At 42.5% G+C, this 72,089-nt stretch overlaps 2 protein-coding genes across 2 annotated transcripts in view; both read left to right on the plus strand.

The window, feature by feature from the left end:
- The window catches only part of LOC109876319 (zinc finger protein 239-like), a 9,885-nt gene extending 616 nt beyond the window's left edge, over nucleotides 1-9,269 (plus strand). Inside the window, exons 1-2 of the mRNA XM_031816634.1 lie at nucleotides 1-66; nucleotides 8,256-9,269. The exon at nucleotides 1-66 is cut by the window's left edge and continues 616 nt beyond it. Coding sequence (XP_031672494.1) covers nucleotides 1-66; nucleotides 8,256-8,977 — 788 coding nt within the window. The 3' untranslated portion in view covers nucleotides 8,978-9,269. The remainder of the gene's footprint in view (nucleotides 67-8,255) is intronic.
- Nucleotides 9,270-40,644: 31,375 nt separating this feature from the next.
- On the plus strand, nucleotides 40,645-53,082 carry LOC116362571 (zinc finger protein 239-like). Its single transcript, XM_031816635.1, has 2 exons — nucleotides 40,645-41,229; nucleotides 51,411-53,082. The coding sequence occupies exons 1-2, from the start codon at nucleotides 40,890-40,892 to the stop codon at nucleotides 52,211-52,213; spliced, it is 1,143 nt and encodes a 380-aa protein (XP_031672495.1). The 5' UTR covers nucleotides 40,645-40,889; the 3' UTR covers nucleotides 52,214-53,082.
- The last annotated feature ends 19,007 nt before the right edge of the window (nucleotides 53,083-72,089 follow it).

Consider the following 72,089-nt stretch of genomic DNA (forward strand, 5'->3'; position numbering starts at 1 on the left):
CCAATGGTTCAAATGATGAACTTAGCCGTAAGATGGTTTTGAGAAACCATTCCCTGATTAACACTAGTAAGTACTGTCTTAAAAACAGAGGCACAAACTCTGCAGTTGTTGAACTGATGTGTGGTGTTAAAGGGGAAATCGGCAGTTGCTTCATCCATATTTGGACCTATAAATTATTTAGGATGAGGTCATAATGATAGTTTTAACCAGATTTCTAGGCTATACAGTATATTCTAGAATTCATCCATGATGTCATAATGATAGTTTAACAAGATTCCGAGGCTATACAGTGTTAATTTACCAACAGTGGCGTTATAGGAGCTCATGTTTTGGTTTCTGATGGGGAAATAGAGTTGAAACATTTGAGGCGTTTATAAGTTACAGTGGGGCAAAAAAGTCACCAATTGTGCAAGTTCTCCCACTTAAAAAGATGAGAGGCCTGTAATTTTCATCATAGGTACACGTCAACTATGACAGACAAAATGAGAAAAAAAATCCAGAAAATTATGGACAAGAGAACCCACGCTACGGCGGAGCAGAACCCGGGGGAAACATGATAAAGCAATTCACAACACACACAACGTAACCGTGGTTATATACACACATAGAACAAGCCAGTCGTCAAGTTGTGTATAAGGTGAAATACAGTTTGTGGCAGCAAGAGCCACCATACTAATGGATACACACGGAGTCGTAGTGTAACGCTAACAAAACACCAGTACGACAAGCCACACGGAGTCGTAGTTTAACGCTAACAAAACACCAGTACGACAAGCCACACGGAGGCGTAGTGTAACGCTAACAAAACACCAGTACGACAAGCCACACGGAGTCGTAGTGTAACGCTAACAAAACACCAGTACGACAAACCACACGGAGTCGTAGTGTACCGCTAACAAAACACCAGTACGACAAGCCACACGGAGTCGTAGTGTAACGCTAACAAAACACCAGTACGACAAGCCACACAGAGTCGTAGTGTAACGCTAACAAAACACCAGTACGACAAGCCACACGGAGTCGTAGTGTAACGCTAACAAAAAACCAGTACGACAAACCACACGGAGTCGTAGTGTACCGCTAACAAAACACCAGTACGACAAACCACACGGAGTCGTAGTGTAACGCTAACAAAACACCAGTACGACAAGCCACACGGAGTCGTAGTGTAACGCTAACAAAACACCAGTACGACAAGCCACACGGAGTCGTAGTGTACCGCTAACAAAACACCAGTACGACAAGCCACACGGAGTCGTAGTGTAACGCTAACAAAACACCAATACGACAAACCACACGGGTCGGAAGATACAGATCAACCGCACGCAGTGAGTGGAGCACTCAAGAGTGCCATGTTGTGGCCAGCTTCTCCAGGCTGCAAACAGCCAGTGAGTGACTTCCACGTAAGATATTACGCTTACCAGTGACTTACCAAGCAAGCTTGAAAGAGAATGTGTGTCGCGGCCATGTGGTTTATATATAGGGTCGGACCCCAGCCGTGACACAGTTGTACACCGGAGTGAATCTGTAAATACTCACCTCGTAATTATCCCTCCACCTAGGAGTGATACCAATATTGCTCACATAACCGTGGTGACATACGTAGTAACCTTCAATCCAATATAGTGAAACGTAACCATGGTTACATACGTAGTAACCTTCAATCCAATATAGTGAAACGTAACCGTGGTTACATACATAGTAACCTTCGATTCAATATAGTGAAACGTAACCGTGGTTACATACGTAGTAACCTTCAATCCAATATAGTGAAACGTAACCGTGGTTACATATGTAGTAACCTTCGGTTCAATATAGTGAAACGTAACCGTGGTTACATATGTAGGAACCTTCGATTCAATATAGTGAAACGTAACCGTGGTGATATACTGTTAATGGTTTGCCTAATGGGGGAACTGGGTGAGATAAATACTGTTAATGGTTTGCCTAATGGGGGAACTTGGTGAGATAAATACTGTTAATGGTTTGCCTAATGGGGGAACTTGGTGAGATAAATACTGTTAATGGTTTGCCTAATGGGGGAACCTGGTGAGATAAATACTGTTAATGGTTTGCCTAATGGGGGAACTTGGTGATATAAATACTGTTAATGGTTTGGGGGAACCTAGTGAGATAAATACTGTTAATGGTTTGCCTAATGGGGAACCAGGTGAGATAAATACTGTTAATGGTTTGCCTAATGGGGGAACCTGGTGAGATAAATACTGTTAATGGTTTGCCTAATGGGGGAACCTGGTGAGATAAATACTGTTAATGGTTTGCCTAATGGGGGAACTTGGTGATATAAATACTGTTAATGGTTTGGGGGAACCTGGTGAGATAAATACTGTTAATGGTTTGCCTAATGGGGGAACCTGGTGAGATACATACTGTTAATGGTTTGGGGGAACCTGGTGAGATAAATACTGTTAATGGTTTGCCTAATGGGGGAACCTGGTGAGATAAATACTGTTAATGGTTTGGGGGAACTTGGTGAGATAAATACTGTTAATGGTTTGCCTAATGGGGGAACCTGGTGAGATAAATACTGTTAATGGTTTGCCTAATGGGGGAACCTGGTGAGATAAATACTGTTAATGGTTTGGGGGAACCTAGTGAGATAAATACTGTTAATGGTTTGCCTAATGGGGTGAACCTGGTGAGATAAATACTGTTAATGGTTTGCCTAATGGGGGAACCTGGTGAGATAAATAATGTTAATGGTTTGGGGGAACCTAGTGAGATAAATACTGTTAATGGTTTGCCTAATGGGGAACCAGGTGAGATAAATACTGTTAATGGTTTGCCTAATGGTGGGAACCTGGTGAGATATATACTGTTAATGGTTTGCCTAATGGGGGAACCTGGTGAGATAAATACTGTTAATGGTTTGCCTAATGGGGGAACCTGGTGAGATAAATAATGTTAATGGTTTGGGGGAACCTGGTGAGATAAATACTGTCAATTTGGTGAAAGTATACCTTTTCTAAATAATATGTTTCCCAATGATTTAATGTAGCACAAGTGTGAAAACCACAGCAAAATGTTTGAATGCCTTTTTGTCCTGAATGGGATTCTAAATGTAATTTAAAAAAAATCTACATTACTTCCTTCAGTTAAACAGGGATGTCTACATACACATTTATCAGTTAAACTGGGATGTCTACATACACATTTATCAGTTAAACAGGGATGTCTGCATACACATTTATCAGTTAAACTGGGATGTCTACATACACACTTATCAGTTAAACTGGGATGTCTACATACACATTTATCAGTTAAACTGGGATGTCTACATACACATTTATCAGTTAAACTGGGATGTCTACATACACATTTATCAGTTAAACTGGGATGTCTGCATACACATTTATCAGTTAAACTGGGATGTCTACATACACATTTATCAGTTAAACAGGGATGTCTGCATACACATTTATCAGTTAAACTGGGATGTCTACATACACACTTATCAGTTAAACTGGGATGTCTACATACACATTTATCAGTTAAACTGGGATGTCTACATACACATTTATCAGTTAAACTGGGATGTCTGCATACACATTTATCAGTTAAACTGGGATGTCTACATACACATTTATCAGTTAAACTGGGATGTCTACATACACATTTATCAGTTAAACTGGGATGTCTGCATACACATTTATCAGTTAAACTGGGATGTCTGCATACACATTTATCAGTTAAACAGGGATGTCTGCATACACATTTATCAGTTAAACTGGGATGTCTGCATACACATTTATCAGTTAAACTGGGATGTCTACATACACATTTATCAGTTAAACTGGGATGTCTACATACACATTTATCGGTTAAACTGGGATGTCTGCATACACATTTATCAGTTAAACAGGGATGTCTGCATACACATTTATCAGTTAAACAGGGATGTCTGCATACACATTTATCAGTTAAACTGGGATGTCTGCATACACATTTATCAGTTAAACTGGGATGTCTGCATACACATTTATCAGTTAAACTGGGTTGTTTTGTAGCTCATCTCAACTATGTTATGGTCTACATATCCCTGTCATAACGGTGACTTAACAAACATAATAAACAGTTCTAACCTCTCATACCATGGAAGAGAAGAAGGACAAGGGAGGTGCAGAGAAGAAGGCAAAGAGAGCAGAACAGAGGAAAGATGGAGAGCAGGAAGAGAAGAGGGAAGGAAGTAAAGCAGAGGAGAGAAGGAGGGGAAGTGAGGAGAGGAGGATAAGAGAGAAAGAGAAAAGGAGGAAGGAAGAGGGGATATAGTTACTTTTAGCTGTTCTGGCGGATAAGCTGCAATTACTGGCTTAGTCATGGAGAAAAAGAGGGTAAAAAAATGTAATTAAATAAAGCTGCATTACTTCCTCATGTTCTCCTCCAATCACAGTGTATGATACCATGTAGAAGCTCTGAGTCATTACTTCCTCATGTTCTCCTCCAATCACAGTGTATGATACCATGTAGAAGCTCTGAGTCATTACTTCCTCATGTTCTCCTCCAATCACAGTGTATGATACCATGTAGAAGCTCTGAGTCATTACTTCCTCGTGTTCTCCTCCAATCACAGTGTATGATACCATGTAGAAGCTCTGAGCCATTACTTCCTCATGTTTCCTCCAATCACAGTGTATGATACCATGTAGAAGCTCTGAGCCATTACTTCCTCATGTTTCCTCCAATCACAGTGTATGATACCATGTAGAAGCTCTGAGCCATTACTTCCTCATGTTTCCTCCAATCACAGTGTATGATACCATGTAGAAGCTCTGAGTCATTACTTCCTCATGTTCTCCTCCAATCACAGTGTATGATACCATGTAGAAGCTCTGAGTCATTACTTCCTCATGTTCTCCTCCAATCACAGTGTATGATACCATGTAGAAGCTCTGAGTCATTACTTCCTCATGTTCTCCTCCAATCACAGTGTATGATACCATGTAGAAGCTCTGAGTCATTACTTCCTCATGTTCTCCTCCAATCACAGTGTATGATACCATGTAGAAGCTCTGAGTCATTACTTCCTCATGTTCTCCTCCAATCACAGTGTATGACACCATGTAGAAGCTCTGAGTCATTACTTCCTCATGTTCTCCTCCAATCACAGTGTATGACACCATGTAGAAGCTCTGAGTCATTACTTCCTCATGTTCTCCTCCAATCACAGTGTATGACACCATGTAGAAGCTCTGAGTCATTACTTCCTCATGTTCTCCTCCAATCACAGTGTATGATACCATGTAGAAGCTCTGAGTCATTACTTCCTCATGTTCTCCTCCAATCACAGTGTATGATACCATGTAGAAGCTCTGTGTCATTACTTCCTCGTGTTCTCCTCCAATCACAGTGTATGATACCATGTAGAAGCTCTGAGTCATTACTTCCTCATGTTCTCCTCCAATCACAGTGTATGATACCATGTAGAAGCTCTGAGTCATTACTTCCTCATGTTCTCCTCCAATCACAGTGTATGATACCATGTAGAAGCTCTGAGTCATTACTTCCTCATGTTCTCCTCCAATCACAGTGTATGATACCATGTAGAAGCTCTGAGTCATTACTTCCTCATGTTCTCCTCCAATCACAGTGTATGATACCATGTAGAAGCTCTGAGTCATTACTTCCTCATGTTTCCTCCAATCACAGTGTATGATACCATGTAGAAGCTCTGAGTCATTACTTCCTCATGTTCTCCTCCAATCACAGTGTATGATACCATGTAGAAGCTCTGAGTCATTACTTCCTCATGTTCTCCTCCAATCACAGTGTATGACACCATGTAGAAGCTCTGAGTCATTACTTCCTCATGTTCTCCTCCAATCACAGTGTATGACACCATGTAGAAGCTCTGAGTCATTACTTCCTCGTGTTCTCCTCCAATCACAGTGTATGATACCATGTAGAAGCTCTGAGTCATTACTTCCTCATGTTCTCCTCCAATCACAGTGTATGATACCATGTAGAAGCTCTGTGTCATTACTTCCTCGTGTTCTCCTCCAATCACAGTGTATGATACCATGTAGAAGCTGAGTCATTACTTCCTCATGTTCTCCTCCAATCACAGTGTATGATACCATGTAGAAGCTGAGTCATTACTTCCTCATGTTCTCCTCCAATCACAGTGTATGATACCATGTAGAAGCTCTGAGTCATTACTTCCTCATGTTCTCCTCCAATCACAGTGTATGATACCATGTAGAAGCTCTGAGTCATTACCTCCTCATGTTCTCCTCCAATCACAGTGTATGATACCATGTAGAAGCTCTGAGCCATTACTTCCTCATGTTCTCCTCCAATCACAGTGTATGATACCATGTAGAAGCTCTGAGTCATTACTTCCTCATGTTCTCCTCCAATCACAGTGTATGATACCATGTAGAAGCTCTGAGTCATTACTTCCTCATGTTCTCCTCCAATCACAGTGTATGATACCATGTAGAAGCTCTGAGTCATTACTTCCTCATGTTCTCCTCCAATCACAGTGTATGATACCATGTAGAAGCTCTGAGTCATTACTTCCTCATGTTCTCCTCCAATCACAGTGTATGATACCATGTAGAAGCTCTGAGTCATTACTTCCTCATGTTCTCCTCCAATCACAGTGTATGATACCATGTAGAAGCTCTGTGTCATTACTTCCTCGTGTTCTCCTCCAATCACAGTGTATGATACCATGTAGAAGCTGAGTCATTACTTCCTCATGTTCTCCTCCAATCACAGTGTATGATACCATGTAGAAGCTGAGTCATTACTTCCTCATGTTCTCCTCCAATCACAGTGTATGATACCATGTAGAAGCTCTGAGTCATTACTTCCTCATGTTCTCCTCCAATCACAGTGTATGATACCATGTAGAAGCTCTGAGTCATTACCTCCTCATGTTCTCCTCCAATCACAGTGTATGATACCATGTAGAAGCTCTGAGCCATTACTTCCTCATGTTCTCCTCCAATCACAGTGTATGATACCATGTAGAAGCTCTGAGTCATTACTTCCTCATGTTCTCCTCCAATCACAGTGTATGATACCATGTAGAAGCTCTGAGTCATTACTTCCTCATGTTCTCCTCCAATCACAGTGTATGATACCATGTAGAAGCTCTGAGTCATTACTTCCTCATGTTCTCCTCCAATCACAGTGTATGACACCATGTAGAAGCTCTGAGTCATTACTTCCTCATGTTCTCCTCCAATCACAGTGTATGATACCATGTAGAAGCTCTGAGTCATTACTTCCTCATGTTCTCCTCCAATCACAGTGTATGATACCATGTAGAAGCTCTGAGTCATTACTTCCTCATGTTCTCCTCCAATCACAGTGTATGATACCATGTAGAAGCTCAGTCTGTACTTTTATCCAATGTAAAAAATAAACACCATTTAAAATGTTGCTTCATAAGACTGAATAGAGACGGCGGGTCACATATTTGGTTGTGAAAGTTGCAAAATACCTATTTTGGATGCAGAAGTTGTTAGCTTGAATGCTAACGCTCATTGACAGACTGGTAGCAAAGCTAGCCAATGAGCATTTTACTGGTTGTTGTTTTTTTTTTTAAAAGTATAAAGCAGTTGATTTGTGACAATAACACATTATATTACAATTATAATCCAAAAGTAATGTGAAATGCACTCATATTCAACCTGGAAATGGAGGCTATGCTGTCAGCCTATGAGAACTCCCCTGGGTTTTCCCCCACGGTGGTGAATTAGTGAGAGAGAGCACAGAGCTTAATGTGAGTTTCCTTCAGTAGCATCCTGATCTGCGATGATAATGTGTGGTAATATTCAAAATACATTATGAAAAAACAAAATCTTCGCTCACCATTTTGGTTTCCTCGTTACCAGATATACTACGTCCATCACTAGTGGTTTCCTCATTAGCAGGGAGGAGTTTCTGCAACCAAATTGTGTGTGCATCGCCCTCGTGGCGCAATTTTAGCAAACACAGGAAGGGGCCTATATTGGTGATCAAAAGTCGTCTGGCACACTGCTTAGGATTTCAGCAACTTTAAAAACGTATTTCTAGCCTACAATCATCCACTTTACTACTAAGGTGGAAAAAATAAGACTAAATATGGCTATTGTTGCTTGACTGGTCTTTTTAAGACAATTGTCAAACAAGTTTGTACACAACATCATGGGCATGAGGCCTGTCCTTTCAGCTAAAATAAACGGTGAATTTCTGTTGTGGGCCTTTTAACCTTCTGTCTGACTTTGTTTTTGTTGTTCACACAGGAGAGCGACATGACGATCGTGGATCCTCTGGGGAGCCTCAACAACATCATGAAGCGGAAGAGGCAGAGGAGAGTCTCTTCACATCAGAACACCTCAAGAAACAGAAGCGGAAACGCACAGGGAAGAAACCTCACCGCTGCTCTGACTGTGGGAAGAGATTCACCTCTTCAGCAGACCTCAAAAGACATCAGAGAATCCATACAGGAGAGAAACCTTATAGCTGCACTGACTGTGGGAAGAGATTTACTGATCTAAGCAGCCTGAAAAGACACCAGAGAATTCACACGGGAGAGAAACCTTATAGCTGCACTGACTGTGGGAAGAGTTTTAATGTTCCAAGCAGCCTGAAAACACACCAAAGAATTCACACGGGAGAGAAACCTTATAGCTGCACTGACTGTGGGAAGAGTTTTAATGTACCAAGCAGCCTGAAAACACACCAAAGAATTCACACTGGAGAGAAACCTTATAGCTGTGATCAATGTGGGAAGAGTTTTGTTTCATCTAGCCAGCTGACTGTACACCAGAGACCACACACAGGAGAGAAATGTTATAGCTGTGATCAATGTGGGAAGAGTTTTGTTTCATCTAGCAAGCTGACTGCACACCAGAAAACACACACAGGAGAGAAATTGTATAGCTGTGATCAATGTGGGAAGAGATACTCTGGTAAAAGATCTCTGATTAGACATCAGAAAATACATGAAGGAGTTGTTCCATGATATCAATAAAATGTCACAATGTAGAATGTTTTAATGATGTCACAATGTAGAACCCTAAACGTTTGCCCCCTGATCTATTGCTTTCATCATGATATGAATATTAGCCTCATCAGGCGAAAAATCCAGGTTCTGAAATGAAAGAGTACTATTTATGTGATTAACAAAAAGTGTTGCGTTACACTTATCTCGTCGGTGATCCACTTGAATCAAAATGCAACACTTCAAAATGTAGCGAGCTGTTTACCACAAGTTGTCCTCTAACCAGTGATGTACACATTAAACCCAGATTCCATGTGGTTTTAGAGCTGTTCGTTTAATCAGGATGTGCAACCTCATCTCCTCCCTCTCGCGCAATTGATTTCAAAGTGATTTCGATATGAGTGATGACAAATAAGTGTTGCATTTCTTTTCGTTCTGGGGACCTCTACATTTAAATGCATCACTCCGAAATGTAGCTGACTGTCTTCTGCAGATTATCTAACCAGTGAGATAAAGGATTTTAAAATTCCAAAAGATATCTCCCATTTCCATGTGGTATTTTAGTTGTTAGTTTCGACAGCAGTTTCAACCTGATTTCTCCCCCGATAGATTTATTGCCATAACAACGTTTTTGGTGCTTATAAGGAGCTCGTTTAAAAAATTTAAAAAAAGATTTGTTTCACACTTTGTTGGCTACTACTTTTTTGGGTTACTACATTCCATATGTGTTATTTCATAGTTGTGATGTCTTAATTATTATTCTACAATGTAGAAAATAGTTCAAATTAAGAGAAGCCCTTGAATGAGTAGTGAGTGTGTCCAACGTTTGACTGGTACTGTATGTCTGAACTATCAAATCACATTTTATTACGTTTATTTGTCACATGCGCCGAATACAACAGTGAAATGTTTATATTTCGATGCACTCACAACATTCAGACATTTGTGTTACTGTCGACAATAAAAAGTCCTCAGAAACAGGCGTCTTCTCCCTTCGGACAACGACAACACTCTGACCTGAGTGGGCGGGTGTAGTGTCCAGATGCGCATTTCGAAGCGCTCTGATTGGTTGGGAATTTGCAGGGCTAAGATGGGTGAGGGATAATTTAGGTAGGCTGAGCAGCCAATCTAACGGAATTTAGGGGAAACTGAAGGGACTGTGAGGGGACGTTAGGGGAAATTGAAGGGACTGTGAGGGGATGTTAGGTAGAGAGGAGAGGAGCAGGATGTACTTTTTACTCACTACCAAATATGGCGATGAGAGGAAGCCCAGTGAAAGATGAGTGGGAGATGATAGAGTGAAATGGATTTTGTCCGACATTCTGCACATTTTCTCATCGATGAAACGTTTGATCTCAATACAGTTTTCTGTTTCCATAACTAGAATCTGTAACAAACCGAGTGTACTACGTTTTGTGTTAAAATGGCGTTAAAAGTAGTGCAAGGGCGAATTGAGTTATTGCACGACCACACTTTACGCAGTGGGAGAATATATGAGATGGATTCTGGCCATATGAACTCGGTAGCACAGAGTATATCAATTTGACATTGCAGAATAGTGCATTGTGGGTAGTTTAGAAGATATCCGGAAATAAATGAATAAATATGTAATAACGCAAAAACATAACTGTTTGTCCTTATAGGTAACCATAAAGTGACGACAACTAGCTTACTAAGTCTTTAACCACACTGTGTTGTTTCATTTGTGTGTAAAAAAACATAATGCTTCCTACCCTTCAACTTGTCTGAAAATAAAATAGATACATTTTACTCAACTGCGTTTCCCCCTCCAGTCAGCAGATGGCGGTCTGAGACTTTAAGGTTATGCTGCTGTTGTGACGTATAATCTAGTGGACGGAACGCTTCTTTCAACAGCAGCAACAGTTCGTTTCCCACTGGTGAGTTTGTGAATAGCAACACAGATCTTGATGCTGCAATTTGTGTGCAATCACAGAAAGGGGCCTATATTGGTGACCAAAAGTAATCTGACACACTGCTTAGGGTTTCAGCTGTGGAAACAATAATACAAAACATGTCTATTGTTGCTCACTTGACTGTCTTTTTAAGATAATTGTCCAATAAGTTTGTAAAAGCATTTAAACATTCAACATACAACAGACGTCAATTGTTGTATAACATCCTGGGCATCACCTTTCAGCTAAAATATTCGGTGTATTTCTATTGTGGGCCTTTAACCATCTGTCTGACTTTGTTGTTCACACAGGAGAGAGACGTGACTATCGTGGATCCTCTGGGCAGCCTCAACAACATCATGAAGCTGAAGAGGCAGAGGAGAGTTTTTCCAAATCAGAACACCTTAATAAACACCAGCAGAGACCCACAGGGAAAGAGAACTCACCACTGCTCTGACTGTGGGAAGAGTTACTCAAGATCAGATTCACTAAAAGTACACCAGAGAATTCACACCGGAGAGAAACCTTTTAGCTGTTCTCAATGTGGGAAAGAGTTTTGTTTCATCAGGACATTTAAAATTACACCAGAGAACACACACAGGTGAGAAATCTCATAGCTGTGATCAACGTGACAAGAGATACTCTGATAAAAGATCTCTTGATTAAACATCAGAAAGTACATGAAGGAGTTGTTCCATGATATCAATGAAATGATGTCACAATGTAGAATATTTTAACATTGTAGTAGAAGTATTTTAATGATGTCATAATGTAGAATGTTTTAACATTGTAGTAGAAGTATTTTAATGATGTCACAATGTAGAATGTTTTAGCATTGTAGTAGAAGTATTTTAATGATGTCACAATGTAGAACCCTAAACGTTTGTCCCCTTGTTCTATTGATTTCAACATTATATGAATATTAGCCTCAGGGGGAAAATCCAGGTTTTGAAATGGAAGAGTACTATTTATTTGATAAACAAAAAAGTGATTAACAAAGTGTTATGTTAGACTTACCTTGTCGGTGACCCACTTGAATCAAAATGGAACACTTCTAAATACAGCTAGCTGTTTTCTACAAATCGTCTTCTAACCAGTGATATACCCAGATTCTGTGTGTTTTTTTTAGCTGTTAGTTTTGACAGGACGTGCAACCTTATCTCGAGCAAATGAATTTCATCGAGTGATGACAAAAAAGTGTTGCGTTTCTCTTAGTTTTGGGGTCCCAATGTAGCCTACAGTCTTCTGCAAATACCAAAAAATAATATGATTACTGTTGTGGCCTGTTTTGTCGTTTTGTCATTTCAGTTTGTCATTTTATGTTGAAGTTTTCTGCATATTGGTTATTGATTTGGACACGCGAAAACTGTGTTTTGACATTGGGCTCCTCCCACCAAGCAAAATGACTTTGAAAACAAGACTATGCCGACGTCCAATCTACCTTCGGTTTTGGGATAGTATAATAAATTGGTCTATAATACATTTTATAAACAAATCTACATCTAATTTACATCTAATCTACATCACTCCAGTATTTCTTTACTACATCCAAGTGCTAATTGTCTTTATTCCGCTACTGAAGAAGCATGTCTCAAATCACCTCCTATTTCAAACATTCAGCATGACAACAGACATAGCCCTGTCTTCATAGTTGTTTATAGTTTATTATCATAGTTTTGTCATAGCTTCTAATTATCGTTTCTAATCACAGATTGAATATTTTAGTACATTTTATGTTGAAGTTTTCTGCATATTGGTTATTGATTTGGACACGTTAAAACTGTGTTTTGACATTGTGCTCCTCCCACCAAGCAAAATGTTGTTGAAAAGATGTTAAAATCAGACTATGCCCGACGTACAATCTGCGTTTGTTTTGGTTGAAATTCAAAGTTGAAAATATGTGTTTTTCTTGCAGCCTTGTCATTCAGGCCAAAAGAGTTCAATCTTGGTTTCATCAGACCAGAGAGAGTTTTGTTTCATGTGATGGAAATTATGTTTGTGTTTTTCTATTAACCTGTGTGCTATTTAAATTATGTTTATATGCTTTTCTGTAAAGTTTGAGTTGATTTATTCTTGCTCACAGATGAATCTGAAGAAATGCAGAATATGCTAATAATTGAAAAAACATATAACACAGCAAGAGAATTTTAATGATGTCACAGTGTAGAATGTTTTAACATTGTAGTAGAAGTATTTTAATGATGTCACAGTGTAGAATGTTTTAACATTGTAGTAGAAGTAAGAGAGAATAAAGTAGATGTCACGGGTCAAAATTTTGATTGATGACCCTATGTGAACCTATGTGAACTCTATGTGAACCCTATGTAGTGATGACGTGTGCATGTCTTCTGGTCAGGCAAGCCTGGTTAGGTGGGGGCTATGGGGTGAGTAAGGGTCCATTTGACAGGCCGTTAATGATTGATGACCCAAGCCTGATTTATGACCCTATGTAATGATTTATGACCCTATGTCATGTAGAAGGGTGCATGCCCTGGGTTGAGTAAGTGACCATGTGTCAGGTCAACCTGTTACTGTTTCTCACGGTTTGGGTTGGTTAAGGCCCCTTATAAAGCCGCTGAACAATACCTGTTTAAGAGTGCACAAGATCTTAAGAATAACCATGGAATTTGGGATCGGTACCAAAGCAGTGATGACTGTAACAACTGAAACAGGCCTTCGGGTTGCCCATAGAGCAAGGGCAAAGTATCAACCAGCAATATATGATGCGCCAAAAAAACGTTTTTTAAATGTGTATAGAACCCAAATACCGCCAGCAAATGCTCTGACAGATCAAGTGTTGATGTCTAATGGCCAGCAGTGGGGGTATCGGTTTGATTACCTGGCCTGTAGAGTGACCCTCTATACGGTAGATGAAGGAGAAGAATATACAGACCAGACTGTAGGCTTGGAATATGGTGTTGAAGACTGGTCGGTTTTTCGCAAGGTTGTGTGTCCTGAACTGAGCCTTATCACCAAGGGGTATAGTGTGTTCACGGGCCACGAGACCCGTTGGGAAGGTACCCCGGACTCCTCAGGACAAATATTTCACAGGGTGAAAATACAAAGAAAGAATGGCCGACCGTGCGGCAGCGTGGAGTTCTATATCGGCACCGAGGCAATCCGAAACCACAAACTTAGGGGTGGTGGCCTGACTGGGGATACCCGACTGCGTCTGCTTATTCCTTTTAACAGTTGGGATGTACTGGAATTGAAAATGTTGCAACCGTTGGATGCTCTCTTTGTACAGAGCCAACAGCGTCAGAGCCTTGTTCATTTAAAGAAGTGCATAATATATACGAATCGTAAAGATTACGATGCAAAAGAGCCTCAAGAAGATACAGCGTCAGAAGAAAACTAAGTAAGCGGATGCTTTAACCCCGCCCCCCCAGATACCCAAGGGTCTTGTTCTACAATAAAAAGAAAAAAGCAGCCAGTTCTTCATTTCAGCATACACCATGGATCTCCAGACCATCTACGAGGAAGCCACTACGTCATGGGGGCCCGACACTAAAGACTCTATGCCACGAAGCCCTACACTCTACGCACCCCTGGCAAGACCCGTGACACCCCCGACATTTACCCAGCCTGAGGATGTGTTTGATGGGGTGGCCAGTACTATTTTTGTGGATACAATCAAGGCCTCTGTAGCTACACTTTTAAACGTGGTGATTGGCGAATATATACGAGAAAAATGCATCGGCTGTGAGATCAATCATCCCAGCCAGCGTCGTCATCCTTGCCTCTACGACCCTCCTAGATACTACTTTTTCAATCATTTTGAGGAGCTGGTGAAAAGACTGTGGTCCTGCCGTTTTATACCAGCGCTGGTCATCGCCCTGGAGTCTATGGGTATTGCGCCGTCTATCCCTAGAGTTTACGGGGTAACCGAAGCCTTCCTACATGAACTGAAGGAGGCCCTCTTCATCCATGAGAAACTCAAAGAAATCCGACACACCCTGGTGGACGACAACAAATACAGGGAAGCTGTGATGGCTGATGTGATGCTTTTCTGGCTCAATAAATCCCAAGAGACCGAGTGACATTTTGTTTATTTAGAGCTATGGGTAACTATGTGTCTACGATGTTTGAGCGAATAAATACATTTTTTCTTTTGAGAGACCTTACAAATGTTATGCATCAGATTATTGAAAATAAAGTGAACAATGTAAAGTTCTACACAACCCACAATACAGGGGTTATTGTAGAGCGTGTGTTAAAAATGGAGCAAATCATGAAACATGTCCGACATACGGGCGAGAGTTTACAATGGTCACATATGGTATCAAGGCTTGTTGAGGATTCTGAAGAACTAGAAATAACTTTGGCTAAGATTTTACATTATTTGTTTGAACCACCCTTTAATGTGAATGTGTATCATATTTGTTGTTTATATACTTATATATCAGACGTGTGTGTTTTAAAAATTCAGCGAAACAAACCTGTAAATCTAAACAATATATACAGGGTGTTGCATGCTGTGATTGTTGAGAAAACGGGGACTTGTATCTTGCAACAAATCCTGAATTGTCTGTATACGTAATAATTGTTGCATTCTTAAAATAAAAATTCACAAACTGAAATGTTGTCGTTATATGAAAGTGGCTCATTACAGTTATTGTACCTCAGAGAGGCAAGAAGGATGGCTGAGCAGCTGTTGAAAAACATATATTATAATCCCTCTAACCCCGGGTCTTATGGGGGTAAAGAGCGTTTACAGAGAGCTATAGTCGAAGAAACAGGTAGTCTGTTAAGCGATGCTAAAGTGAATGAATGGTTATCAGAGCAAGATGCCTACACTCTACATAAACCTGTAAGAAAACATTTTCCAAGAAATAGAGTTTTTTCTACGCATCCATTATCCCAATTTCAGGCGGATCTATGTGACATGCAGTCCCTTGCCGATAAAAATGATGGAAATCGCTACATGCTAACGGTTATAGATATTTTCTCTAAATTAGCCTATGTAAGGGTGTTAAAAAATAAGAGCGGGGCAGAGGTGACCAGGGCCTTTGAATCGATCTTGAAGGCAGGAGGCGCCCCCAAGAAAGTGCAGACGGATGGCGGAAAAGAATTTTTTAATCAAACATTTCAGAAGCTAATGAATAAGTATAATATAGTACATTTTGCTACAGGCTCTGATTTGAAAGCTTCGGTTGTGGAACGCTTTAATAGGACTTTGAAAGAGCGGATGTGGCGCTATTTTACAGCTCACAACACCAACCGATATACAGACATAGTTCAGGATTTAGTAAACGGTTACAACCACAGCTACCATAAGACTATACGTATGAAGCCCTCGGAGGTCTCTTCGGAAAACTCTTTTCAAGTCTTTAAAAATATGTATGGTTTGTTCCCACTTCGCCGTAAGAAAAAAATGACTTTTAAATTCCTAGTGGGTGACTTGGTGCGTATATCAAAGTTGAGGGGTGTTTTCGACAAAAAATACGAACAAGGCTTTAGCTCGGAGTTGTTTACCGTTACCGAATGTCTGCCACGCATTCCGCCGGTCTACAAATTAAAAGATTATGACGGGGATCTTATAGAGGGATCTTTTTATGAGAAGGAATTACAGAAGGTCCAGTTGGGTAAAGACAAAGTCTTTCACGTGGAGGAGATTCTAGATCAGAAGAGAGAAAAGGGTAAAAAATGGTTGCTGGTCCGCTGGAAAAACTGGCCTCAAAAGTTCAACAGTTGGGTATTGGAGCAGGATGTGGTGGAGGCAACGGGGGTTAATTTAAACCCCTAGTCATGATAACTAGCGCATCATTCGCGTGTACACAGTTGGGCATCATGGAACACAGCGGCTTCTACCTGACTCTCCCCAGTAATGCGTCGGCACAGATATATCGTAATAATCAGAGTTCGAAGTATACAACCAATTTTCCAAAGCCTATAGAGTTATCAGAGGCTTGGGAAGTAGGTCTCAGCGAGATTACATACCCCCATAGTTGGTATAATATCAAAGCTAAGGACCGTGATTTTTATTGCAAAAGGTTCTCGGAACCTGCGAAACTTATTAAGCTTAAAAAAGGTTTCTATAGAACCGTCGACAGGATCGTCTCAGAGTTGAATGAACACCTAACCCTGAACAAGATGGAAATATTCCTATTCTACAATCCAATCCATAAAAGGATACAAATCTCAGGGCCTGCTAACGGAGGTATAAAGACCAGCGGTAATTTATCCTACATGTTGGGGATGGGTCCCAATAAATGGACGTATGTGAACGATAAATTATTCCCATTCCCTGCGGATATACATGCAGGCTTTTACAACATATTTGTCTATACCGACATCATAACCTATCAAAGGGTCGGAGACAGCTGTGTGCCCCTCCTGCGAACAGTTCATATAGACGGCAAGGATGGGGACATCGTCACTGTCAATTATGACAAGCCGCACTACGTACATGTCAGCAAGAACTATATTGAAAACATTCTGGTTGAGCTTAAAACGGATCAGAACGAAAACATTGAATTTACTTATGGTAAAACGATTGTAAAACTCCACTTTAGACCCACCAAAACCTCTCTACATATATAATAGCTGTATTATATTTATAAACATAATACAAATAAAAGGGTTATGGAGCACCATCAGCTCGACCCTAACCGTTATGTTTCATACTATGTGGATCAAGTGGGTAATGGACTACCAGGATATCATGGAGCGCCGACAATGTATGGTTCGGGGATAGGAGGTATATTCCGTAACCTCTTCAGGATGGTTTTACCGTTTATGAAGAGAGGCTTCAGCATAGCCAAACCACATTTAAAATCAGCGGCTAAAAATATAGTAAGTGAGGTTGTAGCCAATGCTATGACCCGAAGGGCGTCACCAGAGGTGGAGCATCAAGAAGGCTCGGGGCTTATGATATTGTCTCGAAGGCCAAAAAAGAGACCCCCTGGTTTAAGGCGTAGACCTGCACCTAAAAAGCGGCGGTTAACTGTTAAAAGAACCTCAGTAAGTCAAAGACGGGGTAAAGTGAGGAGGTCTGTACCAAAACAGGCTAAAAGAATACTAGGAAGTATTTTCTAAAAGAATAAGTGACATGGCTCTTTTACATCGAATGTCCTCTGAAGCTATAAAGACAGAACTCGATCTTTTCACGGCACCGTTAACGCAGCATTCAATAGATAGATCCAGTTATGTGGAGATAGCCCCTCTCTCTGCTATTACCGATAACGGGCCTATCGAATTTTTCATACCAGGCCATGGTGACAACTATCTGGACCTCAACAACACCTTGGTGCATTTACGTCTAAAAGTGACCAAAAGAGATGGGTCTAATATTGCAGACGATGCCAAAGTGAGTCTCATTAATTACCCCTTGGCCACCATTTTCTCCCAAGTTGATGTGACTTTGGGTGAACGCCTAATCAGTCAAAGCAGCGCTACATACCCTTATAGAGCCATCATGGAGTGTTTACTAAACTACTCCGAAGACACTCTCAAAACCCAATTTAGCGCCGGGCTGTTTAGCAAGGATACTGCAGGAGCCTCTATGGAATCGACAGACCCTTCCACCGGTGCAAACAAAGGACTAGCGGCACGAGCTCGCTACTGCGCCGAATCTCGAGAGTTTCATTTGCTAGGCCCTATACACTCTGACATTTTCTTTCAAGAACGGTTACTCTTAAATTCGGTTGATTTAAGATAAAAATTAACCAGGGCCAAGGATGATTTTTGCCTGATGTCCCCCCAAGACGGGGATTTTAGTTTGAAAGTGTTGGGGGCAACCCTTTTTATTAAAAAAGTATCTGTATCTCCGGCCGTGCGCCTGGGTCACTCACATGCTTTGATGAAAGGAAATGCCCTTTACCCTCTCCAAAGAATTACCATGAAAACCTTTAGCATACCTGTGGGCAGTAGAATCTGCAGTCAAGAAAACCTATTTCTAGGCCCTTTACCTAGATATGTGGTTATAGGTCTGGTTGATCACGCCTCTAATACGGGCAGTTTAGATAAAAAACCCTTTAATTTTCAGCACTTCAATGCAGAGTATGTAGCGCTCTGTCAGGACGGACGTCAGGTTCCGGCGAAGGCTTTCCAACCACAATTTAATAACAACATATCTGTGCGAGAATTTTACAATCTATTCCTGGCTACAGGGCGACATCTAAAAGATCTCTCTTTACCTATTGACAGAAATGATTTTGCAGAGGGTTACACATTGTATGCTTTCAATTTATCACCTGATGATGACACCTCAGGAAATCTGTCTGTGGTGTCCCAAGGTAACCTCAGGCTGGAAATGCGTTTCCGTACACCTTTAACCTGTACAGTTAGCATGATTGTTTACGCATGCTCTGATTCAATCTTGGAAGTGAATGCCCGAAGACAGGTCTTAGTGGATTATTATTAAGGACCTTTGAACAAAGACATGAATACCCAAGAGTTGGACGGGCTCATGAGCCGCTTGATTGGAAAACAATTTTGTGGAGTGTTGGCTTGTGATGAATTACCTATGGAGATATGGTCTGAGAGGCCTGCAATGTTTATTGTCAATACCCATCCTAAACACATGCCTGGTGAACATTGGCTAGCTATGACATTAGAACAGGAAGGTGGACGAAAAATCTCAACTTTTTTTGATTCCTATGGCTTTCCCCCCGGTTTTTCACATTTCCCTAAATCTATTAAAGATTTTTTGACCCTAAACGGTACAAAGATCTACTACAACATCAAACAAGTGCAAGATAACCTTTCCACTACATGCGGTCACCACTGTGTATTTTACCTGTGCCAAAGAGCCCGGGGAGTTTCTTTTGAAGATGTTATGTCTCTTTATAAGGATGATTTAAGAAGTAATGATAACCTTGTATCTTGTTTTGTTAGAAAATATCAAAAGTGTTCAAATGTGTGTCCTTTAAGAACGCGTAATCAAGGCGTATGCTCACGTCATATGTTTCAAGAATGCCACAAATGTTAACTTGCTTATTTTTCAAATAAAAAATTTATTGAATTTAATCATAGTCATTCAAAAGTCATTTTCAAAAGTCTAACCACGCCGAGAGATCGGGTTTAGGAAAAGGTCCTGAGACGTTCATGGGAGTAAATGAGTTAGCATCATCGCTTTCATATGGGGCCGGTGTCGTTGGGGCATCTTTAGGGGTGCTGTATCTCGTTGAAGGCTTTTGTTTTAAAGCTTGAATCTGTTGACGAAGCTTATGGTTGGGTACACCGGAGAGGGGGATGTTGAGGATTGCCAGGGCCTTGAGAAACTGACGCCAGCCGGGAGGCCTTCGGTCATCAGCAACCTTGTGGGCAGCCGTGGTACTTTTAAGCAAGTCCTGCATATGGGACCCCCTAACCACAGAGCCCTGAAGGATAAACTCTCCAGAGTCGTTCCAAGCAGCTATCCCCTTTGAGTCTTTTATCTTGTTCATAATGTATTTAACATTCTTCCTGTTACGTAAAGGCACATGTGTCAGTAGGTCATGCATAACTTTATCTTCAAATGGCATTTGAGCTTCACCCGACATATTATCTCCACTAGGTAAGATCGACGGTACAGGCCTTACAGGGGCATGGCTATCGTTAGGTTCGACATCTGTTAAAGGGTCCGGTAGGGAAAGGGTTAAATGGTTAGTCTCTCTCTCCCCTTGCTTTACCCGAGTCAAATACCTTTGCATTAGGTTTGTGTATTTTTTAATCTTATCATAGGGGTTCAATCCTTTTCGGTTCAAAACATCCTTCATGGCCGTATCCAAATCATTTTCCGCTGTTTGTCTGATATCTTCAGGACCCTGCATTTGTTTTTTAAGTCTATCCAACTCTTGTTGAGGCACCAAGTACATTTTAGTGGCCATCACACCCACGTGTTCAACCACCACGTCTGGCCGCAATAAGGCTGGTGATGAAGGGCACGGCTATACTGAGTAAAGGTAGAAGAAAACCCCCAGACTGTTGTATACTATGTCTTTTTATTTATTTATTTTATTTATTTTACCTTTATTTAACCAGGTAGGCAAGTTGAGAACAAGTTCTCATTTACAATTGCGACCTGGCCAAGATAAAGCAAAGCAGTTCGACAGATAAAACGACACAGAGTTACACATGGAGTAAAAACAAACATACAGTCAATAATGCAGTATAAACAAGTCTATATACAATGTGAGCAAATGAGGTGAGAAGGGAGGTAAAGGCAAAAAAGGCCATGATGGCAAAGTAAATACAATATAGCAAGTAAAATACTGGAATGGTAGTTTTGCAATGGAAGAATGTGCAAAGTAGAAATAAAAAAATAATGGGGTGCAAAGGAGCAAAATAAATAAATAAATAAAAATTAAATACAGTTGGGAAAGAGGTAGTTGTTTGGGCTAAATTTTAGGTGGGCTATGTACAGGTGCAGTAATCTGTGAGCTGCTCTGACAGTTGGTGCTTAAAGCTAGTGAGGGAGATAAGTGTTTCCAGTTTCAGAGATTTTTGTAGTTCGTTCCAGTCATTGGCAGCAGAGAACTGGAAGGAGAGGCGGCCAAAGAAAGAATTGGTCTTGGGGGTGACTAGAGAGATATACCTGCTGGAGCGTGTGCTACAGGTGGGAGATGCTATGGTGACCAGCGAGCTGAGATAAGGGGGGACTTTACCTAGCAGGGTCTTGTAGATGACATGGAGCCAGTGGGTTTGGCGACGAGTATGAAGCGAGGGCCAGCCAACGAGAGCGTACAGGTCGCAATGGTGGGTAGTATATGGGGCTTTGGTGATAAAACGGATTGCACTGTGATAGACTGCATCCAATTTGTTGAGTAGGGTATTGGAGGCTATTTTGTAAATGACATCGCCAAAGTCGAGGATTGGTAGGATGGTCAGTTTTACAAGGGTATGTTTGGCAGCATGAGTGAAGGATGCTTTGTTGCGAAATAGGAAGCCAATTCTAGATTTAACTTTGGATTGGAGATGTTTGATATGGGTCTGGAAGGAGAGTTTACAGTCTAACCAGACACCTAAGTATTTGTAGTTGTCCACGTATTCTAAGTCAGAGCCGTCCAGAGTAGTGATGTTGGACAGGCGGGTAGGTGCAGGTAGCGATCGGTTGAAGAGCATGCATTTAGTTTTACTTGTATTTAAGAGCAATTGGAGGCCACGGAAGGAGAGTTGTATGGCATTGAAGCTTGCCTGGAGGGTTGTTAACACAGTGTCCAAAGAAGGGCCGGAAGTATACAGAATGGTGTCGTCTGCGTAGAGGTGGATCAGGGACTCACCAGCAGCAAGAGCGACCTCATTGATGTATACAGAGAAGAGAGTCGGTCCAAGAATTGAACCCTGTGGCACCCCCATAGAGACTGCCAGAGGTCCGGACAGCAGACCCTCCGACTTGACACACTGAACTCTATCAGAGAAGTAGTTGGTGAACCAGGCGAGGCAATCATTTGAGAAACCAAGGCTGTCGAGTCTGCCGATGAGGATATGGTGATTGACAGAGTCGAAAGCCTTGGCCAGATCAATGAATACGGCTGCACAGTAATGTTTCTTATCGATGGCGGTTAAGATATCGTTTAGGACCTTGAGCGTGGCTGAGGTGCACCCATGACCAGCTCTGAAACCAGATTGCATAGCAGAGAAGGTATGGTGAGATTCGAAATGGTCGGTAATCTGTTTGTTGACTTGGCTTTCGAAGACCTTAGAAAGGCACGGTAGGATAGATATAGGTCTGTAGCAGTTTGGGTCAAGAGTGTCCCCCCCTTTGAAGAGGGGGATGACCGCAGCTGCTTTCCAATCTTTGGGAATCTCAGACGACACGAAAGAGAGGTTGAACAGGCTAGTAATAGGGGTGGCAACAATTTCGGCAGATAATTTTAGAAAGAAAGGGTCCAGATTGTCTAGCCCGGCTGATTTGTAGGGGTCCAGATTTTGCAGCTCTTTCAGAACATCAGCTGAATGGATTTGGGAGAAGGAGAAATGGGGAAGGCTTGGGCGAGTTGCTGTTGGGGGTGCAGTGCTGTTGTCCGGGGTAGGAGTAGCCAGGTGGAAAGCATGGCCAGCCGTAGAAAAATGCTTATTGAAATTCTCAATTATGGTGGATTTATCAGTGGTGACAGTGTTTCCTATCTTCAGTGCAGTGGGCAGCTGGGAGGAGGTGTTCTTATTCTCCATGGACTTTACAGTGTCCCAGAACTTTTTTGAGTTAGTGTTGCAGGAAGCAAATTTCTGCTTGAAAAAGCTAGCCTTGGCTTTTCTAACTGCCTGTGTATAATGATTTCTAGCTTCCCTGAACAGCTGCATATCACGGGGGCTGTTCGATGCTAATGCAGAACGCCATAGGATGTTTTTGTGTTGGTTAAGGGCAGTCAGGTCTGGGGAGAACCAAGGGCTATATCTGTTCCTGGTTCTAAATTTCTTGAATGGGGCATGTTTATTTAAGATGGTTAGGAAGGCATTTTTAAAAAATATCCAGGCATCCTCTACTGACGGGATGAGATCAATATCCTTCCAGGATACCCCGGCCAGGTCGATTAGAAAGGCCTGCTCGCAGAAGTGTTTCAGGGAGCGTTTTACAGTGATGAGTGGAGGTCGTTTGACCGCTGACCCATTACGGATGCAGGCAATGAGGCAGTGATCGCTGAGATCTTGGTTGAAGACAGCAGAGGTGTATTTAGAGGGGAAGTTGGTTAGGATGATATCTATGAGGGTGCCCGTGTTTAAGGTTTTGGGGAGGTACCTGGTAGGTTCATTGATTATTTGTGTGAGATTGAGGGCATCAAGTTTAGATTGTAGGATGGCTGGGGTGTTAAGCATGTTCCAGTTTAGGTCGCCTAGCAGCACGAACTCTGAAGATAGATGGGGGGCAATCAGTTCACATATGGTGTCCAGAGCACAGCTGGGGGCAGAGGGTGGTCTATAGCAGGCGGCAACGGTGAGAGACTTGTTTTTAGAGAGGTGGATTTTTAAAAGTAGAAGTTCAAATTGTTTGGGTACAGACCTGGATAGTAGGACAGAACTCTGCAGGCTATCTTTGCAGTAGATTGCAACACCGCCCCCTTTGGCAGTTCTATCTTGTCTGAAAATGTTGTAGTTTGGAATTAAAACTTCAGAATTTTTGGTGGTCTTCCTAAGCCAGGATTCAGACACAGCTAGAACATCCGGGTTGGCAGAGTGTGCTAAAGCAGTGAATAGAACAAACTTAGGGAGGAGGCTTCTAATGTTAACATGCATGAAACCAAGGCTATTACGGTTACAGAAGTCGTCAAAAGAGAGCGCCTGGGGAATAGGAGTGGAGCTAGGCACTGCAGGGCCTGGATTCACCTCTACATCGCCAGAGGAACATAGGAGGAGTAGAATAAGGGTACGGCTAAAAGCTATGAGAATTGGTCGTCTAGAACGTCTGGAACATAGAGTAAAAGGAGGTTTCTGGGGGCGATAAAATAGCATCAAGGTATAATGTACAGACAAATGTATGGCAGGATGTGAATACAGTGGAGGTAAACCTAGGTATTGAGTGATGAAGAGAGAGATATTGTCTCTAGAAACATCGTTGAAACCAGGAGATGTCATTGCATGTGTGGGTGGTGGGACTAATAGGTTGGATAAGGTATAGTGAGCAGGACTAGAGGCTCTACAGTGAAATAAGCCAATAAACACTAACCAGAACAGAAATGGACAAGACATATTGACATTAAGGATAGGCATGCTTAGTCGAGTGATCAAAAGGGTCCGGTGAGTGGAGAGGTTGGTTGGTGATTTAGACAGCTAGCCAGGGCATCGGTAGCAAGCTAGCATAGGATGGAGGTCTGTTAGCCACCCCTTACGTTCCGTCAGTAGATTAGTGGGGTTCCGTGTGGTAGAGGGGATTAATCCAAATCACACAACAACAACAAAAATAAAAACAATAGATATAGTTATAGAGGCCCAAGAAGAAAATATAATAATAATAATTAAAAAAATAATTAAAAAAAAATAATAATAAAAAAATTGTCCGATTGTCTATTCAGATAGCAGCCGGTAAGACAGCTAACGGTTAGCAGGCCGCAGATGGGCGTTCAGGTAACGTCGCGACGGAGGAGCCGGCCGAATAACTCCTTCGGGTAGATAACGTCGGCAGTCCAGTTGTGAAGGCCCGGTGGGGCTCCGCGAAGGCAGTAAAACGGGTCCGGATAGGTGACTGCAGCCCAGGTGTGATTGATGGAACTCAGGAGTGATTGACGGAGCTTGCTAGCTCCGATGGTCACACGGATAGCAGCTAGCTAGCTGTGAGATCCGGGTATGAATGTCCAGGGACATGGAGAGAAAAATTGGTCCGGTATGTTCCGTTCCGAGCCGCGCTGCGCCGTACAGAACTGGCGATAGATTTTCGAGCTAAAGGATAGCTGATGACCACAAACGGTGGTTAGCTGAATATTAACGATTTGCCAGTAAAGGAGCTAACTAGCTTCTGAACTAGCTTCTGGATTAGCTTCTGGCTAGTTTCAGGCTAGCTTCTTGGAGTTTCTGGCTAGCTTCTTGGAGGATTACAGATCTGAGGTAAATAATACTTTTTTATAAATATACATTGGTGAGGCGGGTTGCAGGAGAGTGTTTTGAAGATGAGTTGATGGAAAATAAAAATAAAATGTATGTGAAAAAGTTGTAAATATATATATATACAGGACACGACAAGACGAGGACAAAAGACGTCTGAACTGCTATGCCACCTTGGAGATCAATTTTCTTTTGAAGACTGGCCCTTTTATTGGCAAAGAGTTTGATCGCTGTCTTTTGTCTCCTTAATTTTTTCAATTGGTTCAGGGTGAGTGGAATGCGTCCTTTGAGAAGATTCAAAGCAATCTCACATAGGGCTAATATGAGATCTGAAGAACAGCGACCCAAGATGGCCTTCCGTTCTTTAGCTGTAGAACCTACTAGCCTTCTCAAGAGGGGGAGGTTTCTTTTTAAACGCAGAGACATAGCGTTTACTTTTTAGGAAGGTATGCAGCAGGCCTCTCCCCCGGAAACAGCCCTGTACGTAGCCTAAGGTGTTCTGGAGTATTTGCTTTTAAATCCACGATTAAATAAGAAAATGGCTCTTTGGTAGCGTCCTCATAGCTCTCCATAAAGTATGATTTCCGTCCAGGGTACATCTGCTGAGCTAGAGTGCTAATTTGCAGTTTGTCTCTAGGATTTTTAAACAATACCATGTAGTTGGCATTCAAGCTAATGGTCCGACTATTTTTACCTTGGTGAAACACATTCTGGACCAAGTAAAGCACGGACAGGTTTCTATGATGAGTATATTGGGTAAAAGCTCGTGCAATTTCAGGGTGTTCGCTACCAGCAAATAGCATATCGTCCAAAACCAGCAGATTATTTACATGTGGGGGGAGAAGTTCATCATCAGACAGAGAATCGGGTATTCCTTCAACAAACTTGATTTTTATTGTCTTCAATAATTCATCATACAGAGGTTGGTAACATGAATAACACCATACAATATTGTCAGGCTTTTGAGATAACACATGTTCAGAATTCTCTAAAATACTTTTTACAAAAAAAGTTTTGCCACTGTTTGAAGGGCCTGCAATTAATGCTGAAAAAGGCAATTGTAGCCGGGGGTCAAAACCCTCGACAGCAGTCATAATATCTTAAGCTTTAAGACACACTGGGGCTTGTAGCATAAGTCAGTAGCCAAAGGGCAATGTGGTACCATCAGGCAATAGCTGTCTCTTGTCATAGACTACCCTGAATCTTTTAGTGAGTGGTGCGTTTCTTAGATGGAACCCCTTTTTATCCCTCACTATTTTGTTGTAGGAGCTCAAAATCTCCAAGTCACTATTCTTGTCCTTTACGAACCCCTCGACCAAGCGCGTGATTGATTCCAAGTTTACACGCGGTGCATTTTCATAGTTTTGAGTCACGCCTTTGGCTTTCAACACCACGTGATTGGCTTTAGTCCTAAAAGCATAGCTTTTTGGACCACATGAGGACCATTCTGTAATATGGTCACCCTCTTCGAGTTCACTCGTTAAACCCCCAAGATAGTTGCTAAGTGGGGGGGTCCAATCCCCCGGTTTGCTTACATAGACCACAGAGTCTGTGTCGTGGTAAAGAACCCGCCTCTGAAGCTGTTCCATGAGGGTGTACAGTTCAAGGCGGCCATAGGCTGTGGTAAATGCTGCAAGAAACACATTTACATTACCCGGGGGTAGAACCCACTTTTGGTGGCGCCTCCATTGCACCAAGGCAATGTCTTGACTCAAGAAGGAAAAATGTGAAATTTCGTATTGGTCCGAAAAAACAAATTCCAAAAATTCTTCGGGGTCTTTAATGATCGAAGTTGTTAGCATATTGCATCTCTGCGCTAATTTCCCCCAAAGGGAGTTCAAGTACAATTTCGACACATTTCTTTTGGTTTTGTTGACCTCTATTCTGTCAGGGTCAAGAAGTATGCCTTCTCTGTCATGGTAGTCTTGAATGTACTGGTCTTTACTTTCTTGATCTGTGACCGATGCAGGATAGCCTGAAGCCATCTGCTTGCACCTCAAGAAGGTTTTGATGTACTCTTTAAAAAGTGTGTCTGATTTCCTGGAAAAGTTCCACACTTCAAAGATTTTGGCCACACGATACCCCTTCTCTAAAGCCTTAGAGAATTCTACAGTGACCCATACACCGGTCAGGGCTCTTTCTTGATCTGTGTGATCACAGGGGTTTTCCTGGTTGTGGTTTTCACAGCATGTGCGACAAAGGGGAAAGAAAAGTTTTCCTTTAGGACCCTTGTAAGGCAACACAGGTATAAACAGCCCCCTAGGAGGGTAGACAGTCGCTTTGATTAAACCAAAATAATTTTGGGGTTCGTCAAAGTCGCTGTGAATAATTTCAGGATGCCCTATAGGATAGAATGAGGAACTCATTACATGAGGATATAGGGATGTAAAATCTACATAGCCTATTGTCTCGTCGGGTTGAGCTACATAACGCAATGTCAAAGCATTGGTCCGGCCTCCAAACAAGGCCTGTCGCGGTTCCAGGGGCTCTGGAGGGTCATAATGGGTAAGGAAGGCCTTAACACTAGGATCTACCTTTTTGAGGGCTGTCCATTCGTGCTCCCACAAAACCACAACTTTTAACCCGTAAGTAGCCTTTAAAGAATTCAGTTTGTCTTGAAACTCTTGGTACATTTCCCCAAAAGTCTTTTGGGTTAGGACACACAAGGTGTGGGGGACAAAGCATAATTTACAACCGTGGAAGAAACAACCGTTGTACTCATACACTGTCTCAACCCCGTCAATCTGTGTGTATCCATCTACATGGTAAGGCCCAAAAGCCTTCTCCCCCCGATTCAAAGCATGTTGGATAAAAATATCTTTATCCTGGGCCAAGTACTCCAACCATTGAATGGAACCACTAGAGTAGGCCTTGAATTGGCGTCGGTAGTTGTCTGGCGATGGGATAGCTATAGATTCAGGAGTTAGATAGTGTGTACGATAGGTTTTCATGCACGCTGATGCAATAGTTGTACAGCTCCAGGGGTCAATGCCCGCATCTTTGATTACCTCTTCTCTGAATCTGAGGCATCCTTCACGAAGTATAACAACGTCATTGTCACAGTATGATTCCATCTCTTTATGGAAATCAAAAGTGCCATGTCTTACGGTCTCGTACCATGTCATGAATCTCTCACGCTCTTTGGGAGACATTTGATCACACCCGTACATTTCGGGGGCTGGATAAGATCCTATATAATGTAGATTCTCCTCAGATGTGAAGAAATGAGGGAAATAGCCTTTGACAGAGTTTTCAAAACCCAAGGCCTCTGGCATTTGAGCCAATCTCATGGGTAAGAAGCTTAAGCTGTCAATGTATCTCTGTTTGAAGGCGGGGTCAACAAAGCATAATATTTTACTCCCTTGAGCTATGACACTGGGTGCCACGCCTTGCTGTATCAAAGGGTTCAGAAGCAGATAGGAGTCATAGGCCCTAGCATTGTGAGCTATAAACGTGAAGTTTCTGTACTGGGCTTTTCTAAAATGTTTTAGAAAGAGTCGGGCACAATTGGGTCCCTCGGCCGACCATTTTTCACCCTTGAAAGTCATGGTTGACACAAAAATAGGCAAATGAACCCCTGATTGCTGAGTTGTCTCAAAATCATAAAACACATATTTCTCTGTATGTTCATCTTCAGCCAAGGGCTGAATGTAACACTCATGTGTTACTTCTTGAACCGCTTCCGCGTCTCTGCTTTTCAAAGGACCTTTACAGATTGGGCAGTGTATAATTCCACAAACATGAGGTTTAGGGCTATCTATTTTAAGGTTGTAATTGCAATGACATTTTGGACATTTCTTGTTAATGTCACAACTGCTTACAGATTTACATGCCTTGGGATGCCATGTTTCAGTTTTGTGTTTTTCGTAACAGTAGGCCGAACGACATGTGCGGTGACAATCCGCACAGGGGGTCAAGTTTAGCGGCTGCATAGGGCAATGTTTATCCAGACATACTGAACAGTTGTAACGGCACGAGTGCCCCCCCATGCGTGTGTAGCCGGTATGACAGGCTGGACAGACATATGGCGCGCCTAAAAAGGCTGTGATGTTAGTTACGGCATAGTAATGCTCATTTTGCACATAAAAGTACATAGTCTTAGGATGTGGTTCGGGTATATTTTGGAACTTGAGGAGAGCGTCATTAGCCCTACTGTGGTACAAAACCACAATCTTGATGTTCAGAAAGTTTTCAAATTTGACTATGTCTGAGAAAGCCACAGCATCCTGTATACCGAGACCCACCGCAGTTTGTAGCTCTCGAGCTTTATGTAACGCGGCTTGATCAGTACATCCTGGGCTGAGTAAGTGGGCCAAACCTATGGCAAAACATAGCTTATTACCTGGATTGTGAACGTTTATGAGATAGGCCCTTTTATTGCTTATGATTTCGGACTGCATTAAACTCTCGAGCTTTCGTCTCTGACCCCCGCCCCCTTGTGGTTGGCGTACTAATTGTACTACAAGTTCGAGGGTCCTATCTGCTAGCACGTTTAAATTTGACTGAACAAGGCGTTCTAGCAGTTTAACAAATTGTTCAAGCTCTGCTTCACCATTCTGTAAAATAAGCGATACCTTGCTCTGTAGACTGTCTCCACAAATTTCCAACTGTAAGAGATCCCTAGGTTCGCTATAATCTCTAATCCTCGCTAACAGTTCATTCAAAGTGTCCATAAGCATTACGTAAAACACAGCATATTCCCGAATCTGACCCCCCCATGCGAAATTGAAAAACTGGCGAACCTCAATATTGTTGAATTTATTTCGACGCAAAACATGTACACTTCGATCAAGACCTCCCCCCTCCAGATTTGCTAGGCAATTGTCCAACTGTTCAAAAACATCGTATTGGGTTTCAGACTCTTCGGACATTGGTGTTAAAGGCTGATTTATAGGTGTCTGGGGTGCCGAATTAAACCTAGCGCTCTCGTTCTGTACACTGATCTCAAGACCGCCCCCCTCCAGATTTGCTAGACATTTGTCCAACTGTTCAAAAACATCATATTGACTTTCAGACTCTTCGGACAATGTTGTTAAAGGCTGTCTTAGAGGTGTCTGTGGGGCCGAATTAAACCTAGGGCTCGCGTTAAGCTGGGTAATTAGAGATATGATGGTTTCGGGAATCTGTGTTAACATGTTTTCCTCGGAAGGCCCTGACTCATTCATACGTGTAATAATGTCTATGAGTTCGGAGGGAATCTGGGATAATAGATTTTCATCTATTGTCATTATGTCAATTACCCCCGAATCATTCATATGGTTAACTATATCTTGGAGCTCTGTAGGGATCCTGGCTAAGAGGGTTTCAATTGTCTCACTTTGGTCTATAGGGGGCGCCATCTGTCTAATTAAGGATGTGTGTGTGTGTGTGTGTTTACATGTGTGTTTTTTAACGGCGGTATTTGCTTGTTTTAGCCCTAATGTTTTTTAACATACGGGGTAGCTCGCTACGCCAGAATGACACATCCTGATTGTATTGATGCTCGAGTAGAATACACATGCGCCTCTGGAGTAGAGCCTTTCGTGATTTTAAACCCAGGGTAAACGCTTTGAAAAAACGTTCTTGGTCTATTTCAGAATCTGCTGTTTCCCCCACAGAATTGGCCGATTCAAGAAGGTTGGCAGCTTCACAGAACATCAAATCGTCTACCTCAGAAATGTCATTTAAATCTTTGACATCATCAGGTTTCGCTGGTGTCTTTGGAGCCTCCTCGGGGATGCTTGTCTGGGCATCCTCCGATGTTTGTGCGTTGTGTTCATAAGCCGGTGAGGAGTCTGAAATAAAAATAATACATACACAAATAGGTTATTAACCCTCAAATATGTTAAAAATGCCAAATACATTTCAGATATAAGCCTATATATTAACAATACATTAATTAAATACCTCGGCTTTTTTGACGAGGGCTGTTCTGAAGAAGCTCTGAAACCAGGGGCTGATGTCTTTGTTCAACCTGTATTACAGCATCTGCAGGTTCGGTAGATGGTGAGCCTGAAAAAAACAAACAAACAAACAAAAAACAGCATTAGGCCTTGTTTTAACATATTCCGGCATAAAAAAAATATATAAATATTAAAATAATAATATATATAAATAATAATATATAATTGATTCATACCTAGTCCTTGGAACGACGTCTCGTGAATATCGGCCAAGTAGAATTGTTCGGGTGAAGCGGAACTGTGGATCTGAGCACTAATTATCCTTTGGTGTTTAGAAATATGGGGGACAACGTTGTCCTGGCCAAGGGGAGTTGACCTGCCGTTTAAAGTCTCTGTTCGCTGCTTTTGTGTAAATACATCCTGGGAGTAGGGCAGAATTGTCTCGTAGTCATATGCTTCGCAGAAACCGTTCAGGCTCCATAGGGCATCGTTTAACCTTCTAGGCTTTAGGTCCTCTGTAAACATATAAAATAACTTTTAATATAAGATGCCCACACTTTTTGTTTTTAAGGTATAAATATTTTTATGTATGGAATTCTTGGAGCTTACTTACGTTGACAATTCAGGGCAGGCGTTTGTTTGTCGGCACTTTGTTTCGGAGCCCCATTGGATGGTTCGAGCTCAGTTATACCTCGGAGTATCTGCGTGAATGCTTCAGAATCTATAAAACATTCGACAATATTAAAGCTATAATCACTTTAGCTAATATTGCCTTGTTATACGGTAAGCATACTGATCCTAATGATTGTTTAATATTTCTATAACATCCCACGCTTTCAAACAATTCCCCACAACAATCAAATCTAATAAAGATTTATTTCAAGAACTCACCTTGCGATAGATCCATTAGACTGTTTTCCCCGATTATCTTTTTTAACGCTTCAGTCCGATAACGATTCTTGGAGTTTCTGGAGGTGCTGTTTGCATCGGAACTAAAACGCTGCTAACATTGCCCATGGTTTCTAGCGCTTTTGTACCCTACGACCTAGAGAAAAACCCCTGAATGATTTTTTTACATAGCATTTGGGGTTTGTCGTTTTTTTCGGGCTATACCCCCGCCCATGGTATATTTGACACATTTCAAACACCTGGTATTGGGTGTGTCTAAACATTAGGATCCTTTTGGAGCTTCTAAAATCTCCGGGGTGCTAGCACCTAGATGCATGGGGTGTGTTGTTCTCGACATCGCTGGGATGAATGACTTTTTAGCCCACCTAAAAAAATAGTTTTATGAAAGGCCTTTAAGATTAGGAGTCGTAAGACACAATATTATTGTTGGGGGGTAGGCATCTGTTTTGCAGGCTAGTGTAAACCTTGGTTTCAAACGACCCACCAGGCATGCAAGGGTATTTTTTTAACAAACAACCCGCCCCCCTTTTTCTGTTTTTGAAACACACACACACACACACACACACACACACACACACACACACACACACACACACACAGCCACTACAGAAAACTCCCTCACGCACATACGCGCGCACATGGCTTTTTCCGCAAGATTTTTCTCAGGGACAGACTGCGCTAAGAGTGAACAAACGCGAGAGTTCATAACGTGGTGAGATTCTGATTTTAAAACCATTTATTTCATTCAAAATATTTAGTACATACATTTTATATCGTTACATTCTTAAGGTATTTTACGATGCCTTTCTTACAGATCCTGGGAGCTTATGCAACCAACCGCCATTGTCCGTGTCGAGTTCACCCTCAAAAGGCAAGGCTCTCTTGCTAGGTCCATCAACACATGGTAAGTTTTCACTCCAGGGGTAGATCCTCCGTCGGGCCTTTTGGTCTTGACTCTGTCTCAAGGAAAGCCTCGCCCAGCGCTTTAACTGTTCCCCATTTTGGAAGAGAATGTCCAGCTTATTCATAAGTGTTATGAAAATTGGATAATCCACCCATTTAAAACTAAACACAGGAATAAAAAAGTTTACATGTTTGCGTGCTCTGGAAGCTACCGGAGAATTGACAGACTTTGTAGCATTAGCCTTATCATAAAGGTCACAGGCTAAAATTGTCACTTTGTTGTCAGGGCTATAGTCCATTGAAGCAATTCTTAGAGCCTTGAGATCACTGCGGCCGCAGACCTGTTCTTCCAACGCATATCCTGGCACATTTGTAACACTTAGGACCTGTTCAATTTTACAAAGAGCCAGCCTGATGTTTAACCATTCTCTCATCCCCAGAGCCGGGGGAAAACTCCCAGGTTTTGCAGGATAAAGGGGTTTGGGTCCACGGTCTGTGAATATCTTTACCGTAGAATCCTCCGGGTGGAATATGTAAGACATGTGGCCCTCACTCGTACCCAAAAATCCTTTAAAACATTCTGGAGCTTCACACAGAACTTCTTCAAGGCTTTGGTCACTGGGTTCATGACAAGCCGAGCATAACATCCCTAAAATTGGCATAGGTGTCATTTTTGTTTAATATTCAGGGGGGTTATCATGTACAGTCTTAAACAGGTATTGTTCAGCGGCTTTATAAGGGGCCTTAACCAACCCAAACCGTGAGAAACAGTAACAGGTTGACCTGACACATGGTCACTTACTCAACCCTGGGCATGCACCCTTCTACATGACATAGGGTCATAAATCATTACATAGGGTCATAAATCAGGCTTGGGTCATCAATCATTAACGGCCTGTCAAAGGGACCCTTACTCACCCCATAGCCCCCACCTAACCAGGCTTGCCTATCAGGCTTGGGTCATCAATCATTAACGGCCTGTCAAATGGACCCTTACTCACCCCATAGCCCCCACCTAACCAGGCTTGCCTGACCAGAAGACATGCACACGTCATCACTACATAGGGTTCACATAGAGTTCACATAGGTTCACATAGGGTCATCAATCAAAATTTTGACCCGTGACATCTACTTTATTCTCTCTGAAGTATTTTAATGATGTCACAGTTTAGAATGTTTTAACATTGTAGTAGAAGTATTTTAATGATGTCACAATGTAGAATGTTTTAACATTGTAGTAGGAGTATTTTAATGATGTCACAATGTAGAAAACACTCATTTAAAATACATAACACATAATACATGACATAAATATAGTATTGAACAATTGTAAACATTACAGGACATTTTTCATGCTGGAAATTTAAATATTAAAATGGGATTTAAAAATAATATAATTTTGGGGAGAACCATTTAAGAGCTCGTTACTATACAGTCTGATAGCAGTGGGTAGAGTGGAGTTTTACAGGTGGTTAGTATGGGCAGTTATACAGGACAGCTGGTGGCTGTTTCTCAGGAGCCTGGTGGTGCAGTTACCTCTTTTTTGAGGGAGCAGGTCATTCAATGGATGGTCAAGAGTGTCCTTCACCAGGTGCACTGCAGCCGGCTCAAACCTGCTCTGCAGTGTCGGGAGCTGTGGTTGGACTGCTCCACCCCTGGAGATGAGATCCTCAAGGCCGTCCTCTGCAGCCTGTCTAGTTGGGCCTACTGCTTTTCACTGCATCCAACTAACAGAATTCCACCGTATTCCAGACAAGGCCTGACCAGTGTAGTATAGACTGGGACCAGATCTTCAGGTCATTTTCTGGCAAGAATAGTGAAAAAGTGCCTGTGTTTTGAGGCCTTTCTGACTGACTGGTCCACATGTGTGTCACCACTGAGGTTAGAGTCTAGATGAAAACCAAGATACTTAGTTGTTGTTACCACTGGAACTTCCTGTCCTCCTAGGATTAGTGGTGCAGGTAGTTGTTACCACTGATACTTCCTGTCCTCCTAGGATAAGTGGTGCAGGTTGTTGTTACCACTGGTACTTCCTGTCCTCCTAGGATTAGTGGTGCAGGTTGATGTGTGAATGATGAGGTTAGAGTCTAGATGAAAACCAAGATACTTCGTTGTTGTTACCCCTGGTACTTCCTGTCCTCCTAGGATTAGTGGTGAAGGTTGTTGTTACCCCTGGTACTTCCTGTCCTCCTAGGATTAGTGGTGCAGGTTGTTGTTACCACTGGTACTTCCTGTCCTCCTAGAATTAGTGGTGCAGGTTTTGGATGGTCTCTAAAAAAAAAACACATCTGAATTTCCACAGACTTTTTCCCATTCAGGAGCATGTCGTTGGATGTGGCCCACTCTTCCAGCTGCTTTACCTCCCAGCCCATGGAAATGTCCTCTTTGATGCTGGTTAATGGTACGGCTCGGAACAGCCCGACGTCGTCTGCATACCCAGTGTCCAGAGTGTCACTGAAAACAACTTTTCGGGTGGACATGTGAAGGAGAAACAGATATTGTGGCACACCAGAGGTGACCAATTAACCAATTTCTGGTGACCAATTAAACAAATTTCTGTGTTCATGCAAGTGACTGATTGAACAAATCCTCACTGTCAGGATATGCAATTTGGCAGTACGTCCAGACCCTTGTTTTGAGAACGAAAGATATCTCAGTTTCAAGGTCTCAGATTAGAGAGAAGAAGCCTTGTGAGATATTAGTCTGTCACATGTTATGAACCACTATTGGTCTGTCACATGTTATGAACCACTATTGGTCTGTCACATGTTATGAACCACTATTGGTCTGTCACATGTTATGAACCACTATTGGTCGGTCACATGAATTATGCAAATGTTAATTAATTATGAATAATTAATAAGCTAAATCATACAGATATAACTTGTCTGCAGTACATAAGAGAACTAACGGGACTGCCCCTGTACAGCTCCTGACAGATATAACTTGTCTGCAGTACATAAGAGAACTAACGGGACTGCCCCTGTACAGCTCCTGACAGATATAACTTGTCTGCAGTACATAAGAGAACTAACGGGACTGCCCCTGTACAGCTCCTGACAGATATAACTTGTCTGCAGTACATAAGAGAACTAACGGGACTGCCCCTGTACAGCTCCTGACAGATATAACTTGTCTGCAGTACATAAGAGAACTAACGGGACTGCCCCGGTACAGCTCCTGACAGATGTGTACTATGGTGCATTGAGTTGGTCTGCAGTACATAAGAGAACTAACGGGACTGCCCCGGTACAGCTCCTGACAGATATAACTTGTCTGCAGTACATAAGAGAACTAACGGGACTGCCCCTGTACAGCTCCTGACAGATATAACTTGTCTGCAGTACATAAGAGAACTAACGGGACTGCCCCTGTACAGCTCCTGACAGATATAACTTGTCTGCAGTACATAAGAGAACTAACGGGACTGCCCCTGTACAGCTCCTGACAGATATAACTTGTCTGCAGTACATAAGAGAACTAACGGGACTGCCCCGGTACAGCTCCTGACAGATATAACTTGTCTGCAGTACATAAGAGAACTAACGGGACTGCCCCGGTACAGCTCCTGACAGATATAACTTGTCTGCAGTACATAAGAGAACTAACGGGACTGCCCCGGTACAGCTCCTGACAGATATAACTTGTCTGCAGTACATAAGAGAACTAACGGGACTGCCCCGGTACAGCTCCTGACAGATATAACTTGTCTGCAGTACATAAGAGAACTAACGGGACTGCCCCGGTACAGCTCCTGACAGATATAACTTGTCTGCAGTACATAAGAGAACTAACGGGACTGCCCCTGTACAGCTCCTGACAGATATAACTTGTCTGCAGTACATAAGAGAACTAACGGGACTGCCCCGGTACAGCTCCTGACAGATATAACTTGTCTGCAGTACATAAGAGAACTAACGGGACTGCCCCGGTACAGCTCCTGACAGATATAACTTGTCTGCAGTACATAAGAGAACTAACGGGACTGCCCCTGTACAGCTCCTGACAGATATAACTTGTCTGCAGTACATAAGAGAACTAACGGGACTGCCCCTGTACAGCTCCTGACAGATGTGTACTATGGTGCATTGAGTTGGTTGGAACCTCTCCAGCAAGCTGACAATAAAGATGAATTAACTATTGACTTTGAGTGTCCCTATGTTGAATTTCCATGACAGTCCTTTAGATGCCTTTTGGGAAACTCCAAGAGAGCTTGTCTGCAGTACATAAGAGAACTAACGGGACTGCCCCTGTACAGCTCCTGACAGATGTGTACTATGGTGCATTGAGTTGGTTGGAACCTCTCCAGCAAGCTGACAATAAAGATGAATTAACTCTTGACTTTGAGTGCAAATATAACTTGTCTGCAGTACATAAGAGAACTAACGGGACTGCCCCTGTACAGCTCCTGACAGATGTGTACTATGGTGCATTGAGTTGGTTGGAACATCTCCAGCAAGCTGACAATAAAGATGAATTAACTATTGACTTTGAGTGCAAATATAACTTGTCTGCAGTACATAAGAGAACTAACGGGACTGCCCCTGTACAGCTCCTGACAGATGTGTACTATGGTGCATTGAGTTGGTTGGAACCTCTCCAGCAAGCTGACAATAAAGATGAATTAACTATTGACTTTGAGTGCAAATATAACTTGTCTGCAGTACATAAGAGAACTAACGGGACTGCCCCGGTACAGCTCCTGACAGATGTGTACTATGGTGCATTGAGTTGGTTGGAACATCTCCAGCAAGCTGACAATAAAGATGAATTAACTATTGACTTTGAGTGCAAATATAACTTGTCTGCAGTACATAAGAGAACTAACGGGACTGCCCCGGTACAGCTCCTGACAGATGTGTACTATGGTGCATTGAGTTGGTTGGAACCTCTCCAGCAAGCTGACAATAAAGATGAATTAACTATTGACTTTGAGTGCAAATATAACTTGTCTGCAGTACATAAGAGAACTAACGGGACTGCCCCGGTACAGCTCCTGACAGATGTGTACTATGGTGCATTGAGTTGGTTGGAACCTCTCCAGCAAGCTGACAATAAAGATGAATTAACTATTGACTTTGAGTGTCCCTATGTTGAATTTCCATGACAGTCCTTTAGATTCCTTTTGGGAAACTCCAAGAGAGCTTGTCTGCAGTACATAAGAGAACTAACGGGACTGCCCCTGTACAGCTCCTGACAGATGTGTACTATGGTGCATTGAGTTGGTTGGAACATCTCCAGCAAGCTGACAATAAAGATGAATTAACTATTGACTTTAAGTGCAAATATAACTTGTCTGCAGTACATAAGAGAACTAACGGGACTGCCCCGGTACAGCTCCTGACAGATGTGTACTATGGTGCATTGAGTTGGTTGAAACCTCTCCAGCAAGCTGACAATAAAGATGAATTAACTATTGACTTTGAGTGCAAATATAACTTGTCTGCAGTACATAAGAGAACTAACGGGACTGCCCCTGTACAGCTCCTGACAGATGTGTACTATGGTGCATTGAGTTGGTTGGAACCTCTCCAGCAAGCTGACAATAAAGATGAATTAACTATTGACTTTGAGTGCAAATATAACTTGTCTGCAGTACATAAGAGAACTAACGGGACTGCCCCTGTACAGCTCCTGACAGATGTGTACTATGGTGCATTGAGTTGGTTGGAACCTCTCCAGCAAGCTGACAATAAAGATGAATTAACTATTGACTTTGAGTGCAAATATAACTTGTCTGCAGTACATAAGAGAACTAACGGGACTGCCCCGGTACAGCTCCTGACAGATGTGTACTATGGTGCATTGAGTTGGTTGGAACATCTCCAGCAAGCTGACAATAAAGATGAATTAACTATTGACTTTGAGTGCAAATATAACTTGTCTGCAGTACATAAGAGAACTAACGGGACTGCCCCTGTACAGCTCCTGACAGATGTGTACTATGGTGCATTGAGTTGGTTGGAACATCTCCAGCAAGCTGACAATAAAGATGAATTAACTATTGACTTTGAGTGCAAATATAACTTGTCTGCAGTACATAAGAGAACTAACGGGACTGCCCCGGTACAGCTCCTGACAGATGTGTACTATGGTGCATTGAGTTGGTTGGAACCTCTCCAGCAAGCTGACAATAAAGATGAATTAACTATTGACTTTGAGTGCAAATATAACTTGTCTGCAGTACATAAGAGAACTAACGGGACTGCCCCTGTACAGCTCCTGACAGATGTGTACTATGGTGCATTGAGTTGGTTGGAACCTCTCCAGCAAGCTGACAATAAAGATGAATTAACTATTGACTTTGAGTGCAAATATAACTTGTCTGCAGTACATAAGAGAACTAACGGGACTGCCCCTGTACAGCTCCTGACAGATGTGTACTATGGTGCATTGAGTTGGTTGGAACCTCTCCAGCAAGCTGACAATAAAGATGAATTAACTATTGACTTTGAGTGCAAATATAACTTGTCTGCAGTACATAAGAGAACTAACGGGACTGCCCCTGTACAGCTCCTGACAGATGTGTACTATGGTGCATTGAGTTGGTTGGAACATCTCCAGCAAGCTGACAATAAAGATGAATTAACTATTGACTTTGAGTGTCCCTATGTTGAATTTCCATGACAGTCCTTTAGATGCCTTTTGGGAAACTCCAAGAGAGCTGTCATGTGCCATTTACTGAGGAGTGGCTTCTGTCTGGCCACTCTACCATACAGGCCTGATTGGTGGAGTGCTGCAGAGATGGTTGTCCTTCTGGAAGTTTATCCTATCTCCACACAGGAACTCTGGAGCTCTGTCAGAGTGACCCTCGGGTTCTTGGTCACCTCCCTGACCAAGGCCCTTCTCCCCCGATTGCGTCACGTCTGGAGGAAATCTGGCACCATCCCTACGGTGAAGCATGGTGGTGGCAGCATCATGCTGTAGGGGTATTTTTCAGTCAAGTTTGGCTACTTCGAAGAATCTGAAATATAAAACATATTTTGTATTGTTTCACTACTATTCTACAATGTAGAAAATAGTACAAAATAAAGAAAAACCCTTGTGTGTCCAAACGTTTGACTGGTCTGTGTATGATTGGAATGTTTTGTTTTGCCAGCAGCTAGTTACTTGAAATGAGACATATAATCATGACATGATTCAAAAATACTATTAACTGACATGGATAGGTAGCTAATGAAACACCAATGGACATTTACAGTAGCTGGCTAGGCTATTCAAACTGTAACATTGGCTAGCTTTACAATACATTGGATAAATGGTCCATGGAGTTACCTCTTCATACTATCAAGATAATTCTTATTGCAGCTGAATATTTTTAAGTGCACTCTAAAACACATTATTATATAATTTCAGCCTTTGGGAGCTAGATACGTCTGTTTCTCTTCATCAGACAGCAGCTCACGTTTTCACAAGAGGCTGTAGTTACATCGTAGATAAAAGCAGGCATTTGTTTTTAAAAAAGCATAAAAGCATTCAGTTGTAAATAAAAGTAAATAAAAGCATTCAGTTGTACTTGCAACTTTTAATTAAATATAAACTCTACGTTTTACTCATCTGCGTCACCCACTCCAGTCAGCAGATGGCGGTCTGGGAATTTAAGGCGATGCTGCTGGTGTGACGTATAATCTAGTGGACGGAACGCTTCTTTCAACAGCAGCAACAGTTAGTGAGACACCTTGGTAGCTTGCTAGACAAAATAGCCGAACCAATAAAGCTTTTTAGTGTATATTAGCCAATGTGGTTTATCCCACTCCTGTCGTCTAGTTAGTTATCCGACTTAATTTCTTATTTACGTTGTTGTAGTTATTAGTCAGCTAGCGGTTTTGGTTAAGTTAGCATTAGCCTAGCTAGCTAACATCCCCGACCATGAGTTTACTAAGCTACTCTCCTCCTGCTAAAGAAGAGGAAGTCTGCTGGACGGAGAAAGAAGTTATCGTCAAAGAGGAGGTGGAAGAGGAGGCTGTTACAATACAAAAACAAGTAGAGGATGAGGCTGTTACCGTGAAAGAAGAGAAAGACGTTTCAGTGAAAGAAGAGGAAGACGCGTTCAGAGAGGAAGAGGATGCAGTTTTTGGAGTGAAAAGGGAGGAGGAAGAAGAGGAAGAAACTGGATATCTGGGCCCGGTTTCTCCAAAGCACCTTAAGGCATCTAATGATGAACTTCGCTGTAAGATGGTTTTGAGAAACCGTTCCCTGATTAACACTAGTAAGTACTGTTTTAAATACAGAGGCACAAACTCTGCAGTTGTTGAACTGATGTTTGGTGTTAAAGGGGAAATCGGCAATTGCTACATCCATTTTTAGGACTTTTAAATTATTCATTTATAGCCATTGATTCTTGAAGAATATAACACATGCCTCATGAGCTGAGTTCAACTGTTGTACCCCATCAGAACCCCAAATAAGCTTTTTTACTCCAATGTTTAGAAACAATGTAAATCAACTCTGAATAGCCTCAACATGGTTAAAACTATAATGTTGATATCATGGATGGTCAGTCCTTGCATCCATAGATCTGTCTATGAATTTGAGAGTAGTTACATTTTTCCAGCCCCATCCATCATCTTATTACCCAAACAGTGGTGGAATGACAGATTTGTTATTGTTTAAACTGCATATTGGTTGATTGATGTGTTTTTTGAAGGGGCAACCTAGGATTTAAACAGTAACAAAATGGCTGCCCTGAGACTTGGTTTGGTAAACAGCTGAGGGATGGGGGCTGGAGAAATGTAACCACTCTCACATTCATAGAGAAAGTTATTGTAAATAAAATTTTATTTGTCACATACACATGGTTAGCAGATGTTAATGCGAGTGTAGCGAAATGCTTGTAGCAACCTTAACCCAAAACCTAGCGACCTCGTGAAGAAGTTCAGACATCTTGGCATAACGATTATAAGGCTTGACATTCACTGAATTCACTACGTATACAAGGACTGGACATCCAGAAGGTCAAAATTATAATTTTAACCAGATTTTGAGGCTATACAGTGTTTGTTTATGAACAATGGCATTTAACAAGCTTATGTTTTGGTTTCTCATGGGGGAATACTGTTGAATCATTTGAGGCATTTATAAGTTCTATTCTTCAAGAATCAATGGCAATTATGATGTCATAATGATATAATGTCTGACCCCATTTAGTCGACTGGTCCATTGTTTGATCGATAGGCTGTTGGTCGACCAATATGTTTTTGTTGAGCAGTCGCAAATATAGATCTTTTTTATGGCACAAGAGACACTTGTCTGATTCGCTCCTGTCTCCGTGGACTAATCCATTTGTCTGATTTGCTCCTGTCTCCGTGGACTAATCCATTTGTCTGATTTGCTCCTGTCTCCGTGGACTAATCCACTTGTCTGATTTGCTCCTGTCTCCGTGGACTAATCCATTTGTCTGATTCGCTCCTGTCTCAGTGGACTAATCCATTTGTCTGATTCGCTCTTGTCTCAGTGGACTAATCCATTGTGGAGGCTGTGGGGGGTGGCACAATACAAGAAGTGGTGTGTATACTACATGTCAGGTACAGACGACACGATTTCTGTCCCTGATTTAGCTGCGTTAGACAAGTTTTTGTGATCGGGACAAAGTCCCCATGTCGTTGCCTGCTCGGGGTGTGCGGCCGTCACCAACACTCATTTAATGCCAGCTGGTCAGAGAGACAATCATGTCTTTGAACAGACCCAGATGTCCCAATCATTGCAAAACATGTTTGATTTTTCCGGCCCTAATCTACAATGCTTTTGTAGTGGTGAGATGTGGAACGACACGTTTTGAGAATGGTGATCAGAAAGAGCCAATGAGAGCTCGCAAGAGAAGAAGCCATGGAGATGATAACATTGTATAGACTACTACTAGTACTATTACTAATACTACTACTACTGATACTACTACAACTAATACTACTACTACTAATACTACTACTAATACTTATACTACTAAAACTACTACTCCAGTAGGAGAGATGACTACTACTAGTACTACTACTACTACTAATACTACTAGTTCTACTAATACTACTAGTTCTACGAATACTACTACTACAAGTACTACTAGTACTACTACTACTACTAATACTACTACTAATACTTATACTACTAATACTACTACTCCAGTAGGAGAGATGAGTACTAATACTACTACTACAAGTACTACTACTAATACTAATACTACTAATACTACTAGTAGTTGTACTCCAGCAGGAGAGATGTACCATTAATTACCATCATTTGTCAACTACAGTGTGTGTTTGGTGACGGTAACTTCTGTTAATGCACCTCATGTAATATTATTACAGTCTTACCATGGTGAGAGTGGACACGTTGTTTACAGAGCTTATAACCAGTATGTTTACAGAGCTTATAACCAGTATGTTTACAGAGCTTATAACCAGTATGTTTACAGAGCTTATAACCAGTATGTTTACAGAGCTTATAACCAGTATGTTTACAGAGCTTATAACCAGTATGTTTACAGAGCTTATAACCAGTATGTTTACAGAGCTTATAACCAGTATGTTTACAGAGCTTATAACCAGTATGTTTACAGAGCTTATAACCAGTATGTTTACAGAGCTTATAACCAGTATGTTTACAGAGCTTATAACCAGTATGTTTACAGAGCTTATAACCAGTATGTTTACAGAGCTTATAACCTGTATGTTTACAGAGCTTATAACCAGTATGTTTACAGAGCTTATAACCAGTATGTTTACAGAGCTTATAACCTGTATGTTTACAGAGCTTATAACCAGTATGTTTACAGAGCTTATAACCAGTATGTTTACAGAGCTTATAACCTATGTTTACAGAGCTTATAACCTATGTTTACAGAGCTTATAACCTATGTTTACAGAGCTTATAACCTATGCTATACTGGTGAGAAACATGTTGGTTTATTTCATTCCATTTATTAGTTTTGACAATTTATTTTAATTGTCTTTTGTTTGTAGTGCTCCTGTCAATCAAAAAGTATATATTTTCTTCACCTCAAACAGCAAGTAAACAAAGTCTGTTTTTACATTGAGAATGACAATCGTTCCTCAACGTGGCAGATTTAGGTGGTTCCCTTTTAGATAACCACTCTGCAAAAATATATAAGTCGTCCTCTGATTCATTTGGAAATAGAAAATAGAAAATAGACCAGATTACTGTCTATGTGGATCTCACTGGCGCGTGAAACCAAGAGCATATTGGATGACTTGTCATATTTCATTCACCCAGTAGATGATAAATCAAATCAAATTTTATTTGTCACATACACATGGTTAGCAGATGTTAATGCGAGTGTAGCGAAATGCTTGTGCTTCTAGTTCCGACAATGCAGTAATAACGAACAAGTAATCTAACTAACAATTCCAAAAAAACTACTGTCTTATACACAGTGTAAGGGGATAAGGAATATGTACATACGGATATATGAATGAGTGATGGTACAAAGCAGCATAGGCAAGATACAGTAGATGATATCGAGTACAGTATAACATATGAGATGAGTATGTAAACAAAGTGGCATAGTTAAAGTGGCTAGTGATACATGTATTACATAAGGATGCAGTCGATGATATAGAGTACAGTATATACATATGCATATGAGATGAATAATGTAGGGTAAGTAACATTATATAAGGTAGCATTGTTTAAAGTGGCTAGTGATATATTTACATAATTTCCCATCAATTCCCATTATTAAAGTGGCTGGAGTTGAGTCAGTGTCATTGACAGTGTGTTGGCAGCAGCCACTCAATGTTAGTGGTGGCTGTTTAACAGTCTGATGGCCTTGAGATAGAAGCTGTTTTTCAGTCTCTCGGTCCCAGCTTTGATGCACCTGTACTGACCTCGCCTTCTGGATGACAGCGGGGTGAACAGGCAGTGGCTCGGGTGGTTGATGTCCTTGATGATCTTTATGGCCTTCCTGTAGCATCGGGTGGTGTAGGTGTCCTGGAGGGCAGGTAGTTTGCCCCCGGTGATGCGTTGTGCAGACCTCACTACCCTCTGGATAGCCTTACGGTTGAGGGCGGTGCAGTTGCCATACCAGGCGGTGATACACCCCGCCAGGATGCTCTCGATTGTGCATTTGTAGAAGTTTGTGAGTGCTTTTGGTGACAAGCCAAATTTCTTCAGCCTCCTGAGGTTGAAGAGGCGCTGCTGCGCCTTCTTCACGATGCTGTCTGTGTGAGTGGACCAATTCAGTTTGTCTGTGATGTGTATGCCAAGGAACTTAAAACTTGCTACCCTCTCCACTACTGTTCCATCGATGTGGATAGGGGGGTGTTCCCTCTGCTGTTTCCTGAAGTCCACAATCATCTCCTTAGTTTTGTTGACGTTGAGTGTGAGGTTATTTTCCTGACACCACACTCCGAGGGCCCTCACCTCCTCCCTGTAGGCCGTCTCGTCGTTGTTGGTAATCAAGCCTACCACTGTTGTGTCGTCCGCAAACTTGATGATTGAGTTGGAGGCGTGCGTGGCCACGCAGTCGTGGGTAAACAGGGAGTACAGGAGATGGCTCAGAACGCACCCTTGTGGGGCCCCAGTGTTGAGGATCAGAGGGTGGAGATGTTGTTGCCTACCCTCACCACCTGGGGGCGGCCCGTCAGGAAGTCCAGTACCCAGTTGCACAGGGCGGGGTCGAGACCCAGGGTGTCGAGCTTGATGACGAGCTTGGAGGGTACTATGGTGTTGAATGCCGAGCTGTAGTCGATGAACAGCATTCTCACATAGGTATTCCTCTTGTCCAGATGGGTTAGGGCAGTGTGCAGTGTGGTTGAGATTGCATCGTCTGTGGACCTATTTGGGCGGTAAGCAAATTGGAGTGGGTCTAGGGTGTCAGGTAGGGTGGAGGTGATATGGTCCTTGACTAGTCTCTCAAAGCACTTCATGATGACGGATGTGAGTGCTACGGGGCGGTAGTCGTTTAGCTCAGTTACCTTAGCTTTCTTGGGAACAGGAACAATGGTGGCCCTCTTGAAGCATGTGGGAACAGCAGACTGGTATAGGGATTGATTGAATATGTCCGTAAACACACCGGCCAGCTGGTCTGCGCATGCTCTGAGGGCGCGGCTGGGGATGCCGTCTGGGCCTGCAGCCTTGCGAGGGTTAACACGTTTAAATGTCTTACTCACCTCGGCTGCAGTGAAGGAGAGACCGCATGTTTTCGTTGCAGGCCGTGTCAGTGGCACAGTATTGTCCTCAAAGCGGGCAAAAAAGTTATTTAGTCTGCCTGGGAGCAAGACATCCTGGTCCGTGACTGGGCTGGATTTCTTCCTGTAGTCCGTGATTGACTGTAGACCCTGCCACATGCCTCTTGTGTCTGAGCCGTTGAATTGAGATTCTACTTTGTCTCTGTACTGGCGCTTAGCTTGTTTGATAGCCTTGCGGAGGGAATAGCTGCACTGTTTGTATTCGGTCATATTACCAGACACCTTGCCCTGATTAAAAGCAGTGGTTCGCGCTTTCAGTTTCACACGAATGCTGCCATCAATCCACGGTTTCTGGTTAGGGAATGTTTTAATCGTTGCTATGGGAACGACATCTTCAACGCACGTTCTAATGAACTCGCACACCGAATCAGCGTATTCGTCAATGTTGTTATCTGACGCAATACGAAACATCTCCCAGTCCACGTGATGGAAGCAGTCTTGGAGTGTGGAGTCAGCTTGGTCGGACCAGCGTTGGACAGACCTCAGCGTGGGAGCCTCTTGTTTTAGTTTCTGTCTGTAGGCAGGGATCAACAAAATGGAGTCGTGGTCAGCTTTTCCGAAAGGGGGGCGGGGCAGGGCCTTATATGCGTCGCGGAAGTTAGAGTAACAATGATCCAAGGTCTTTCCACCCCTGGTTGTGCAATCGATATGCTGATAAAATTTAGGGAGTCTTGTTTTCAGATTAGCCTTGTTAAAATCCCCAGCTACAATGAATGCAGCCTCCGGATAAATTGTTTCCAGTTTGCAGAGAGTTAAATAAAGTTCGTTCAGAGCCATCGATGTGTCTGCTTGGGGGGGGATATATACGGCTGTGATTATAATCGAAGAGAATTCTCTTGGCAGATAATGCGGTCTACATTTGATTGTGAGGAATTCTAAATCAGGTGAACAGAAGGATTTGAGTTCCTGTATGTTTCTTTCATCACACCATGTCACGTTGGCCATAAGGCATACGCCCCCACCCCTCTTCTTACCAGAAAGATGTTTGTTTCTGTCGGCGCGATGCGTGGAGAAACCCGTTGGCTGCACCACTTCGGATAGCGTCTCTCCGGTGAGCCACGTTTCCGTGAAGCAAAGAACATTACAGTCTCTGATGTCCCTCTGGAATGCTACCCTTGCTCGGATTTCATCAACCTTGTTGTCAAGAGACTGGACATTGGCAAGAAGAATGCTAGGGAGTGGTGCACGGTGTGCCCGTCTCCGGAGTCTGACCAGAAGACCGCCTCGTTTCCCTCTCTTTCGGAGTCGTTTTTTTGGGTCGCTGCATAGGATCCGCTCCGTTGTACTGTTTGTAAGGCAGAACACAGGATCCGCGTCGCGAAAAACATATTCTTGGTCGTACTGATGGTGAGTTGACGCTGATCTTATATTCAGTAGTTCTTCTCGACTGTATGTAATGAAACCTAAGATGACCTGGGGTACTAATGTAAGAAATAACACGTAAAAAAACAAAAAACTGCATAGTTTCCTAGGAACGCGAAGCGAGGCGGCCATCTCTGTCGGCCGCCACATTTGCACTGTACCCATCTAAAGGTTGCTACCCATCACAAATTAATGTTTACAACAACGTAGGGTGCACAGGTTGAGAGAAACATTTGAGTTCTTCCTTCTCGCATCTACGCGCTCTCCTCTCACATTTTCGTTTGTGGACTTCAATGCATAACACATCATCTGTATGTGACCAGGATATAAAACCTTTCCAAGCCAAACCATATCGAAACTGCTACACACAGCCTACATTGTTGTCACCATATTAGCTAAAGTAACGTCATAGTCAACACAGCTAATAGGACTAACGCATTAGTAAACCTGCTACAATCGTGCAGTAACTTTACAGTGTACAGTCAGTAAGCAGTTTAGCAGTTACACCGGCATGCCACGTTGGTTTTCCTTTGCAAAATTAAAAGCTTACCATTGATTTGGAAGAGTTCAATGTTGTGTTGGATAGTCATAGACAACTAGCTAACATAGCATCCCTCTGTTATAGCCAGGTAGCTAACATAGCATCCCTCTGTTATAGCCAGCTAGCTAACATAGCATCCCTCTGTTATAGCCAGCTAGCTAACATAGCATCCCTCTGTTATAGCCAGCTAGCTAACATAACATCCCTCTGTTATAGCCAGCTAGCTAACATAACATCCCTCTGTCATAGCCAGCTAGCTAATATAGCATCCCTCTGTTATAGCCAGTTAGTTAACATAGCATCCCTCTGTTATAGCCAGCTAGCTAACATAGCATCCCTCTGTTATAGCCAGCTAGCTAACATAGCATCCCTCTGTCATAGTCAGCTTGCTAACATAGCATCCCTCTGTCATACTCAGCTAGCTAACATAGCATCCCTCTGTTTGAGCAGGGTGTTTCAGTAGGCTAAACTAGCTAGCTGCATTAGCTCGCTAAGTAAGTCAAACAAAACAAAAATGACACTATTGCTTTTCCTTAATTTAAGAAATACATTTGTTTTAAACTGTTGAACTATTGTCTACCTCACCACATGTTATACACTGCAGTGCTAGCTAGCTGTAGGTTATGCGTGATTGCGTGGACAACATGTCAGTTCATGCTGTAAGAGCTCTGATAGGTTGGAGGACAATCTCCGGAAGTTGTCATAATTACTGTGTAAGTCTATGGAAGGGGGTGAGAACCATGAGCCTCCAGGTTTTGTATTGAAGCCAGTGTACCAAGAGGAGGACGGAAGCTAGCAGTTCTCTGGCTACACCATGGTGCTACCCAGTGGTGTAAAGTATTTAAGTATAAATACTTTAAAGTACTACTTAAGTCATTTTTGGGGTATCTGTACTTTACTATTTATATTTTTGACTACTTTTACTTCACTACATTCCCCTCAGAAAATGTTGTACTTTTTACTCCATACATTTTCCTTTACACCCAAATTTTGAATGCTTAGCAGGACAGGAAAATAGTCAAATTCACGCACTTAACAACCGAACATCCCCGGTCATCTCTACTGCCTCTGATCTGGCGGACTCACTAAACACTTATGCTTTGTTTGTAAATTAGGTTGGAGTGTGCCCCTGGCTTTCCGTAAATAAATTTTAAAAAACAAGAAAATGTTGCCATCTGGTTTGCTTAATATAACAATGCGAAAATATTTATATTCTTCCTTTTGATACTTAAGTATATTTTAAACCAAATACTTTTAGACTTTTACTCAAGTAGAATTTTACTGGGTGACCCTCACTTTACATTTTCTATTAAGGTATCTTTACTTTTACTCAAGTATGACAATTTGGGTACTTTTTTCCAACACTGGTGCAACCCAACAGAGTGCTGTTGTGGCTACTGGTGCAACGCAACAGAGTGCTGTTGTGGCTACTGGTGCAACGCAACAGAGTGCTGTTGTGGCTACTGGTGCAACCCAACAGAGTGCTGTTGTGGCTACTGGTGCAACCCAACAGAGTGCTGTTGTGGCTACTGGTGCAACCCAACAGAGTGCTGTTGTGGCTACTGGTGCAACGCAACAGAGTGCTGTTGTGGCTACTGGTGCAACGCAACAGAGTGCTGTTGTGGCCACTGGTGCAACGCAACAGAGTGCTGTTGTGGCTACTGGTGCAACGCAACAGAGTGCTGTTGTGGCTACTGGTGCAACGCAACAGAGTGCTGTTGTGGCTACTGGTGCAACGCAACAGAGTGCTGTTGTGGCCACTGGTGCAACGCAACAGAGTGCTGTTGTGGCTACTGGTGCAACCCAACAGAGTGCTGTTGTGGCTACTGGTGCAACGCAACAGAGTGCTGTTGTGGCTACTGGTGCAACCCAACAGAGTGCTGTTGTGGCTACTGGTGCAACCCAACAGAGTGCTGTTGTGGCCACTGGTGCAACCCAACAGAGTGCTGTTGTGGCTACTGTAGACCTTCATTGAAACATAGTCTTTTAATACATTTTTTGGTGACGTGAACATATTTATCTACAAAGTTATGATCAGGGAAGAAGAAGAAAACAAGCCAAAGGGAACAGTTGGTTAGGATCCCATAAGATGGCCGCTTTCCAATGCATTTCCTAATAACATCCTCAAACAACTTCTTATCGTTTTAACCTGATTTTGAGGCTATACAGTGTTTGTTTATGAACAATGGCGTTTAACAAGCTCATGTTTTGGTTTCTGATGGGGGAAATACTGTTGAATCATTTGAGGCATTTATAAGTTCTATTCTTCAAGAATCAATGGCTATTATGATGTCATAATGATAAGGCTAGGCGTCCCGCTAGTGGGACACCAGTCGACAACATCCAGTGAAATTGGAGGGCGCACAATTCAAATAAATAATTGTAATATTAAACATTCATGAACATACAAGTATCTTATATCATTTAAAAGCCTAAATTCTTGTTAATCTAACTGCGTTGTCCAATTTACAATAGGCTTTACAGCGGAAGCATACCATGCGATTGTCTGAGGACGGTGCCAGTCGCAAAATCACAAATAGCGATTTAAATAAATCACTTTTGAAAATCCTCCTCTGTTTGCAATCCCAAGGGTCCCAGCTACAACATGAATGTTTGTTTTGTTCGATAAAATCCTTCTTTATATCCCATGGAGTCAGTTTAGTTGGCACCATCGATTTCAGTAATCCACTCGTTCAACATGCAAACAAAGGAATCCAAAAAGCTACCGCTAAACATTGTTATTTATATTATAATAATATAATATTTCGCAACTACATTTCTATTTAATCCTCGGGTACCCTAAAATGTAAATAAACTATAATGTTTCATACAGAAAGCAGTGAAACGCGTCCTCTTCATCGCGTGACGACAGACTGATATTGTACCGGGACTCGAAAAAATTCTTGCTCGTTTTTGAAGAAACAAGCCTGAAACAATGAACAAAGACCGTTGACATCTAGTGGAAGCCATAGGAATTGCAATCTGGGAGCCGGAATAAAAGATATCTGACACACTGCTTCTGGTTTCAGCAACTGTAATAATGTATTTATAGCCTGGAATCATCCACTATACTACTGTGGAAACAATAATACAAAATAAGTCTGTTGTTGCTCACTTGACTGTCTTTTTAAGATAATTGTCAAATACGTTTGTAAAAGCATTTAAACATTCATTAAGGATGTAAATTGTTGTATAACATCCTGGGGATCACCTTTTAGCTAAAATAAACAGTGGATTTCTGCTGTTGTGGGCCTTTAAACCATCTGTCTGACTTTGTTGTTCACACAGGAGAAGGATGTGACTATTGTGGATCCTCTGGGGAGCCTCAACAACATCATGAAGCTGATGTGGCAGAGAAAAAATCACAATTACACCAGAGAACACACACAGGAGAGAAACCTTTTAGCTGTGATGAATGTGGGAAGAGTTTTACTAAGCCAAGCAACCTGATATCACACCAGAGAACACACACAGGAGAGAAGCCTTACCACTGCTCTGACTGCGGAAAGAGGTTCTCAAGAGCAGAGAACCTAAAAGTACACCAGAGAAGCCATACAGGAGAGAAACCTTATAGCTGCTCTGACTGTGGGAAGAGGTTTCTTTTGTCAGGACATTTAAAAGCGCACCAGAGAATACATACAGGAGAGAAACCTTATAGCTGTGATCAATGTGGGAAGAGTTTTACTCAGTCGTGCAACCTGATATCACACCAGAGAATACACACTGGAGAGAAATATCACCGCTGCTCTGACTGTGGGAAGAGATGCACCACTTTATCAGACCTCAAAATACATCAGAGAATCCACACAGGAGAGAAACCTTATAGCTGTGATCAATGTGGGAAGAGGTTTACTCAGTCAAAGAACCTGATATCACACCAGAGAACGCATACAGGAGAGAAGCCTTACCATTGCTCTGACTGCGGGAAGAGTTTCCACAGATCAGATTCACTAAGAAGACACCAGCGAACACACACATGTGAGAACTCTCTTAGTGAGAAATCTCATAGCTGTGAACAATGTGACAAGAGATACTCTGATAAAAGATCTCTGATTAAACATCAGAAAATACATGAAGGAGTTATTCCATGATATCAATGAAATGATGTCACAATGTAGAATGTCTTAACATTGTAGTCGAAAAATCCAGGTTCTGAATTGAAAGAGTTAAACATAAAGTGTTGCGTTACATTTACCTCGTTGGTGGCCCACTTGAATCAAAATGTAACACTTCAAAATGTAGCTAGCTGTTTGTTTTCTTCAAGTTATCCTCTAACCAGGGATGTACACGTTATTCACAGATTCTGTATGGTTTTTGAGCTGTTAGTTTTAACAGGACGTGCAACCTTTATTTCCAAGTGATATCGATATGAGTGATGACAAATAAGTGTTCATTTCTCTTCGTTTTGGGGACCCCTACATTTAAATGCATCACTCCAAAAATGTAGATGACTGTCTTCTGCTAGTTGTCTTTATTCCACTACTGAAGAAGCACGACTCAAATCACCTCCTATTTCAAACATTCAGCCTGACAACAGATACATGTTTTATTATTCCATGCCTCACCATGAAGTGAATTGTTGCTAATACCCATTAACAAAGGGGTGTACATTTGGTTTTGATATTGAATATTTCATAACATTTTCAATTCATGTAACATTTGCAACCAACTTACAGTTTGTATAAATGTTTATAAAACAATGTAGTAAAACAAGTTTATATTTGTGTTGGATATTACATCCAATTCTTACTATTTTAATGTAATTTCCTTAGAATGATCATTAGTCTTTCAGTTTTTTTATTGTTATTCTTTAGTTTGTTATCTTTATGATTGTTGTGTACTAAATATATCAGTAATTTTTTTATTTAAAAAAAATATATATTAAATTCCTGTGAATCCATTGTGTTGCATTGTGTCTGAAATGTGCTGTATAAATAAAGCTTGATCTGATTTGAACATATTGCAAAACAAATTAACCCAGTGACCGACCAATCAAAACAAATTAACCCAATGACTGACCAATCAAAACAAATTAACCCAGTGACTGACCAATCAAAACAAATTAACCCAGTGACTGACCAATCAAAACAAATTAACCCAGTGACTGACCAATCAAAACAAATTAACCCAGTGACTGACCAATCAAAACAAATTAACCCAGTGACTGACCAATCAAAACAAATTAACCCAGTGACTGACCAATCAACACAAATTAACCCAGTGACTGACCAATCAACACAAATTAACCCAGTGACTGACCAATCAACACAAATTAACCCAGTGACTGACCAATCAAAACAAATTAACCCAGTGACTGACCAATCAAAACAAATTAACCCAATGACTGACCAATCAAAACAAATGAACCCAGTGACCGACCAATCAAAACAAATTAACCCAATGACTGACCATACAAAACAAATTAACCCAATGACTGACCAATCAAAACAAATTAACCCAGTGACCGACCAATCAAAACAAATTAACCCAATGACTGACCAATCAAAACAAATTAACCCAGTGACTGACCAATTAAAACAAATTAACCCAGTGACTGACCAATTAAAACAAATTAACCCAGTGACTGACCAATCAAAACAAATTAACCCAGTGACTGACCAATCAAAACAAATTAACCCAGTGACTGACCAATCAAAACAAATTAACCCAGTGACTGACCAATCAAAACAAATTAACCCAATGACTGACCAATCAAAACAAATTAACCTAATGACCGACCAATCAAAACAAATTAACGCAATGACTGACCAATCAAAACAAATTAACCCAGTGACTGACCAATCAAAACAAATTAACCCAATGACTGGCCAATCAAAACAAATTAACCCAGTGACTGACCAATCAAAACAAATTAACCCAGTGACCGACCAATCAACATACTCTTGCTAAACCAATGAACAAATATGTGCAAAAGCAACACACATCTTGGTTGATCTTAGTATGATAAACTATAAATTCAGTATAAGGTGGCAGGTAGCCTAGTGGTTAGAGCGTTGGGCCAGTAACCAAAAGGTTTCTGGATCAAATCTCTGAGCTGACAAGTTAAAAATCTGTCGTTCTGAACAAGGCAGTTAACCCACTGTTCCCCGGTAGGCAGTTAACCCACTGTTCCCCGGTAGGCAGTTAACCCACTGTTCCCCGGTAGGCAGTTAACCCACTGTTCCCCGGTAGACAGTTAACCCACTGTTCCCCGGTAGACAGTTAACCCACTGTTCCCCGGTAGACAGTTAACCCACTGTTCCCCGGTAGACAGTTAACCCACTGTTTCCCACCTTCATTGTAAATAAGAAGGTGTTTTTAACTGACTTGCCCAATTAAATAAAGGTTCAATTGAAAAAAATGAAATGTAAAATAAATAAATAAATGAAAATCTGTATATATTCAGTATATCTTCCACTATGTCTAAATACTGCATACTATGTACATTTTATCACTTTTCAAATCAAATGTATTTATATAGCCCTTCTTACATCAGCTGATATCTCAAAGTGCTGTACAGAAACCCAGCCAAAAACCCCAAACAGGCAAGCAATGCAGGTGTAGAAGCACGGTGGCTAGGAAAAACTCCCTAGAAAGGCCAAAACCTAGGAAGAAACCTAGAGAGGAACTAGGCTATGAGGGGTGACCAGTCCTCTTCTGGCTGTGCCGGGTGGAGATTATAACAGAACATGGCCAAGATGTTAAAATGTTCATAAATGACCAGCATGGTCAAATAATAATAATCACAGTAGTTGTCGAGGGTGCAACAAGTCAGCACCTTAGGAGTAAATGTCAGTTGGCTTTTCTATAGCCGATCATTAAGAGTATCTCTACCGCTCCTGCTGTCTCTAGAGAGTTGAAAACAGCAGGTCTGGGACCTGTAGCACCACATTCAGAGTATCTCTACCGCTCCTGCTGTCTCTAGAGAGTTGAAAACAGCAGGTCTGGGACCTGTAGCACCACATTCAGAGTATCTCTACCGCTCCTGCTGTCTCTAGAGAGTTGAAAACAGCAGGTCTGGGACAGGTAGCACGTCCGGTGAACAGGTCAAGGTTCCATAGCCGCAGGCAGAACAACCAATCCAGTACATTTTTGTTGAACATTTTGAAATGGTATTGATTAATTTCGGTGGCTGGTCTCTGTCCATTTCATGCAAATAAGAACCTTACAAATTCTTAGAAACGGACAGTGTTTTAATTGAATTGGTTAAGGAACACATAATAACTAAATTCATTTAACATTTGGTCCTTCGAAGACGGATCTAAATATCTGTTCCTGTCATCTGAAGGTAACAAGCCGAGAACCGTGCATGGGTAAAACAAAGTCCCCTGAAATTCGGGCTCTATAACAGGCCGGTATACACCCCAGGTTGACAGGAACGGTGACTAGATCCAACCGGCATTGCTTTTCCCAGTCTGCGAGACCAGGTCAGTAGTCTTTATTCTCGAATTTGGGGGGAATTAATTAAGATATCTTTGATTTGACGGTCTAAAATGTTTAGAATTGATCCATAATAGGAGATGCTCTATTCCAAACAGATTCTCTGGGTTTTGACCAATATACATATATCGATAACTGGGCAGGTCCGAAATGACCTGAGGTAAGGTGCACTACCATAAATAAAATTAGCTTAATAGATCCGGGTGCCTTGGTGGCCAGAGGGGATATTAAGTCTTAATAGATCTTGGTGGCCAGAGGGGATATTAAATCTTAATAGATCTGGGTGGCCAGAGGGGATATTAAGTCTTAATAGATCTTGGTGGCCAGAGGGGATATTAAGTCTTAATAGATCTGGGTGCCTTGGTGGCCAGGGGGGATATTAAGTCTTAATAGATCCAGGTGCCTTGGTGGCCAGAGAGGATATTAAGTCTTAATAGATCTGGGTGCCTTGGTGGCCAGAGAGGACATTAAGTCTTAATAGATCTGGGTGCCTTGGTCGCCAGAGAGGATATTAAGTCTTAATAGATCCAGGTGCCTTGGTGGCCAGAGGGGATATTAAGAGGGGATATTAAGGCTTAATAGATATTGGTGGCCAGGGGGGATATTACGTCTTAATAGATATTGGTGGCCAGAGGGGATATTAAGAGGGGATATTAAATCTTAATAGATCTGGGTGGCCAGAGGGGATATTAAGTCTTAATAGATCCAGGGATCCAGGGGCCAGAGGGGATATTAAGTCTTAATAGATCCAGGTGCCTTGGTGGCCAGAGGGGATATTAAGTCTTAATAGATCTTGGTGGCCAGAGGGGATATTAAGTCTTAATAGATCTGGGTGCCTTGGTGGCCAGGGGGGATATTAAGTCTTAATAGATCCAGGTGCCTTGGTGGCCAAAGAGGATATTAAGTCTTAATAGATCTGGGTGCCTTGGTGGCCAGAGGGGATATTAAGAGGGGATATTAAGGCTTAATAGATATTGGTGGCCAGGGGGGATATTAAGTCTTAATAGATATTGGTGGCCAGGGGGGATATTAAGTCTTAATAGATCTTGGTGGCCAGGGGGGATATTAAGTCTTAATAGATCTTGGTGGCCAGAGGGGATATTAAGAGGGGATATTAAGTCTTAATAGATCTGGGTGCCTTGGTGGCCAGAGGGGATATTAAGTGTTAATAGATCTGGGTGCCTTGGTGGCCAGGGGGGATATTAAGTCTTAATAGATCTGGGTGGCCAGAGAGGATATTAAGTCTTAATAGATCTGGTTGGCCAGAAGGGATATTAAGTCTTAATAGATCTGGGTGCCTTGGTGGCCAGAGGGGATATTAAGAGGGGATATTAAATAGGTGCTGGGAGATAGGACGGTGATCTTGTATAAATAGGATAACTCATAGGACTAATTAAACACAGGGTAGATCAGCCATAGATCCAGACATACCTAAATAAATTCCTAAATAGAGTGTGAGAAGAGAGAGTGAGGATATAAACGAGGCTTGGTGAGATAGGAAGGTAATTCTATGCGTACAAGATAACTTGAACGGTCAATTAAACTCAGGGTGAATTAACCATCGATCCGATTCAACAGACAGTACTGAAATAAAGTCCAAAAAGGAGGAGAGGGAAGCCTAATATAGCGGACTGAGATACAAGATATTGGTGTACTTTAGAAGTCCTAGGACACAACATGAGATAGGAGGTTAACTAGGGATTTACGACCCCTGGGTAATAGCTTATAGTTGTACGGGTGAGACCTAATGTCCGATCGACAGTCAACTCTATAGATAAAGTTTCCAGAAGGGAGAAATACACATCAAACACGACATACACATAGATTGTGAGCATTAAAGACACACACACACACACACAGACAGGAGAGCAACTATAGAAACTAGGTAACGGTAAACAGCACATACATAGATCATAGAAATATATACACATAGATAGTGATAAATACCATAGTGGCTGCCTATATCACCGGGGGTATGTCTGATTGGTTCCAAGTTTAGGAGTTGGGAGTTGGTCAAATTTGCTTGAGAAGACAGAGTGTTGAAATGTACTTTTTATGAGAAAATGTGCAAGAATTGAAGGTGACAACAAATGTTATAGTCATCATAACAATGTTTTACTGTCATATACAAAAAATCAGGTCCTCCCTCGACTGGGACCCATTAAGTTCACTCTTTTCGGCTTCGGCCCACCACCTAATAACACAACCACTACAGATAGAACAATGAGGCAGATGTTTCACCTGAGGAATAAATGTGAAACATCCGGTTGGCTTTTTCACTCACTACCACATATGGTGATGAGAGGAAGCCCAATGGGAGAAGAAGTAGCCGGATGGGTTCTGCTGATTTTCTCATTGATCAAACGTTTGATCTCAATACAGTTTTCTGATTCCATAACTAGAATATGTAACAAACAGAGTGGACTACGTTTTGTAGACTTTACCCTTTTGCAAAAGTTTTTTTTAATGGCGTTGTTTAGAAGGAGTGCGAGGACGTATTGAGTTATTTCACACTGGTAAACTTCACAGAGTAGGCGTTCCCTAATGAAATATGCTCAGACGCGCCAATAGGATCTCGCTAGGTCCTGCTTGGCTCTACCCACCTGTCTTGTTCTGTCCACTATGATTTATTTGCTCCCATTGGAAACGACAGGTTCTGGTCTATCTGGGTTAGTTATAAAAATCTTTGGCCACACAGTCCGTGAAGAGCATGATGTGTTGCTAACTGACGTTAACCACCCAGCTAGTATAAGACCTGCATAGCACATAGTATATCAATTTGACATTGCAACATCGTACATTGTGGGTAGTTTAGAAGATAATAAATATATAATAACGCAAAAACACAACTGTTTGTACTTAATAGTAAGTAGGTAACCAGATCGTGACTAGAACTAAGTTACTATTTTTCCCACTCCAGTCAGCAGATGACGGTCTGAGACTTTAAGCCGATGCTGCTGGTGTGACGTATAATGTAGTGGACGGAACGCTTCAGCAACAGTTCGTCAGACACCTCGGTAGCTTGCTAGACAAAATAGACGAACCAATAAAGCTCTTTAGACGCTTTCGTATAGCCACTGTGTTTTAAACTCACTTCTATCGTCTAGTTAGTTATCCGATTAAATTTCATATTTACGGTGTTGTTGTTATTAGTCAACTAGCGGGCTGGTTCAGTTAGCATTAGCCTAGCTAGCTAACATCTCCGACCATGAGTTCACTGAGCTACTCTCCTCCTGATAAAGAAGAGGAGGTCTGCTGGACGGAGAAAGAAGATCTCGTGAAAGAGGAGGAGGAAGAGGAGGCTGTTACAATACAAAAACAAGTAGAGGGTGAGGCTGTTACCGTGAAAGAAGAAGAGAAAGACGTTTCAGTGAAAGAAGAGAATGACGTTTCAGTGAAAGAGGAGGAGGATGTTACAGTAAAAGAAGAGGAGGAAGAGAAAGAGGAGGCTGCAGGGGAGGAGGGGGAGATGACTGTCACATCCAAAAAGGAGGAGGAAACTGGATATCTGGGCCCGGTTTCCCAAATGCAACTTAAGGCATCCAATGATTCTAATGATGAATTTAAGATGCTTTTGAGAAACGGTTCCCTGATTAACACTAGTAAGTACTGTCTTATATACAGAGGCACAAACTCTGCAGTTGTTGAACTGATGTTTGGTGTTAAAGGGGAAATCTGCAATTGCTACATCCATATTTTGACTTTTAAATTATTAATTTATATCCATTGATTCTTGAAGATTATAACACATGCCTCATGAGCTTAGTTCAACTGTTGTACCCCATCAGAACCCCAAATAAGCTTGTTTTACTCCAATGTTTAGAAACAATGTAAATGTAAATCAACACTGTATAGCCTCAACATGGTTGAACCTATAATGTTGATATCATGGATGGTCAGTCCTTTCATCCATAGGTCTGTCTATGAATTTGAGAGTAGTTACATTTCTCCAGCCCCATCCATCATCTTATTACCTAAACAGTGGTGGAATGTGGAATTACATCATCACATCATTGTTACATCATAAACGTTTATGAAGTGGCGGAATGACGCTTTATTGTTTCAACTGCAGATTGGTTGATTTGATTGTGGCTTTTTTAATGGGGCAATCTAGGATTTAAACAGCAACTAAATGTCAGCCCTGAGACTTGGTTTGGTAAACGGATGGGGGCTGATGGGGAAATGGACCCCTCTCTCAAATTCATAGAGAAAGTTATTGTAGCCACCTTGTCAAGAAGTTCAGACATCTTGGCATAACAGTTATAAGGTGTTGGCTTGATAGTCTCTGGACCCAGGTTTGAGTTCAGCTCAGGGCCTCCCCCTTGAATTCACTACACTATGAATACAAGGACTGGCCGTCCATGATGTCAAAATGATAGTTTTAACCAGATTGAGGCTATACAGTGTTAGTTTACGAACAGTGGAGTTATACGAGCTTATGTTTTGGTTTCTGATGGGGGAAATAAAGTTGAAACATTTGAGGCATTTATAAGTTCTATTCTTCAAGAACCAATGGCTATTATGATGTCATAATGATGTGTGATGCTATAAGGGCTGACCCCATTAAGTCGATTGTTTGGTCGACAGGCTGTTAGTCGAACAGTCGCAAATATACAGTCAGTGTTTACTCTGCGTTCATTTAAGTGTGTCTCTGCGCCACGTCAGAATCATTGCCGCCACACCAAAATAAACATCCGATTTCTAGCAAACATAGTTTCAATTAAGTTCTGTAAATTCACGTTCGCTTTTTCTTGGTAAATAGATCATCTTTGTTGGGTTCATCACAGTTCTGAAGGTTATTTAGCTCTGTGAGCTGCTGCCTCAAGAGTCAAGAAACTCACCAGTGACCAGTTCGTAGTACAGAAGCTCTGCGGCGCGAAACACAATTCACTTGAATCAACCTCAGAGCTCCAATAAAGGTACGTTCGCTAGCCAACTAGTTAGCTACATCAGCTAGCTATAACCTACAAACATAATTCAGATCTATGAAAATTGTCACTTTTAACTAGCTAATATCCACCAGTATGTCGATGATAGACACAAGGTTAACTAACGTTACTAGTCTAGCAAGTTAGCTAGCTAGTTGGTTTGGAACTGTATCAAGTGCTAGCAAGATAGCTACATTTATCTGTCTTCCATTTATTTATTTATTTATTATTTATTTTGTCAGATGAGTTTATTGCATTTTTCCAGCCACAGCAGCAAAAGAGAAATGGGGGAGCTTGGACAAGAGTGTCAGCTAACCTTAACTTAGCTAGCTAACCTCAAATCAGCCTGAATTAAATTAAACTTTCTTTAGTTAACTCTTTTAAAAGCTTAAGCTATCGTTTTTATAACAAGTGTATGGCTTACTTTACTAGACAGAGAAGAGGCAGAATCCCGGGAGTGAGGTAGGGATGCACGAAGGACAGAGAGGAGATGGAACAGTAGGAGAGTGGAACTGTAGGAGAGTGGAACAGTAGGAGAGTGGAACAGTAGGAGAGTGGAACAGTAGGAGAGTGGAACAGAGGAGAGTGGAACAGAGGAGAGTGGAAGAGAGGAGAGTGGAAGAGAGGAGAGTGGAAGAGAGGAGAGTGGAAGAGAGGAGAGTGGAAGAGAGGAGAGTGGAAGAGAGGAGAGTGGAAGAGAGGAGAGTGGAAGAGAGGAGAGTGGAAGAGAGGAGAGTGGAAGAGAGGAGAGTGGAAGAGAGGAGAGTGGAAGAGAGGAGAGTGGAAGAGAGGAGAGTGGAACAGAGGAGAGAGGAACAGAGGAGAGTGGGAGAGTGGAACAGAGGAGAGTGGGAGAGTGGAACAGAGGAGAGTGGAATAGGAGAGTGGAACAGAGGAGAGAGGAACAGAGGAGAGAGGAACAGGGGAGAGTGGAACAGAGGAGAGAGGAACAGAGGAGAGTGGAACAGAGGAGAGTGGAACAGAGGAGAGTGGAACAGAGGAGAGTGGAACAGAGGAGAGTGGGAGAGTGGAACAGAGGAGAGTGGAACAGAGGAGAGAGGAACAGAGGAGAGAGGAACAGAGGAGAGAGGAACAGAGGAGAGAGGAACAGAGGAGAGAGGAACAGAGGAGAGAGGAACAGAGGAGTAGGTAAAAGGAGAGGAGGAAGGCCAAGTGAGCACCACCGCCAACCCAAAGTGGCTTAAAATTGATCCGACTGAAGCCTTGGCTTTATAATACACCACATGGTGAGTCACCTCTCCTTTAATTAGGCGAAGGGTTAAACATGTTGGTGCATACAGTGCCTTGCGAAAGTATTCAGCCCCCTTGAACTTTGCGACCTTTTGCCACATTTCAGGCTTCAAACATAAAGATATAAAACTGTATTTATTTTGTGAAGAATCAACAACAAGTGGGACACAATCATGAAGTGGAACGACATTTATTGGATATTTCAAACCTTTTTAACAAATCAAAAACTGAAAAATTGGGCGTGCAAAATTATTCAGCCCCTTCACTTCAGTGCAGCAAACTCTCTCCAGAAGTTCAGTGAGGATCTCTGAATGATCCAATGTTGACCTAAATGACTAATGATGATAAATACAATCCACCTGTGTGTAATCAAGTCTCCGTATAAATGTACCTCCACTGTGATAGTCTCAGAGGTCCGTTAAAAGCGCAGAGAGCATCATGAAGAACAAGGAACACACCAGGCAGGTCCGAGATACTGTTGTGAAGAAGTTTAAAGCCGGATTTGGATACAAAAAGATTTCCCAAGCTTTAAACATCCCAAGGAGCACTGTGCAAGCGATAATATTGAAATGGAAGGAGTATCAGACCACTGCAAATCTACCAAGACCTGGCCGTCCCTCTAAACTTTCAGCTCATACAAGGAGAAGACTGATCAGAGATGCAGCCAAGAGGCCCATGATCACTCTGGATGAACTGCAGAGATCTACAGCTGAGGTGGGAGACTCTGTCCATAGGACAGCAATCAGTCGTATATTGCACAAATCTGGCCTTTATGGAAGAGTGGCAAGAAGAAAGCCATTTCTTAAAGATATCCATAAAAAGTGTCGTTTAAAGTTTGCCACAAGCCACCTGGGAGACACACCAAACATGTGGAAGAAGGTGCTCTGGTCAGATGAAAACAAAATTGAACTTTTTGGCAACAATGCAAAACATTATGTTTGGCGTAAAAGCAACACAGCTCATCACCCTGAACACACATCCCCACTGTCAAACATGGTGGTGGCAGCATCATGGTTTGGGCCTGCTTTTCTTCAGCAGGGACAGGGAAGATGGGGAAGATGGATGGAGCCAAATACAGGACCATTATGGAAGAAGACCTGAGACTGGGACGGAGATTTGTCTTCCAACAAGACAATGATCCAAAACATAAAGCAAAATCTACAATGGAATGGTTCAAAAATAAACACATCCAGGTGTTAGAATGGCCAAGTCAAAGTCCAGACCTGAATCCAATCGAGAATCTGTGGAAAGAACTGAACTGCTGTTCACAAATGCTCTCCATCCAACCTCACTGAGCTCGAGCTGTTTTGCAAGGAGGAATGGGAAAAAATTTCAGTCTCTCGATGTGCAAAATTAATAGAGACATACCCCAAGCGACTTACAGCTGTAATCGCAGCAAAAGGTGGCGCTACAAAGTATTAACTTAAGGGGGCAGAATAATTTTGCACGCCCAATTTTTCAGTTTTTGATTTGTTAAAAAAGTTTGAAATATCCAATAAATGTCGTTCCACTTCATGATTGTGTCCCACTGGTTGTTGATTCTTCACAAAAAAAATACAGTTTTATATCTTTGTTTGAAGCCTGAAATGTGGCAAAAGTTTGCAAAGTTCAAGGGGGCCGAATACTTTCGCAAGGCACTGTATTTAGTCTGAACTAGTCGACAGCGTTATGTGTTTATTTCTGAGCCAACTCTACCAGGACCTCGATGACACAATGGATCTGGGACCATTCAACATCAAGGAGGTGGAGAGGGAGGAGAGGGAGAGGCCAGGTGGAGAGGGAGGTGGAGAGGGAGAGGCCAGGTGGAGAGGGAGGGAGGAGAGGGAGAGGCCAGGTGGAGAGGGAGGAGGAGAGGGAGAGGCCAGGTGGAGAGGGAGGAGAAGGAGAGGGAGAGGCCAGGTGGAGAGGGAGGAGGAGGAGAGGGAGAGGCCAGGTGGAGAGGGAGGAGGAGGAGAGGGAGAGGCCAGGTGGAGAGGGAGGAGGAGGAGAGGCAGAGGCCAGGTGGAGAGGGAGGAGGAGGAGAGGGAGAGGCCAGGTGGAGAGGGAGGAGGCCAGGTGGAGAGGGAGGAGGAGGAGGGGAGAGGGAGGAGGAGGAGGAGAGGCAGAGGCCAGGTGGAGAGGGAGGAGGCCAGGTGGAGAGGGAGGAGGAGAGGGAGAGGCCAGGTGGAGAGGGAGGAGGAGAGGGAGAGGCCAGGTGGAGAGGGAGGAGGAGGAGGAGAGGGAGAGGCCAGGTGGAGAGGGAGGAGGAGGAGAGGGAGAGGCCAGGTGGAGAGGGAGGAGAGGCAGAGGCCAGGTGGAGAGGGAGGAGGAGGAGAGGCAGAGGCCAGGTGGAGAGGGAGGAGGAGGAGAGGTGGAGGCCAGGTGGAGAGGGAGAGGCCAGGTGGAGGAGGAGGAGAGGGAGAGGCCAGGAGGAGAGGGAGAGGCCAGATGGAGAGGATAAACTAAAACAAACTAGTTATTAATCACTTATTTTCTTTTCAGTAGCATGAATCTTTGAATTGAAATGAAGCATTTTATAGATGTTATGTATTTCAATAAAATCCCAAACTGGAATTTTGATTCAAAACAAAGGCTGTAAAAGTATGCTAGACATTTATAGAATAAATCATACCTAGTTTGATGTTTCTGTGATAATTAATTAATTAGTTATTGATTTTTTTTCCATTTTAAATGGTTTTTGGCCAATGTCTGTTGAATGTCTGAATGTGTGAATATAAAACCAACTTTACCTCAGAAAGAAGGATTCTGTTGTGTTGCTTTGGAAAGCTGCAGTTCTCAACCTTAAATTGCATCCTGTATACTATAATCATTTCCCCAATACGTTATTGAGCTCATTTCTGGGGTGGAAATTATATTTTAGATGGTTTGTTTGAGTTTTCTTTTCTTAAAAAAAAAACCTCACCAGAACCAAGCTTTTGAGGACTTGTACATATTTAGTTTTGCAGGGGGGTGACCCACCTTAAATGCCCCCACCAACTAGCTAACTGTCCCCCAGAGGAAACAAAACAGAGGCTGTAAAAGTATGCTAGCCATTTATAGGATCAATCATATCTAGTTTGATGTTTCTGTGATAATTAATTTATTAGTTATTGATTTTTACCATTTTAAATGACTGTATATCCTTGGACTTTTTTTCTTTTTCCACTTTCACAGCCTTATTCTAAAAATGCATTCAATGTTTCCCCCCCTCCTCTACACACAATACCCCACAATGACAAAGCAAAAACAGTTTCTTAAAGAAATGTTTGTATAATAAATATAATATAATAAAATCAAATAAAAACTGAAATATCACATTATCATAAGTATTCAGACCCTTTCATCAGCACTTTGTTGAAGCACCTTTGGCAGCGATTACAGCATCGAGTATTCTTGGGTATGACGCTACAACTTGGCCAACGTGTATTTGGGTAGTTCCTCATATTCTTCTCAGCAGATCCTCTCAAGCTCTGTCAGGTTGGATGGGGAGTGTTGCTGCGCAGCTATTCCCAATCCCTGCTGCTGAAAAACATTCCCACAGCATGATACTGCCACCACCATGCTTCACTGCAGGGATGGTGCCAGGTTTCCTCCAGATGTGATGCTGCCACCACCATGCTTCACCGTAGGGATGGTACAGGTTTCCTCCAGACGTGATGCTGCCACCACCATGCTTCACTGCAGGGATGGTGCCAAGTTTCCTCCTGACGTGATGCTGCCACCACCATGCTTCACCGTAGGGATGGTTCCAGGTTTCCTCCAGACGTGATGCTGCCACCACCATGCTTCACTGCAGGGATGGTGCCAAGTTTCCTCCTGACGTGATGCTGCCACCACCATGCTTCACCGTAGGGATGGTTCCAGGTTTCCTCCAGACGTGATGCTGCCACCACCATGCTTCACCGTAGGGATGGTGCCAAGTTTCCTCCAGATGTGATGCTTGGCGTTCAAGCCTATGAGTTCAATCTTGGTTTCATTAGTCCAGAGAATCTTGTTTCTCATGGTCTGAGAGTCTTTAGGTGCCCAAGGCTCTTCTCCCCTGATTGGTCAGTTTGGCCGGGCGGCGAGCTCTAGGAAGAGTCTTGGTGGTTCCAAACTTCTTCCATTTAAGAATGATGGCCACTGTGTTCTTGGGGAACTTCAAAGCTGCAGAAATTTGTTCGTATCCTTCCCCCAGATCTGTATGTTGACACAATCCTGTCTCGGAGCTCTACGGACAATTCCTTCGGCCTCATGGCTCGTTTTTTTGCTCTGACATGCACTGTCAACTGTGGGACCTTATATAGACAGGTGTGTGCCGTTCGAAATCGTGTCCAATCAATTGAATTTACCACAGGTGGTCTCCAATCAACTTGTAGAAACATCTCAAGGATGATCAATGGAAACAGGATGCACCTGATCTCAATTCCGAATCTCATAGAAAAAGGGTCTGAATACTTAGGGAAATAAGGTATTTCTGTTTTTTATTTTGAATACATTTGCAAAAATATAAACTTGTTTTCGTTTTGTCATTATGGGGTATTGTGTGTAGATTTATTAGGATTTTATTTAATCCATGTTTAGAATAAGGCTGTAACGTAACAAACTGTGGACAAAGTCAAGGGTCTGAATACTTTACGAAGGCACTGGAGGGCATTATGGGGTATTGTGATGTCATTATGGGGTATTGTGTGTAGATCGATGAGGATAAACATTTAATCCATGTTTAGAATGAGGCTGTAACGTAACAAAATGTGGACAAAGTCAAGGGGTCTGAATACTTTCCGACGTGGATCTCCAGATTAGTTTGTTTAAAGTGGGACAGAAAAACAACTAATTCCCTGTACATTCTGATATACTGTAAGTCTATATAGTCATCTTATAGGTGGATTTAATGGAGCTTGTAAGGGCCTGAAGGCCGTTATGGGGAAAAGACCTGGAGGTAACATTTTGGAGAGGAGTAACGGAGTAATGGAGAGGAATAGTGGAGAGGAGTAATGGAGAGGAGTAATGGAGAGGAATAGTGGAGAGGAGTAATGGAGAGGAGTAATGGAGAGGAGTAGTGGAGAGGAGTAATGGAGAGGAGTAACGGAGTAATGGAGAGGAGTAATGGAGAGGAATAGTGGAGAGGAGTAATGGAGAGGAATAGTGGAGAGGAGTAATGGAGAGGATTAATGGAGTAATGGAGAGAGGAGTAATGGAGAGGATTAATGGAGTAATGGAGAGGATTAATGGAGTAATGGAGAGGATTAATGGAGTAATGGAGAGGATTAATGGAGTAATGGAGAGGATTAATGGAGTAATGGAGAGGATTAATGGAGTAATGGAGAGAGGAGTAATGGAGAGGATTAATGGAGTAATGTAGAGGATTAATGGAGTAATGGAGAGGATTAATGGAGTAATGGAGAGGATTAATGGAGTAATGGAGAGGATTAATGGAGTAATGGAGAGAGGAGTAATGGAGTAATGGAGAGGATTAATGGAGTAATGGAGTAATGGAGAGGATTAATGGAGTAATGGAGAGAGGAGTAATGGAGTAATGGAGAGGATTAATGGAGTAATGGAGAGAGGAGTAATGGAGAGGATTAATGGAGTAATGGAGAGGAGTAATGGAGTAATGGAGAGAGGAGTAATGGAGTAATGGAGAGCGGAGTAGTGGAGAGGAGTAATGGAGTAATGGAGAGAGGAGTAGTGGAGAGGAGTAATGGAGTAGTGGAGAGGAGTAATGGAGTAATGGAGAGAGGAGTAGTGGAGAGGAGTAATGGAGTAGTGGAGAGGAGTAATGGAACAAAATAGTACAGCAGATGCCCGGTCCAATGAGAGATGCCCGGTCCAATGAGAGATGCCCGGTCCAATGAGAGATGCCCGGTCCAATGAGAGATGCCCGGTCCAATGAGAGATGCCCGGTCCAATGAGAGATGCCCGGTCCAATGAGAGATGCCCGGTCCAATGAGAGATGCCCGGTCCAATGAGAGATGCCCGGTCCAATGAGAGATGCTCGTCCCAATGAGAGATGCCCGGTCCAATGAGAGATGCCCGGTCCAATGAGAGATGCCCGGTCCAATCGGATTCAGTTTAACGTGTTCAATAGGATTTATTTTGGACTCTGAGGCTGAACAGATAGAATATTGATTTGATTGGTTGATAGAATCCAACCTATGCTGGAGATGTCAGTCAATGTTTGACCTCTGTCATTGCCAACAAAGGGTATATAAAAAAGTATAGAGATAAACTTTTGTTATTGACCAAATACTTATTTTCCACCATAATTTGCAAATAAATTCATAAAAAAATCCTACAATGTGATTTTTCTCATTTTGTCTGTCATAGTTGAAGTGTACCTATGATGAAAATTACAGGCCTCTCTCTTTTTAAGTGGGAGAACTTGCACAATTGGTGGCTGACTAAATAGTTTTTGCCCCACTGTACGTTATTGTCTCAACGGTATCAAAAAGTAATTTTCATATTAGCTATAGATATATATGTCTCTTTGCGGGATGAAGCAACGTTAAGACAGCTAGCTGAGCTGCCCAGTTGTGTTCTGCTGTTAATGTTTGGTTTTGATTGGGACACATGCTAAGATGGCTGGCTAGCTAGCTAAGACATTATTAAATGCTAGGTTATAGATTGAGGTAGTTTATTTGCATGTTCAACTAGCTGGCTAGCTAGATTAATATATTTTACATCTATCCAGTTGGTAATTACTAAGCTAAATGTTGGCTAAATCTAGCTAGTTTTCTTGTCTGCATTTCCATTGTTGGGCTGGACGCAGGTTAAGTGTGAACAGGGCATTTTAGTACCGCAGTCAACAGACAATAACAAGCTATGGGACATGAATTAATTCATGTTTTATCCTATTTTTCTGTCATTTGTCTACCAGGACAAGGAGATGGTCGAGGGGGAACAAGTAATACTTCAGGTATTTTATCTTTGTACTCTGAGCTTGTTGCTTGGACTTGTGGGTCAATTCATGTTATTGATGATATACAGCTTTGAATGACTTTTTTTTGATTTATTAATAAAAACATGTCCTGGTTCAAAGGGCAGGACAGAAATATGCTCTCATGCAATTTGGTGAAAATATTTGTTTTCTAAATATGTTTCCCAAGGATTAATGTTGATCCCCTTTTTGTCCTGAATGGGATTCTAGGTGTTTCACCTTTTTAAAGCTGCGTTAGGCCGCTGTGCCCTCTATGGTACTGCTAGAGGCTTCACTACAGAACCCGGGTTCGATTCCGGGCTGTATCACAACCGTCCGTGATTGGAAGTCCCATAGGGCGGCGCACAATTGGTCCAGCGTCATCCGGGTTAGGGGAGGATTTGGCCGGGGGGGGGGGCTTTACTTGGCTTGGTCGCTCTCTAAGTGACTCCTTGTGGCGGGCCGGGCGCCTGCAGGCCGAGCTCAGTCGTAAAGGGAACAGTGTTTCCTCCGACACGTTGGTGCGGCTGTTAAGCGTGCGGGTGTTAAGAAGCGCAGTTTGTCGGGTCATGTTTTCGAGGGACGCATGACTCGACCTTGCGACTTCCCGAGGAGTTGCAGCGATGAGACAAGATCGAAATTGGGGAGAAAAAAGGGGGGTCAAAAAAAATTTAATAAATAAAGCTGCATTACTTCCTCATGTTTCCTCCAATCACAGTGTCTGATACCATGTGAAGCTCTGAGTCATACTTCCTCATGTGTCCTCCAATCACAGTGTATGATACCATGTAGAAGCTCTGAGTCATTACTTCCTCATGTTCTCCTCCAATCACAGTGTATGATACCATGTAGAAGCTCTGAGTCATTACTTCCTCATGTTCTCCTCCAATCACAGTGTATGATACCATTTTGTTCTGTTAGGTGACCTAAACTGGGATATGCTTAACCCAACCTCGCCAGTCCTACATCTAAGCTAGATGCCCTCAATCTCACACAAATCATCAAGGAACCCACCAGGTACAACCCTAACTCTGTAAACAAGGGCACCCTCATAGACGTCATCCTGACCAACTGGCCCTCCAAATACACCTCCGCTGTCTTCAACCAGGATCTCAGCGATCACTGCCTCATTGCCTGTATCCGCTACGGAGCCGCAGTCAAACGACCACCCCTCATCACTGTCAAACGCTCCCTAAAACACTTCTGTGAGCAGGCCTTTCTAATTGACCTGGCCCGGGTATCCTGGAAGGACATTGACCTCATCCCGTCAGTTGAGGATGCCTGGTCATTCTTTAAAAGTAACTTCCTCACCATTTTAGATAAGCATGCTCCGTTCAAAAAATGCAGAACTAAGAACAGATACAGCCCTTGGTTCACCCCAGACCTGACTGCCCTCGACCAGCACAAAAACATCCTGTGGCGGACTGCAATAGCATCGAATAGTCCCCGTGATATGCAACTGTTCAGGAAGTCCGGAACCAATACACGCAGTCAGTCAGGAAAGCTAAGGCCAGCTTCTTCAGGCAGAAGTTTGCATCCTGTAGCTCCAACTCCAAAAAGTTCTGGGACACCGTGAAGTCCATGGAGAACAAGAGCACCTCCTCCCAGCTGCCCACTGCACTGAGGCTAGGTAACACGGTCACCACTGATAAATCCATGATTATCGAAAACTTCAATAAGCATTTCTCAACGGCTGGCCATGCCTTCCGCCTGGCTACTTCAACCTCGGCCAACAGCTCCACCCCCCCCCGCAGCTCCTCGCCCAAGCCTCTCCAGGTTCTCCTTTAACCAAATCCAGATAGCAGATGTTCTGAAAGAGCTGCAAAACCTGGACCCGTACAAATTAGCTGGGCTTGACAATCTGGACCCTCTATTTCTGAAACTATCTGCCACCATTTGTCGCAACCCCTATTACCAGCCTGTTCAACCTCTCTTTCATATCGTCTGAGATCCCCAAGGATTGGAAAGCTGCCGCAGTCATCCCCCTCTTCAAAGGGGGAGACACCCTGGACCCAAACTGTTACAGACCTATATCCATCCTGCCCTGCCTATCTAAGGTCTTCGAAAGCCAAGTCAACAAACAGGTCACTGACCATCCTCGAATCCCACCGCACCTTCTCCGCTGTGCAATCTGGTTTCCGAGCCGGTCATGAGTGCACCTCAGCCACACTCAAGGTACTCAACGATATCATAACCGGCCATCAATAAAAGACAGTACTGTGCAGCCGTCTTCATCGACCTTGCCAAGGCTTTCGACTCTGTCAATCACCATATTCTTATCGGCAGACTCAGGAGCCTCGGTTTTTCGGATGACTGCCTTGCCTGGTTCACCAATTACTTTGCAGACAGAGTTCAGTGCGTCAAATCGGAGGGCATGCTGTCCTGGTCCTCTGGCAGTCTCTATGGGGGTGCCACAGGGTTCAATTCTCGGGCCGACTCTTTTCTCTGTGTATATCAATGATGTTGCTCTTGCTGCGGGCGATTCCCTGATCCACCTCTACGCAGACGACACCATTCTATATACTTCGGCCCGTCTTTGGACACTGTGCTATCTAACCTCCAACAAGCTTCAATGCCATACAACACTCCTTCCGTGGCCTCCAACTGCTCTTAAACGCTAGTAAAACCAAATGCATGCTTTTCAACCGGTCGCTGCCTGCACCTGCATGCCCGACTAGCATCACCACCCTGGATGGTTCCGACCTAGAATATGTGGACGTCTATAAGTACCTAGGTGTCTGGCTAGACTGCAAACTCTCCTTCCAGACTCATATCAAACATCTCCAATCGAAAATCAAATCAAGAGTCGGCTTCTATTCCGCAACAAAGCCTCCTTCACTCAAGCCGCCAAGCTTACCCTAGTAAAACTGACTATCCTACCGATCCTCGACTTCGGCGATGTCATCTACAAAATGGCTTCCAACACTCTACTCAGCAAACTGATGCAGTCTATCACAGTGCCATCCGTTTGGTCACTAAAGCACCTTATACCACCCACCACTGCGACTTGTATGCTCTAGTCGGCTGGCCCTCGCTACATATTCGTCGCCAGACCCACTGGCTCCAGGTCATCTACAAGTCTATGCTAGGTAAAGCTCCGCCTTATCTCAGCTCACTGGTCACGATGGCAACACCCATCCGTAGCACGCGCTCCAGCAGGTGTATCTCACTGATCATCCCTAAAGCCAACACCTCATTTGGCCGCCTTTCGTTCCAGTACTCTGCTGCCTGTGACTGGAACGAATTGCAAAAAATCGCTGAAGTTGGAGACTTTTATCTCCCTCACCAACTTCAAACATCAGCTATCTGAGCAGCTAACCGATCGCTGCAGCTGTACATAGTGCTATTGGTAAATAGCCCACCCTTTTTCACCTACCTCATCCCCATACTGTTTTTATTTATTTACTTTTCTGCCTCTTCTGCACACCAATATCTCTACCTGTACATGACCATCTGATCATTCATCACTCC

Source organism: Oncorhynchus kisutch, unplaced genomic scaffold (assembly GCF_002021735.2).
Source record: "Oncorhynchus kisutch isolate 150728-3 unplaced genomic scaffold, Okis_V2 scaffold843, whole genome shotgun sequence".
In the NCBI taxonomy this organism is placed as follows: Eukaryota; Metazoa; Chordata; class Actinopteri; order Salmoniformes; family Salmonidae; genus Oncorhynchus; species Oncorhynchus kisutch.

Bases quoted from the DNA above. Each gene is read 5' to 3' on its own strand.
- LOC116362571 (XM_031816635.1), top strand. From the start codon at position 40,890: ATGAGTTTACTAAGCTACTCTCCTCCTGCTAAAGAAGAGGAAGTCTGC. The intron at 41,230-51,410 runs GTAAGTACTGTT...TTGTTCACACAG, and splicing joins CCGTTCCCTGATTAACACTA to GAGAAGGATGTGACTATTGT.